Source organism: Heteronotia binoei, unplaced genomic scaffold (assembly GCF_032191835.1).
Source record: "Heteronotia binoei isolate CCM8104 ecotype False Entrance Well unplaced genomic scaffold, APGP_CSIRO_Hbin_v1 ptg000810l, whole genome shotgun sequence".
NCBI classification, from domain to species: Eukaryota; Metazoa; Chordata; class Lepidosauria; order Squamata; family Gekkonidae; genus Heteronotia; species Heteronotia binoei.
In genome coordinates this window covers 37,795-102,421 of record NW_026800102.1, presented here as the reverse complement: position 1 = coordinate 102,421, position 64,627 = coordinate 37,795, and the positions used below count along the sequence as shown (strand labels likewise).

At 54.0% G+C, this 64,627-nt stretch overlaps 1 protein-coding gene across 1 annotated transcript; it reads left to right on the top strand.

The window, feature by feature from the left end:
• Positions 1–4,067: 4,067 nt before the first annotated feature.
• LOC132590809 (bromodomain-containing protein 2-like) lies at positions 4,068–29,782 on the top strand. The gene is made up of 12 exons (XM_060263733.1): positions 4,068–4,240; positions 7,003–7,303; positions 8,413–8,550; positions 9,015–9,156; positions 13,536–13,753; positions 14,681–15,055; positions 20,687–20,815; positions 20,914–21,165; positions 21,969–22,171; positions 22,407–22,708; positions 27,512–27,634; positions 29,627–29,782. The coding sequence occupies exons 1-12, from the start codon at positions 4,212–4,214 to the stop codon at positions 29,764–29,766; spliced, it is 2,352 nt and encodes a 783-aa protein (XP_060119716.1). The 5' UTR covers positions 4,068–4,211; the 3' UTR covers positions 29,767–29,782.
• The last annotated feature ends 34,845 nt before the right edge of the window (positions 29,783–64,627 follow it).

Sequence of the window (64,627 nt, the reverse complement as noted above, 5' to 3'; positions counted from 1 at the left end):
GTTGGGGGATCAGTGGGGTTTCCAGGAAAGCGAATGGGTGCTTTTTGTTGGGGGGGGCAGCGCCAGGAGCTCTGGCCCCAGTCTGGGCGAGTGTCCTTTGACCTTGAGCCTCTTTAAGTCTCCCCCGCCTTGGTCTCCTCGAGAGTAGAGCAGCCAGGAGCTCTGGAGGTGGTTGCAGAAAATGTATTGCAGAAATCCAGACCTGTCTTAATGGGGACAGAGAATGGAAACAGAGAATCTCAATGGAACCAGAGAATCTTGTGGAAACAGATCTCAATGGAACCAGAGAATCTTGTGGAAACAGAATCTCAATGGAACCAGAGAATCTTATGGAAACAGAGAATCTCAATGGAAATAGAGAATCTTGATGGAAACAGAGAATCTTTGTCCGTGCGGGTGGGGAGGGGTGACCTTTGGCCTTGCAGGCTGCTTCCCCTCCCCCCGAATTCCCCACGGGTAGCTGGTGGGATCCCCTGCATTAGACCCCCAAGGGATGGGGTGGGGGGTGCCCTTTTTCCCCAGCAGGCGAGATTGGGCCGCCTCCCTGGCCAAAGAAAGATGGAGGCCTCAGAAAGTGCTGTGTCATGGCTGCCCCAATGCAGGCAGGCAGACAGGAAGGAGGCCCGGCTGGACGGGGAGGGCGGCCGGGGGTGGCTGGAGAGAGAGAGGGAGGCCGGCCGGCCGGCCGGCTCCCCTGCACCCTCCCCACCCACTTTCCTACTCCCCTTCTGGTGGGAGTGAAGGCAGAGAGTCCAGCCTGGCCATGCAAAATGGCTGCCCAACAAGGCAGCAGCAGCAGGGGGGGTGGAGGAGGAGGAGGCGCCCTCTGGGGCCTGGCTTTGCAGCCTGTGGAAGGGGCCATGATGCCGGCTCGCGCAAAGCACGAGCCCCCGTCCTTTTCCTGCAAGGAAAGAGCGGGGAGGCTTTCCTAGCAAGTGGCTTTTTTCTTGCAAAGGAGAGCCGCTGCAAGCCCCCCTCAGCCCAGGGTCAGCTCTCTGTGCTGGCCTGGCAGCAAACAGGGGGGCAAGAGACACCCTCCCCCTCCTGGAGGAGGCTGGAATGAAGGGGTGGGGGAGGCCCTGCAAGCGAAGCCAGCCAGGTTGGGAGGCGAGTCCTAGGCCTGTGTGTATATATATTCTTTTTTTGGGGGGGGGGGGGCGTGTTGCTGCTGCTGTGAGTTGGCTTCCTTGTAAGCCCCCTTCAGCCCAGGGGCCTCTCACTGTGCCGGTCTGGTAGCAAACGGGTGTGAGAGACACCCTCCCCAACCTGGAGGAGGCCCTGCAAGTGTAGCCGGACAGCTTGGGGAGGCGAGTTTTAAGCCTGTTTGTGTTTTTTATTTGGGGAGGGGGTTGCTGCTGTGTTGGTTGCCCTGCTTGCAAGCCCCCCCTCAGTTCAGGGACAGGGGTCAGCTCTCTGTGCAGGCCTGGCAGCAAACTGGGGTGCAAGAGACACCCTCCCCATCCTGGAGGAAGCTGGAATGAAAGAGGGGGGGAGGTCCTACAAGTGAAGCCAGCCAGGTTGGGAAGGCGAGTCTAGGCCTGTGTGTATGTGTTTGCACGGAGGGAGGGGGGTTTGCTACTGCTGTTGATTGCCCTTGCTGCAGACCCTGGTAGCAAACGGGTGTGAGAGGCACCCTCCCCAACCTGGAGGAGGCCCTGCAAGCCAAGCCACCCAGGTGGAAAGGCAAGTCCTAGGCCTGTGTATATGTTGGGAGCGGCGGGGGGGGGGGGGAGGTTGCTACTGCTGTTGATTGCCCTTGCTGCAGACCTTGGTAGCAAACAGGGGTGCGAGAGTCACCCTCCCCAACCTGGAGGCCCTGTAAGCCAAGCCACCCGGGTGGGGAGGCGAGTCCTAGGCCTGTGTGTATATGTTTGGGGGAGGGGTGTAGCTGCTGCTGTTGATTGCCCTTGTTGCAGGCCCTGTAGCAAACAGGGGTGCGAGAGCCACCCTCCCCAGCCTGGAAGAGGCCCTGCAAGCAAACCCAGCCGGGTGGGGAGGCGAGTCCTAGGCCTGTGTGTATATGTTTGCGTGGGTGGGGGGGGGGTTGCTACTGCTGTTGCTGGTAGCAAACAGGCGTGCAAGAGGCACCCTCGTCAGCCTGGAGGAGGCCCTGCAAGCGAACTCAGCTGGGTTGGGGAGGCGAGTCCTAGGTATATGCGGGGGTTTTTTGATGCTGCTGTTGATTGCCCTTGCTGGTAGCACACAGGGAGTCCTAGGTATATGCGGGGTTTTTTGATGCTGCTGTTGATTGCCCTTGCTGGTAGCACACAGGGGTGCGAGAGGCACCCTCCCCAGCCTGGAGGAGGCCCTGCAAGCGAACTCAGCCGTGTGGGGAGGCGAGTCCTAGGCCCATGTGTATGTTTGCGTGGGGGGGGGTTTTGCTACTGCTGTTGCTGGTAGCAAACAGGGGTGCAAGAGGCACCCTCCCCAGCCTGGAGGAGGCCCTGCAAGTGAACTCAGCCATGTGGGGAGGCGAGTCCTAGGCCCATGTGTATGTTTGCGTGGGGGGGGGGTTTGCTACTGCTGTTGCTGGTAGCACACAGGGGTGCGAGAGGCACCCTCCCCAGCCTGGAGGAGGCCCTGCAAGCGAACTCAGCTGGGTTGGGGAGGCGAGTCCTAGGCATATGTGGGGTTTTTTGCTGCTGCTGTTGATTGCCCTTGCTGGTAGCACACAGGGGTGCGAGAGGCACCCTCCCCAGCCTGGAGGAGGCCCTGCAAGCGAACTCAGCTGGGTTGGGGAGGCGAGTCCTAGGCATATGTGGGGTTTTTTGATGCTGCTGTTGATTGCCCTTGCTGGTAGCACACAGGGGTGCGAGAGGCACCCTCCCCAGCCTGGAGGAGGCCCTGCCAGCCAGGCCACCCGGGTTGTGGAGGCGATTCCCAGCCCTGCGTGTGTTTGGGGCGGGGGGGGGGGGTCTGTATGGTCGCTGTGGTCGCTCGCGGGGCTCCTGCTCAGGGCGGGAGGAGGCTTCGTGTGTTTGGGCGGGAACGGGGCCTGCTTCGCTTTCCGCTGTTTCCGGCCTCATCGCGGCCGCCGTCGGGCTCCCGGGCGGCGCGAGGGCGTTTTTGGGGGGCCCGCTTTGTCGGCCGCCGCTGCTTTTTTCGCAGCCACAAAATGGCGCCGCCGCCTCTCCTCCCTTCCCCCCCCCCCGCGGCGCACAGAGAGAACCACAACAACCAACGGCCGCTTCCCAACCCTCGCCCCGCCCCCGCGCGACGGGCCGGCCAATCGGGCGGCAACGAATGGCAGCGCCGGCCAATGCCGGAGCTCGCCGCCGGGGACGGCCGGCCGGGACAACACCACAGGAGGCGGAAGCCGGGCGGGTGATGGACGAGGGCTCCCGCCAATCGCGAGGCGGCGTGTCCTCACGCTCCGCCCGGGGGCTTCTGCCGAGCCGGCAAAGGGGCGTGCCCGGGCGGGACGGTGATGTCAGTCCGCGCCGCGTCCAATCGGCGGCGAGCTGGCGTCTATATAAGGGCGGTCGGGGGCAGGCCGAGCGTCGCCATTTCGCTGGAGCGGAGGACGGCTTCTGGCCGGAGAGCGAGCGAGCGCGCGCCCGAGAGAGAGGAGAGCGGGTGGGCGGACTCAATCCGGCTCCATCCTCGCCGAGCGGCCAGCTGTCGCCGCGGCCCCCAAGCCGGCGGACCCTCCTCTTCCTCTCGGCCTCCGTAGCGCCGCCTGCCCAGCCCACTGCGAGAGCCGCGGCGGAGCGCGCCCAGTAACCACCCCAGTACAATCCAGTGCCATCCGCCGCCCGGACCGTCACGATCCGCCCGGGGACCGGCACCTCCCGACGCGGCAGGCTTCGACGAGCCCGCGGAGCCCGATATTGCCGGCCAACCCGCCGGGGCCCGGCCGCACCGGCGCCTCGAAAGCGGGGCCCCCCTCTTCCTTCCTTCTCTCGTCGCGCCCGGCTCTTGCTTCCTCGCCCAGGCCGCCATTTTCTCCCGTCCCCTTCTGTGGCTGAGCGGAGGGGGGGTGGGAGAGGCGGCGCTCGTCCGCCCGCCCCCGGCAGCCATGCAGTAGCCCCCTCCTCCCAATAAAGCAGCCCCCCTCCCCCGCGGGCGATGCGCCCCTGAGTTCAAGTCCCGCGGAGCCCAGCCACCCGAGCAAAGTGGGGGGGTTCCCCGAGGCCACGGAGGCGCCGGCGGCAGGAGCGGGACCGACCCGGGAGAGAGCCGGGCCCCCGGGAGCTGCAGGAGCAGGAGGCATGTTGCAGAACGTGAACCCCAACGGCAAGTACGTAATCCGGCGCGCGCCGCCCGGAGAAGGGCGGGGGAGGGGGCAGGAAGAGGCGGCAGCGGGAGGGCGCGGGCTGCTGCGGGGCGGGGGGGGGCGTCCCTTGCTTTTTGGGGGTGTTTTGTGTCACCCGCGTGCGCCTTCCAGGAACGGATGCTTGTATTCTTGCCGTGGCTTAGCGATTCTTGCACATCCTCTGGCTTGGGGTGCCAACCTCCAGGTGGGACCTGGGGGTTCCCCCAGGAATTGCAAGGCATCCCCCCCAAACTTACAGAGGTCGATCCCCTTGGAGAATATAGATGCCTTGGAGGGTGGTCTCTGTGTGGCGTCGGCCGGGTGCCGCTTCTCCCCAGTCTTTGTTCCCGAATCTCCAGGAGTTTCCCAAGCTGGATCTGGCAGCTCTGTGGTTGGAGGGGGCTGCATCTCCCACTGCTGTTTTTCATCTTTTGTGGGCCTTTGGAGAGGTCTCGGGCAGGTCCTGGCTGGAGCTGTCTCTCTGTTGGCACCGGTGGAGGGAGAGGGGTGCCACTCTTACGCTGGATACACAACTGGGGCGGTGTTGTGAGCAGTGCAGGGGTGTCTGCCTGTTGAAATCTGGTTAGGGGGACAGGGCTGTGCTTTTTTCCTGGTGGGCTGGATCGGGGGGGGGGGGGCCCTGCTCAGCCATGCATTCCCTGGAGCAGGTCTTGCCCAACTTATGAACCACCCCCTCCCCCCCAAAAAATACAACACCCTGGCTTATTTTTCAACTTTCAGCTTACGTGTTTTTCATCTGACCGTTGATTCAGATGATTCCTGACCATTAGAGCGGTTCCTCAGTGAAACAGGCTTCCTCAGGAGCTGGGGGGGGGCTCTCCTTGAACATAAAGTTAAAAGTGATTGTTTTGGTCTTTTGGGGCAACTCCCTATTTGTACAAATAGTGAAATCAACAATATTATGAGAAGGTCTTACTGTCAGGTTGAGCTGGAATTGGGGCCAGCTGCGATTGAACATGTGAACATATGAAGCTGCCTTATACTGAATCAGACCCTTGGTCCATCAAAGTCAGTATTGTCTTCTCAGACTGGCAGCTGCTCTCCAGGGTCTCAAGCTGAGGTTTTTCACACCTATTTGCCTGGACCCTTTTGTGGAGATGCCAGGGATTGAACCTGGGACCTGCTTCCCAAGCAGATGCTCTACCACTGAGCCACCGTCCCTCCTTCCTCGGAGGTTTTAAACAGAGGCTAGATGGCCATCTGATAGCAATGAAGATCCTGTGAATTTAGGGGGAGGTGTTTGTGAGTTTCCTGCATTGTGCACGAGTTGGGCTAGATGACCCTGGAGGTCCCTTCCAACTCTAGGATTCCTGACTGTTAGAGCGGTTCCTCAGTGGAACAGGCTTCCTCAGGAGGTGGTGGGCTTCTCCTTCCTTGGAGGTTTTTCGATAGAGGCTAGATGGCCATTTGATAGCAATGAAGATCCTGTGAATTTAGGGGGAAGTGTTTGTGAGTTTCCTGCATTGTGCAGAGGGTTGGACTAGATGACCCTGGAGCTCCCTTCCAACGCTAGGATTCCTGACCATTAGAGTGGAACAGGCTTCCTCCTCAGGAGGTGGTGGGTTCTCCTTCCTTGGAGGTTTTGAAACAGAGGCTAGATGGCCCTCTGACAGCAAGGAAGGTCCTGTGAATTTAGGGGGAGGTGTTTGTGAGTTTCCTGCATTATGCAGCGGGTTGGACTAGATAACTCTGGAGGTCCCTTCCAATTCTAGGATTCTCTGTTTTGATGACTATTTTGGGGTCTGGCAGCAATTTTTCTCCAGGCCAGTTTGGCCAGGGACGTTGGAGGGGGTTTTGCCCATCTTCTGGGTAATGGAGCAGGGAATGGACGGGGGGGGGGGGGATATGTGAGTTTCCTGTGCTGTATCAAGGGTTGGACTAGATGACCCTGGAGGTCCTTTCCAACTCAACGATTCTAGTCACTGCTGTCACAAGACCAGGTCCTTAAAACCCTTTCGGGTTGCTGTTTCCTAAAACAGGGCAACGAAAGGGGTTGTGTTGTGTAAATAAGCCCTGTAAACGGGGTTACTCTAGTGGTCAGCAAAGCAAGAGTCTTTCTGGACAGGGGCGAGCGTCCCTGCCGAGAATCACCAAGAGGCTCTTAAAGTAAGACGCTTGGTGTGGTGACGCCATTCCCCGGGTTCTCTGCCCCCCTCCCCTCCGACTTGCAAGGGCCTCCCCTCCGGATGGTGCTCTGCAGACCAAAGCCAATGCATCAGATTTTTCCCGCCCCCAATACTGCCAGTGCCTTTCCTCCCCAAGCAAACTGTCCCCGGATGGCAGGGTGTGTTATATGCGGGTGCATAAATCTGCAGCAACACCCAAGGTGGGGATTCTTGTCTTGCCAGCGCTTGATGGGAGGGAGGGCTCTCCTGGTTTGTTTCAGAGACCTTTGGAGAGGCAGCTGGCGTTCTGGGAGACAGCTGCTGCCGGCTGGCGAGAGTCTGCTGGTTGATTGCTGCCTTACAGACCACCATGCCGTGTTGTAGCCGCTGAGGCGGATGAGCGATGGGGGCAGGCTGTGGATTGTTTTCACATCCGTCTGTGCTTGCTTTGCTTTCCCTGGTTCCCTGGCACTGTCTTGACCTGGTGCCTGCAGCACAGGGTCAGAGACTGAGCTGCTCCGTGTATATACGGGGAGGGGCTAGGCTGGGGGATTTGCTGGTCGGGTGGCTGCCGGCTGCTGCTGATTGGCAGTTCTCTGCCCCCCCCCCCCTGTTCTGCAGGATCCTCGGGGAGGGCAATGCGGGCCTCGTGGGGCTGGCGGTGGAGACCGCGCCGGGGAAGCGCATCCGCAAGCCCTCGCTGCTGTACGAAGGCTTCGAGAGCCCCACCATGGCTTCCGTCCCGGCCCTCCAGCTGGCCTCCTCCAACCCGCCCCCTCCGGAGGTCTCCAACTGCAAGAAGCCGGGCCGGGTCACCAACCAGCTGCAGTACCTCCACAAGGTGGTGATGAAGGCCCTTTGGAAACACCAGTTCGCCTGGCCCTTCCGCCAGCCGGTAGATGCCGTCAAGCTGGGCCTGCCGGTAATGCGCTCTTCCTCCTCGCCTGCCGGGGAGGGAGGAGGCTGTGGGTAGCGCGCCCTCGTTGCTGCGGCGACTGGATCGCTTCCTGCCCATCCCGTGCCTGGGGGTGCTGAAGGCGGGCTCCCGTAGCTGCGGGAACACAAAGGGTATTGGGGGCGGGCGTTCCAAGTTAAAGGCCCCCCCTAGTTGAGCAAGGCAGAGCTTTTCTTCAGGACGGAGGATGGTGGTAGGAGATGAGGTTGCTCAACTACACGAAGCTTCTCCCCCCCGCTGCTTAGAGTGGGAGCTCGAGACATGCGCCTGCCCCTAGTTCTGAGCATAACACGACTCTGTGGGTTCCTCCGTTGGGCGGGAGCTGCTGGATTGGAGTTGTTTTCCGAAGGGCGCCTTGGCTTCTTTTTCGCTTAGCCCGCATTAGCGAAGGGTCATCTGTCCCGGGTTCCTCAAGCCCAGCGTGAAGCTCTCGGATCTTTCCTGGGCTCGGCCCCCCCCCGAAACAGCTGTCCCCCCCCTTCCCCCTCCCGATGCCCCCTACAAAGGTATGGATGAGATGATGCAGCCGCTTTTGCGCTTATCACGCCACCCCTCCGACCTAATCTCTTGTGCCCTGAATGCGTTTTGCAGATTCCCATCCATGACTTTGTAGAAGACATCAAGTGAGCCCCAAATTAAAGGCCAGCGCCTGTGGCACCTAAGGAGTTAAAGCCCAGAGGTAAAAAAAATAAAAAATCCACGTAGGCTTCCGCTTGCCAAGTTCTCATGGGGCACCTCTGCCTTCCGGCCTCGCCCGGCCGTGCCCTGCTGAGTTCCCTTCCAGATGCAGGGTCTAAGCAGCCCCAAGGAATGGAAGGGGGCAGGAAAGCCAGGCTGTCTGCTAAAACAAGGGGGACGTCTCTGTTCCTTGCCTTCCCCTGGAGCCTTGGGCCTCCCAGATGTGTTGGGGCAGGAGTCCTGGGCAGTATCTCACCTTGGGGGGGTGTTGAGCAGGACTCTGTTTGGGGGTGGGTCGGGGCGCTGGAACCACGGGGTGACTTGGCAGGCGGGAGGGGCGGGGTGGAGCAGGCCGGAGCCTGGCCGGCTGACCCCCTCCGTGTGACTCTTCTTTCTAGGACTACCACAAGATCATCAAGCAGCCGATGGACATGGGGACCATCAAGAGGAGGCTGGAGAACAACTACTACTGGAGCTCGGCGGAGTCCATGCAGGACTTCAACACCATGTTCACCAACTGCTACATCTACAACAAGGTGCGGCTGGAGCAGAGGCCTGCTGGCCAGATCGGGGGGGGGGGGGAGTCTGTCGGGAGAAGCAGGTGGGGGTAGAAGGTTGGTTGGGGGTGGGGAGAGAAGAGACGGGCCGCAGGTTGGCTTAGAGGAGGCGTTCGTCTCTTTAAATCACGTCTCCCAGCCAAGCTAGCTGGCAGCTTGGAGAATGCATTTAAAGCTGCTTTCTTTCCACCTCCCTCCCTGTCTGGAGGCTCTCAAGCATCTGACGGTCATGCCTTGCGGCTCTCAGACATCTGACATTTATTGTGTGCGGCTCTTACGTTAAGCAAGGTTGGCCACCCCTGGCTTAGAGGTTCTGAGATCAGACCCTGCCAGGCTGCTTGCGGTGGGTTAGGAGCAGACGTGTCGGCGGTGGGCGCCAGACTGCGGTGTGAGGAGCTTCGTTTTCTGCTTGGTTGACGGCGTCTTTCTTTTTGCCCTCCCAGCCCACGGATGACATCGTCCTGATGGCCCAAACTCTGGAGAAGATCTTCCTGCAGAAAGTGGCCCAGATGCCTCAGGAGGAACAGGAGATTGTCATCACGGTGGCCAAGAACAGCCACAAGAAAGGGGCCTCCCGGGCTGCAGGTAACTGCGGCAGAACCCTCTCCACCCCCGTGCTCCTCCTAGCTCTCCGCTTGGCCAGCCTGGGTCTCTTGTCCCCTTTCAGCTCAGTGGGAGCGGGTGGCAGGAGAGGGCTGGGTCACTGAGGGCATAAGAGAAGCCCTGTTGGATCAGGCCAATGGCCCATCCAGTCCAACACTCTGTGTCACATAAGAACATAAGAGAAGCCCTGTTGGATCAGGCCAGTGGCCCCTCCAGCCCAACACTCTGTGTCACATAAGAGAAGCCCTGTTGGATCAGGCCAGTGGCCCCTCCAGTCCAACACTCTGAGTCACATAAGAACATAAGAGAAGCCCTGTTGGATCAGGCCAATGGCCCATCCTGTCCAACACTCTGTGTCACATAAGAACATAAGAGAAGCCCTGTTGGATCAGGCCAATGGCCCCTCCAGTCCAACACTCTGTGTCACATAAGAACATAAGAGAAGCCATGTTGGATCAGGCCATGGCCTATCCAGTCCAACACTCTGTGTCACATAAGAACATAAGAGAAGCCCTGTTGGTTCAGGCCAATGGGCCATCCAGTCCAACACTCTGTGTCACATAAGAGCATAAGAGAAGCCCTGTTGGATCAGGCCAGTGGCCCATCCAGTCCAACACTCTGTGTCACATAAGAACATAAGAGAAGCCCTGTTGGATCAGGCCATGGCCTATCCAGTCCAACACTCTGTGTCACATAAGAACATAAGAGAAGCCATGTTGGATCAGGCCAATGGGCCATCCAGTCCAACACTCTGTGTCACATAAGAACATAAGAGAAGCCCTGTTGGATCAGGCCAATGGCCCATCCAGTCCAACACTCTGTGTCACATAAGAACATAAGAGAAGCCCTGTTGGATCAGGCCAATGGCCCATCCAGTCCAACACTCTGTGTCACATAAGAACATAAGAGAAGCCCTGTTGGATCAGGCCAATGGCCCATCCAGTCCAACACTCTATGTCACATAAGAACATAAGAGAAGCCCTGTTGGATCAGGCCAATGGCCCATCCAGTCCAACACTCTGTGTCACATAAGAGCATAAGAGAAGCCCTGTTGGATCAGGCCAATGGCCCATCCAGTCCAACACTCTGAGTCACATAACAACATAAGAGAAGCCATGTTGGATCAGGCCAATGGGCCATCCAGTCCAACACTCTGTGTCACATAAGAGAAGCCCTGTTGGATCAGGCCAATGGCCCCTCCAGTCCAACACTCTGTGTCTCATAAGAACATTAGAGAAGCTCTGTTGGATCAGGCCAGTGGCCCCTCCAGTCCAATACTCTGGGTCACATAAGAACATAAGAGAAGCCATGTTGGATCAGGCCAGTGGCCCCTCCAGTCCAACACTCTGTGTCACATAAGAACATAAGAGAAGCCCTGTTGGATCAGGCCAATGCCCCCTCCAGTCCAACACTCTGAGTCACGTAAGAACATAAGAGAAGCCCTGTTGGATCAGGCCAATGGCCCCTCCAGTCCAACACTCTGTGTCACATAAGAACATAAGAGAAGCCCTGTTGGATCAAGCCAGTGGCCCCTCCAGTCCAACACTATGTGTCACATAAGAACATAAGAGAAGGCCTGTTGGATCAGGCCAATGGCCTCTCCAGTCCAACACTCTGTCACATAAGAACATAAGAGGAGCCATGTTGGATCAGGCCAGTGGCCTCTCCAGTCCAACACTCTGTCACATAAGAACATAAGAGGAGCCATGTTGGATCAGGCCAATGGCCCCTCCAGTCCAACACTCTGAGTCACGTAAGAACATAAGAGAAGCCCTGTTGGATCAGGCCAATGGCCCATCCAGTCCAACATTCTGTGTCACATAAGAACATAAGAGGAGCCATGTTGGATCAGGCCAATGGCCCATCCAGTCCAACACTCTGTGTCACATAAGAGCATAAGAGAAGCCCTGTTGGATCAGGCCAATGGCCCATCCAGTCCAACACTCTGAGTCACATAACAACATAAGAGAAGCCATGTTGGATCAGGCCAATGGGCCATCCAGTCCAACACTCTGTGTCACATAAGAGAAGCCCTGTTGGATCAGGCCAATGGCCCCTCCAGTCCAACACTCTGTGTCTCATAAGAACATTAGAGAAGCTCTGTTGGATCAGGCCAGTGGCCCCTCCAGTCCAATACTCTGGGTCACATAAGAACATAAGAGAAGCCATGTTGGATCAGGCCAGTGGCCCCTCCAGTCCAACACTCTGTGTCACATAAGAACATAAGAGAAGCCCTGTTGGATCAGGCCAATGCCCCCTCCAGTCCAACACTCTGAGTCACGTAAGAACATAAGAGAAGCCCTGTTGGATCAGGCCAATGGCCCCTCCAGTCCAACACTCTGTGTCACATAAGAACATAAGAGAAGCCCTGTTGGATCAAGCCAGTGGCCCCTCCAGTCCAACACTATGTGTCACATAAGAACATAAGAGAAGGCCTGTTGGATCAGGCCAATGGCCTCTCCAGTCCAACACTCTGTCACATAAGAACATAAGAGGAGCCATGTTGGATCAGGCCAGTGGCCTCTCCAGTCCAACACTCTGTCACATAAGAACATAAGAGGAGCCATGTTGGATCAGGCCAATGGCCCCTCCAGTCCAACACTCTGAGTCACGTAAGAACATAAGAGAAGCCCTGTTGGATCAGGCCAATGGCCCATCCAGTCCAACATTCTGTGTCACATAAGAACATAAGAGGAGCCATGTTGGATCAGGCCAATGGCCCATCCAGTCCAACACTCTGTCACATAAGAACATAAGAGAAGCTCTGTTGGAGCAGGCCAATGGCCCATCCAGTCCAACACTCTGTCACATAAGAGAAGCCATGTTGGATCAGGCCAATAGCCCCTCCAGTCCAACACTCTGAGTCACGTAAGAACATAAGAGAAGCCCTGTTGGAGCAGGCCAATGGCCCATCCAGTCCAACATTCTGTGTCACATAAGAACATAAGAGGAGCCGTGTTGGATCAGGCCAATGGCCCCTCCAGTCCAACACTCTGTCACATAAGAACATAAGAGAAGCCATGTTGGATCAGGCCAATGGCCCCTCCAGTCCAACACTCTGAGTCACGTAAGAACATAAGAGAAGCCCTGTTGGATCAGGCCAATGGCCCATCCAGTCCAACACTCTGTGTCACATAAGAGGAGCCATGTTGGATCAGGCCAATGGCCCATCCAGTCCAACACTCTGTGTCACATAACAACATAAGAGGAGCCCTGTTGGATCAGGCCAATGGCCCCTCCAGTCCAACACTGTCACAGTGGCCAAAAAAACCAAGTGCCATCAGGAGGTCCATCACTGGGGCCAGGACACTAGAAGCCCTCCCACTGTGCCCCCCCAAGCACCAAGAATACAGAGCAACACTTGCCTCAGACAGTTCCGTCTACACATTGTGATTAATAGCCACTGATGGACCTCTGCTCCATAAGAACATAAGAGAAGCCATGTTGGATCAGGCCAGTGGCCCATCTAGTCCAACACTGTATCACACAGTGGCCAAGAAACCCAGGTGTCATCAGGAGGTCCATCACTGGGGCCAGGACACTAGAAGTCCTCCCACTGTGCCCCCCCCCCCCCAGAATACAGAGCATCACTGCCCCAGACAAAAGAACATAAGAGAAGCCATGTTGGATCAGGCCAATGGCCCATCCAGTTCAACACTGTGTCACATAGTAGCCAAAAAACCCAGGTGCCATCAGGAGGTCCATCACGGGGGCCAGGACAGTAGAAGCCCTCCCACTGCCCCTCCCCCAAGCTCCAAGAACACAGAGCATCACTGCCCAGATATAACACAAGAGAAGCCATGTTGCATCAGACCAGTGGTCCATCCAGTCCAACACTGTCAAACAGTGGCCAAAAAACCCAGGTGCCATCAGGAGGTCTACTAGAGGGGCAGGACACCAGAAGCCCTTCCACTGTGCCCCTCCAAAGCACCAAGAATACAGAGCATCACTGCCCCAGACAAAGGAACATAAGAGAAGCCAGGTTGGAGCAGGCCAGTGGCCCCTTCAATCCAACACTCTGTGTCACACAGTGGCCAAAAACCCCCAGGTGCGATCAGGAGGTTCATCAGTGGGGCCAGGGTCGGCAGCTGCTCTTAGACATCCAGCCACACTTCTGGGGTTGCACGGGGGGAGGGGGGCGCTATTTTAGGGAGCAAAGAACAAAATGCACGATAGGGCTCCTGAAGGGTGGAGTGAATGTTGACTTGTTGGCATGACGTGCGAAAGGTGGCTGGTTTCTCTTGTGAAAGAGGAGGGTTTGGGGCACACCTTGCTTGGCGTGTGCGATGGGGAGGGTACAGGCGACAGCCGCAGACAGCTTGGCCCTGGGGTCCTAACGAACGCTCCTTTTGCCTCCCTAGCGCTCCAGGCGGCAGCCAGTGCCACCGCCCACCAAGTCCCCGCCGTCTCTTCCGTCTCCCACACGCAGCTCTTCCCCACCAGCACGGACATCCCCACCACCATTGTCAGCATCCCCCACCCCTCCGTCATCTCTACGCCGCTCCTGAAGCCCCTCCACGCCACGGCCGCCTCTCAGCCCGTCCTCGCGGTGCCCGCCCCTGCCCCGCCCGCGGCCAAGGTGAGCAAGCGACGGCAGAGTTTGCAGAAGAGCTGGGGGCTAAACGTTAGAAACGACTTTCCGACAGAACGGTTCCTCAGTGGAACAGGCTTCCTCGAGAGGCGGTGGGCTCTCTTTTGCTGGAGGCATTTTAAGTGGAGGCTAGATATAGATATATAAGAGCCCCGTGGCGCAGAGTGGTAAAGCTGCAGTACTGCTGTCGGAGCCCTCTGCTCACAACCTGAGTTTGATCCCGGCGGAAGCTGGGTTTTCATGTAGCCGGCTCGAGGTTGACTCAGCCTTCCATCCTTCTGAGGTCGATAAAATGAGGACCCAGCTTGCTGGGGGGAAAGCGTAGAGGACTGGGGAAGGCAATGTCAAACCACCCCGTCAAAAGTCTGCCGTGAAAACGTTGTGAAAGCAACGTCACCCCAGAGTGGAAAACGACTGTGCTTGTACAGGGGACTACCTTTAGTAAGAGCCCCGTGGCGCAGAGTGGTAAAGCTGCAGTACTGCAGTCGCAGCCCTCTGCTCACGACCTGAGTTCGATCCCCGGCGGAAGCTGGTGCAGGTAGCTGGCTCTAGGTTGATTCAGCCTTCCATCCTTCCGAAGTCGGTCAAAGGAGTACCTAGCTTGCTGGGGGGAAAGCGTAGAGGACTGGGGAAGGCAGTGGCAAACCACCTCGTAAAAAGTCTACCGTGAAAGCAACGCCACCCCAGAGTCCAAAAGGGTGTTTGCACAGGGGACTACACCTTTAGACGTAGCCGTCTGACAGCAGTGCCGATACTGCGAACTGAGGCAGATTGTGAGAAGCAGGGGTGGGAAGGGTTGCATCAGGGCGTGGTTCTCGTGGCCCTTTCTTACGGGTCCACAGAAATGCCCGTCACCCGTGGGAGGGAGCTCTCTTTCTCCTCTCCTGGAAGCCCGTTTGGGTTTTGCTTTCGCAGAAGAAGGGCGTGAAGCGGAAAGCGGACACCACCACCCCGACCCCCACGGCCATCATCGCCACCAGCGGTGGGGAGTCCTCCCCTTCGGCCACGGTGCTGGAGGTGAAGGCGGCCAAGATCCCCGCCCGGCGCGAGAGCGGGCGCCCCATCAAGCCCCCCCGCAAGGACCTCCCGGACTCCCAGCAGCACCAGACCTCCAAGCGCGGCAAGCTCTCGGAGCAGCTCAAGTACTGCAACGGCATCCTCAAGGAGCTGGTGTCCAAGAAGCACGCGGCCTACGCCTGGCCCTTCTACAAGCCGGTGGACGCCTCGGCCCTGGGCCTCCACGACTACCACGAGATCATCAAGCACCCCATGGATCTCAGCACCATCAAGGTAGGGGGAGGCTGGGAAGGGGGAGGCAACAGGGCACCTTCTGGGGAGAGGGGGACTTGCTTACAGTTGTGTCAGTAGCCCAAGTGCAGGCAGGCTTGAAGAACAGAAGAGAAGCCATGTTGGATCAGGCCAGTGGCCCCTCCAGGCCAACACTCTGTGTCACATAAGAACATAAGAGAAGCCCTGTTGCATCAGGCCAGTGGCCCATCCAGTCCAACACTCTGAGTCACATAAGAACATAAGAGAAGCCCTGTTGGATCAGGCCAATGGCCCATCCAGTCCAACACTCTGTGTCACACAGTGGTCAAAAACCCCCAGGTGCCATCAGGGGGTCCACCGGTGGGGCCAAGACGCTAGAAGCCATCCCACTCCCCCCCCCCCCCCAAGCACCCAGAATACAGAGCATCTCTGCCCCAGACAGAGAGTTCCATCTATCCCCTGTGGCTAATAACCACTAATGGACCTCTGATGGACCCCTCCCACTGTGCCCCCCCTCCAGCACCAAGAATACACAGAGCATCACTGCCCCAGACAAAAGAATATAAGAGAAGCCATGTTGGATCAGGCCAATGGCCCATCCAGTCCAACACTCTGTGTCACATAAGAACAGAAGAGAAGCCATGTTGGATCAGGCCAATACCCCTCCAGTCCAACACCCTGAGTCACGTAAGAACATAAGAGAAGCCCTGTTGGATCAGGCCAATGGCCCATCCAGTCCAACACTCTGTGTCACATAAGAACATAAGAGGAGCCCTGCTGGATCAGGCCAGTGGCCCATCCAGTCCAACACTCTGTGTCACATAAGAGCATAAAAGAAGCCTTGTTGGATCAGGCCAGTGGCCCCTCCAGTCCAACACTCTGTGTCACATAAGAGCATAAAAGAAGCCCTGTTGGATCAGGCCAGTGGCCCCTCCAGTCCAACACTCTGTGTCACATAAGAGCATAAAAGAAGCCCTGTTGGATCAGGCCAGTGGCCCCTCCAGTCCAACACTCTGTGTCACATAAGAGCATAAAAGAAGCCCTGTTGGATCAGGCCAGTGGCCCATCCAGTCCAACACTCTGTGTCACATAAGAACGTAAGAGAAGCCTTGTTGGATCAGGCCAGTGGCCCATCCAGTCCAACACTCTGTGTCACATAAGAGCATAAGAGAAGCCTTGTTGGATCAGGCCAGTGGCCCATCCAGGCCAACACTGTGTCACATAAGAGCATAAGAGAAGCCTTGTTGGATCAGGCCAGTGGCCCATCCAGTCCAACACTCTGTGTCACATAAGAGCATAAGAGAAGCCTTGTTGGATCAGGCCAGTGGCCCATCCAGGCCAACACTGTGTCACACAGTGGCCCAAAAACCAGGTGTCATCAGGAGGTCCATCAGTGGGGCCAGGACACCAGAAGCCCTCCCACTGCTGCCCCCCAGCACCAAGAATCCAGAGCATCACTGCCCCAGACAGAGAGTTCCATCGATACACTGCGGCTAATAGCCACTGATGGACGGACCTCTGCTCCAGACGTTGATCCAATCCCTTCTTGAAGCTGGCTATAAGGACATAAGGGATTAGTTAGTTTTGTGAACTTGTGAACCAGAAATTAGTGGTCTGGATGAATTCATCGTGTGTTATAGATGCGGTATATAGTATAGATTGGATTGTGAAAGGGAAAAGCTGTGCGGAAGTGCTGAGCGAGAAGAAGAAATTTTGACAGGGTTAGTATGATTTCAGCCCCTGTTTGAAATACGCGTGTGATGTGCTCGTGGAAACACACAGAAGCAAATTCTGTAGTTTGATGTTGCTTCTCATTTTGGGGGATATGGATATTTGATACTGGATTTTACAAGCTTTGGCTGTTATGTTATTGCGGCATTGAAACCTTATTGGTATTTGGGGGTGGGGAGAAAGGTCCAGTGATACCCCATTGGCGTTCTGGCTCCCACTGATGGACCCTCCGGATGGCACCTGGGTTTTGATCACTGTGTCTGCTGAACTGGACGGGCCACCGGTCTGATCCAGTATGGCTTATGTTCTTGCGACTGGGACAGTGATATTCTGCGTTCTTGGTGTTTTGTGGGGGGACTGGAGAGTGGGAGGGCTTATTTATTTATTATGTTCGATTTCTATCCCGCCCTCTCTGCAATCAGACTTGGGGCGGCTAACGATCAGTTCTATAATGCAATTTAAAACCAGTAAAATGCAGTTTAGAACGTTTTGTGGCGCTGTACAGCTTTGATATGGTGGGTTCTTCTTCTTTTGCTATTAGTGATCCTATCGTGTTTGCATCTCCTCTGTGGTGCACGGGAGCAGTTCTCTCCTGGTTTAGGTGTTGAAGGCCTGTTGGAACAAATCAGTTTTGCAGGCCCTGCGGAGTTGAGAAAGATCCCGCAGGGCCCTTGTGGCCTCTGGGAGAGCGTGCCACATTTCTGGTGCTGCCACCAATAAGGCCCTGGCCCGTGTGGAGCAGCACAGCCTGACTTCCTTTGGTCCGGGGATGGACATGAGGACATAAGAGAAGCCATGTTGGATCAGGCCAATGGCCCATCCAGTCCAGCACTCTGGGTCACAAAAAAACATAAGAGAAGCCCTGTTGGATCAGGCCAGTGGCCCATCCAGTCCAACCCTCTGTGTCACATAACAACATAAGAGAAGCCATATTGGATCAGGCCAGTGGCCCCTCCAGTCCAACACTCTGGGTCACATAAGAGAAGCCATGTTGGATCAGGCCAATGGCCCCTCCAGTCCAACATTCTGGGTCACATAAGAACATAAGAGAAGCCATGTTGGATCAGGCCAACGGCCCCTCCAGTCCAACACTCTGTGTCACATAAGAACGTAAGAGAAGCCCTGTTGGATCAGGCCGATGGCCCATCCAGTCCAACACTCTGTGTCACATAAGAACGTAATAGAAGCCCTGTTGGATCAGGCCAATGGCCCCTCCAGTCCAACACTCTGTCACATAAGAGAAGCCATGTTGGAACAGGCCAGTGGCCCATCCAGTCCAACACTGTGTCACATAAGAGAAGCCCTGTTGGATCAGGCCAATGGCCCATCCAGTCCAACACTCTGTGTCTCACAGTGGCCAGTATATATGTGTGTGTATATAAACACACACATACACACACACTGGCTAATAGCCACTGATGGACCTCTGCTCCATATTTTTATCCAATCCCCTCTTGAAGCTGTCTATGCTTGTAGCCGCCGCCACCTCCTGTGGCAGTGAATTCCACATATTAATCACCCTTTGGGTGAAGAAGTACCTCCTTTTATCCGTTCTAACCCAACTGCCCAGCAATTTTGTTGAATGCCCGCGAATTCTTGCATTGTGGAGAAAGGGAGAAAAGGACTTCTTTCTCTACTTCCTCCATCCCTTGCAGAATCTTGTGATAGGTTTTGTGTCCCTCGACGCAGTGCTCTCTGGGGAACATGTGGAGAAAGGCGGTCCCATAGATAGGCAGGCCGCTGACCGTAAAGGGCTTTAAAGGTCAAAACCAACCCCTCGAAATGGACTCGGAACACAATAGGCAGCCGGTGCAGCTCTTTCAGCACTGGCTGAATGTGCTCCCATCGGGAGAGCCCCATTAACTTCTGCGCTAGTTGTCTCCGAGTCAGAAGACTTCTGGAATTGTGGCTGGTACTAGTGGACCTCCTGACGGCTCCTGGAATTTGCCCCACTGCGTGACACAGTATACCAGATTTGCTACAAGGTGCTGCTCATTACCTTTAAAGTCCTATGTGGCTGAGAACCTGTCTACCTTAGGGACCGTTCTCCCCGCACGTTCGCCAAGGGGTACTTCGATCTGGAACGCAAAATCTACTATCGGTCCCCGGGCCAAGGGAGGCAAGATTGAAATCCACCAGAGAGAGAGAGCCTTCTCAGTTGCTGGCCCCTTTTGGCGGAACCAGCTGCTGGAGGAGGTTAGGGCCTGGTGGCAATACTATTCCAGCTAATACGATTGGTTCTGAATTGCCGATACAGTAGCAGGGAAGATATCCAATAAGCATTGAATGCTGTTGGAAATGAACATAAGAACATAAGAGAAGCCATGTTGGATCAGGCCAACGGCCCATCAAGTCCAACACTCTGTGTCACACAGTGGCAAAAAAAATTTTATATACACACATACACTGTGGCTAATAGCCACTGATGGACCTGTGCTCCATATTTTTATCTAAACCCCTCTTGAAGGTGGCTATACTTGTGGCCGCCACCACCTCCTGTGGCAGTGAATTCCACATGTTAATCACCCTTGAAATGAAATGAAATGCCACCGCATTATATCGACACCAAATAGTGTTCGTTGTTGAACTTTAATTATGAACTGTTGACCTGATGAATTTGGGGGAGGGACGGTGGCTCAGTGGCAGAGCCTCTGCTTGGTAAGCAGAAGGTCCCGGGTTCAATCCTCGGCATCTCCAGTTTAAAAGGGTCCAGGCAAGCAGGCGTGAAGAACCTCAGCTTGAGACCCTGGAGAGCCATGAATGGGGCTGTGGCTCAGGGGTAGAGCCTCTGCTTGGTAAGCAGAAGGTCCCAGGTTCAATCCCCGGCATCTCCAACTCAAAAGGGTCCAGGCAAGCAGGCATGAAGAACCTCAGCTTGAGACCCTGGAGAACCATGAATGGGGCTGTGGCTCAGTCGTAGAGCCTCTGCTTGGTAAGCAGAAGGTCCCAGGTTCAATCCCCGGCATCAACTCAAAAGGGTCCAGGCAAGTAGGCGTGAAGAACCTTAGCTTGAGACCCTGGAGAGCCATGATTGGGGCTGTTGCTCAGTGGTAGAGCCTCTGCTTGGTAAGCAGAAGGTCCCAGGTTCAATCCCGGCATCTCCAACTCAAAAGGGTCCAGGCAAGCAGGCATGAAGAACCTCAGCTGGAGACCCTGGAGAGCCATGAGTGGGGCTGTGGATCAGTGGTAGAGCATCTTGGTAAACAGAAGGTCCCAGGTTCAATCCCCGGCATCTCCAACTCAAAAGGGTCCAGGCAATAGGTGTGAAAAACCTCAGCTTGAGACTCTGGAGAGCTTCTGCCAGTCTGAGTAGACAATACAGACTTTGATGGACTGAGGGTCTAAGTCAGTATAAGGCAGCTTCATAGGTTCATATGTATGTTCAATTGTTATAGATAACTGATATGGTTGAATTGTTTTATTGTGATCTTATTGGTTGCGAGCCGCCCTGAGCCTGCTTCGGCGGGGAGGGCGGAATATAAATCTCATAAATCTAGACCCGTACCGTCTCAGACTACACAGAGTGTTGAGAGTGGAGTGGGTTCCTTAGCCTGGTCCAGCAGGGCTTCTCTTAGGTTCTTCCGCCAGTCTTGGCATAGAACTCAAAACACGCTTAAAATGTTAGCACTCGTCGATCTTAAAGGTGCTTTCTTTGTATTTCTCCCATGGGATCCAGGGAACTGGGCAAAGGAAGCTCTGGCTCTTTTCTTCCTTCCCCAGGGGACAGGGTGGGGGGAGGAGCCTCAGCCAGTAGAAGGGAAGAGAGGCTTAACTATGCGATTGAGAGCCTGGCAAAACAAGCTCTGCCTTCCTCCCCCAAGGGAGGAGCCTCAGCCGATGGAGAAAATAGAGGTGCTGCTCTGAGGCTCCCGTGCGAATTGAGCAGGCCGCCTTGTAAAGATTCCTCTCTTGCCCCCGCAGCGCAAGATGGAGAACCGCGACTACCACGACGCGCAGGAGTTTGCGTCCGACGTGCGGCTGATGTTCTCCAACTGCTACAAGTACAACCCTCCCGACCACGATGTGGTGGCCATGGCTCGGAAGCTGCAGGTGAGCCGGCGGGCGCAGCGGCTGGCGAGGCCCCCCCTGCGTGCCCCCTCCTGGTCGCAGTCCGTCAAGCCCGGGCGCCCTGCTCTTCCTCTCCACAGGATGTCTTTGAGTTCAGCTATGCCAAGATGCCTGATGAACCCCTAGACATCAACCCCCCCTCCGCGTCACTCCCACAGCCGGGGCTCCTGGTGAAGTCCTCCACGGACGAGTCTTCCAGCGACGAAGAGGAAGAGGAGGAGGAGGAAGAAGGGGACGACGACGACAGCAGCAGTGAGAGCACTTCCGACAGCGAGGAGAGCTCCGACTCGGAGGAAGAGCGGGCCAACCGGCTGGCGGAGCTGCAGGAACAGGTGAGGCGGGGGCGGGCCCTGCTCAGCGTCTCCCTCTAGTGCAGGGGCGTCGAACTCATTTCGGAGGGCTGGGTCGGACATAAATGTGACCTCGTTAGGCTGGGCCGTGTCTTATTTAAGATTAGGTACCAGAGATAAGAGCCCCGTGGCGCAGAGTGTTCAAGCTGCAGTACTGCAGTCCTAAGCTCTGCTCACGACCTGAGTACGATCCTGGCGGAAGCTGGGTTTTCAGGTAGCCGGCTCGAGGTTGACTCAGCCTTCCATGCTTCCGAGGTCGGCAAAATGAGGACCCAGCTTGCTGCGGGGGAAGCGTAGAGGACTGGGGAAGGCAAGGGCAAACCACCCCGTGAAAACGTTGTGAAAGCAACGTCACCCCGGAGTCGGAAACGACTGGTGCTTACACAGGGGACCTATCTCGCCTGTGTGATCTAGGGAACTGGGAAAAGGAAGCTGTGGCTGTTTCTTTCCTTCCCCAGGGGACAGGGTGGGGGAGGAGCCTCAGCCAATAGAAGGGAAGAGAGGCTTGCCCCAGTAGCGTAACTGTGCGATTGAGAGAGCCTGGGAAAACAAGCTCTGAGGAGCTTCAGCCAATGGAGAAAATAGAGGTTTTGCTCTGAGGCTTCTATGCGCTTGAGCAAGCCTTGCAAAGCAAACCGTTACGCAGAAGAAAGCAGTTGACAGCCGTTTGCTCGGGGGCCTCATTTGGCCCCCCAGGCTGCATGCTGGACACCCCTGCTCCAGTGGCCCGGCCGCAGCTGCTCGGAGCTGTCCGGCCACTCCGCTCCCTCTCCTTCCCTCTCCAGCTGCGAGCCGTGCACGAGCAGCTGGCCGCCCTCTCCCAGGGACCAGTCTCGAAGCCCAAGAGGAAGCGGGACAAGAAAGAGAAGAAGAAAAAGAAGAAGTCGGAGAAGCGCAAGGCCAAAGGGGGAGACGAGGAAGCCCGGGCTCACCAGGCCCAGCTCAAGAAGTCGAAGAAGGCGGCGGCGGGGGGCGGCGGCAGCAGCAAGTGAGTGGGGGGGGGGTTGGGGGGCAGGCAGAGGGTGCTGGGGGGCAGGGGGAGGTGCTTTCCCAGCTGCGTGATGACGCTCTTTCCCCGGCAGATCGACCGTGGTGAAGCCCTTGTGTCAAGCAAGCCAAGACGGGCTGATGGCTGCATTTGGGTCCCGGCTGCCTCGTGGGGCCCGGGGGGGGGGGGTTGCGCTTGGCTAACGCCCCGTGGTTTGTCCCCCCCCCTCCTCCAGGAACTCCAAGAGGGCCCTCCCCCCGCCCCTCCCCCCGCTGTACGACTCGGAAGAGGAGGAGGAGAGCAAGCCCATGACTTACGACGAGAAGCGCCAGCTGAGCCTGGACATCAACAAGCTGCCGGGGGAGAAACTGGGCCGGGTGGTGCACATCATCCAGTCGCGGGAGCCCTCCCTGCGCGACTCCAACCCCGAGGAGATCGAGATCGACTTCGAAACCCTCAAGCCCTCCACCCTGCGGGAGCTGGAGCGCTACGTCCTCTCCTGCCTGCGCAAGAAGCCCCGCAAGCCCTACAGCGAGAGTGAGTGGCCCGGAAGGAAGGGGGGCTTTCCCCGGGGCACTTAGATTTGGCACTGTAGGGGGGGGGGGGCTCACGCAGCAGGGTGATCTCTCCCCCCCCCCCCACCCCCAAAGCTCAGTATTTCCTGACTACCTTCTCCTGGGCTGTAGCCTCTCCCAGCCGTTAAGGCCAGTTTTCCCTCTGCTCTTGCTTATCCTTGCTCCCGGGTTTTGTTCTACATCTTTAATTTTTTGTGGTTGCTTTCTTTACCCCATCCCCCGCTTTCTAACTTGCCTAGCCAATTCTCCCTTCCCTCCTTCCCAGTTTGGTGCAGTGGTGAAGTGTGCAGACTCTTATCTGGGAGAACGGGGTTTGATTCCCCACTCCTCCACTTGCAGCTGGTGGAATGGCCTTGGGTCAGCCATAGCTCTCTTATCTGGGAGAACAGGGTTTGATTCCCCACTCCTCCACTTGCACCTGCTGGAATGGCCTTGGGTCAGCCAGAGCTCTTATCTGGGAGAACCGGGTTTGATTCCCCACTCCTCCACTTGCAGCTGCTGGAATGGCCTTCGGTCAGCCATAGCTCTCTTATCTGGGAGAACCGGGTTTGATTCCCCACTCCTCCACTTGCACCTGCTGGAATGGCCTTGGGTCAGCCAGAGCTCTCTTATCTGGGAGAACCGGGTTTGATTCCCCACTCCTCCACTTGCACCTGCTGAAATGGCCTTGGGTCAGCCAGAGCTCTCTTATCTGGGAGAACCGGGTTTGATTCCCCCACACCTCCACTTGCAGCTGCTGGAATGGCCTTGGGTCAGCCAGAGCTCTCTTATCTGGGAGAACCGGGTTGCATTCCCCACTCCTCCACTTGCAGCCGCTAGAATGGCCTTGGGTCAGCCATAGATATCGCAGGAGTTGTCCTTGAAAGGGCAGCTGCTGTGAGAGCTCTCGCAGCCCACCCACCTCACAGCGTGTCTGTTGTTGGGGGGAGAAGATATAGGAGATTGTAAATTGCTCTAAGTCTCTGATTCAGAAAAAAGGGCAGGGTATAAATCTGCAGTCTTGTTCTTCCCTGTGCTGACATGTATTGAGGCTTGGAGTCTTGTTGGTTGCGGATTGGCTGGAAACTCCTGGAATAGCTGCTGAGATCGTCTGTTATTCTTGGAGGGTCTCATTTGACGCGCTTGTCTTAAAGCCGCATATACGGCTTTTGTGATTTGGGGGGTTTTCTGATCCCCAGCACATTCTGCCACCCCCAGCTTGTTAAAAAATTCCCCATCTGTCCCTGGCCTCATTGTGTGGATGCTTCGGTTCTTCTGCTGTGCCCCAACTCAGAACTGGACATATCAATGGATTATTTTTTGCATTGTCCAGTTTATTTTTAAGTCCTAGGGAGGCTGGAACTCTGTCTGGAGCAGTGATGCTCTGTATTCTGGGTACTTGGGGGGGCAGCAGTGGGAGGGCTTTTAGTGTCTTGGCCGCACTGGTGGACCTCCTGATGTCATCTGGGTTTTTTGGCCACTGTGTGACACAGAGTGTTGGACTGGATGGGCCACTGGCCTGATCCAACATGGCTTCTGTTATGTTCTTATGTCTGGGGCAGGGATGCTCTGTGAATTCTAGGTGCTGGGGGGGGGGGGGCACAGTGGGAGGGCTTCTAGTGTCCTGGCCCCACTGATGGACCTCCTGATGTCATCTGGGTTTTTTGGCCACTATGTGACACAGAGTGTTGGACTGGAGGGGTCATTGGCCTGATCCAACAAGGCTTCTCTTATGTGGCAAAGAGTGTTGGACTGGATGGGCCATTGGCCTGATCCAACAGGTCTTCTCTTATGTGACACAGAGTGTTGGACTGGAGGGGCCACTGGCCTGATCCAACAGGGCTTCTCTTATGTTCTTGTGACACAGAGTGTTGGACTGGAGGGGCCACTGGCCTGATCCAACATGGCTTCTCTTATGTCCTTATGTGGCACAGAGTGTTGGACTGGATGGTCCATTGGCCTGATCCAGCATGGCTTCTCTTATGTTCTTATGTGACACAGAGTGTTGGACTGGAGGGGCCACTGGCCTGATCCAACAGGGCTTCTCTTATGTTCTTATGTGACACAGTGTTGGACTGGAGGGACCAATGGCCTGGTCCAACATGGCTTCTCTTATGTTCTTATGTGACACAGAGTGTTGGACTGGAGGGGCCACTGGCCTGATCCAACAGGGCTTCTCTTATGTTCTTATGTGACACAGAGTGTTGGACTGGATGGGCCACTGGCCTGATCCAACATGGCTTCTCTGATGTTCTTATGTGACACAGAGTGTTGGACTGGAGGGGCCACTGGCCTGATCCAACAGGGCTTCTCTTATGTTCTTATGTGACACAGTGTTGGACTGGAGGGACCAATGGCCTGGTCCAACATGGCTTCTCTTATGTTCTTATGTGACACAGAGTGTTGGACTGGAGGGGCCACTGGCCTGGTCCAACATGGCTTCTCTTATGTTCTTATGTGACACAGTGTTGGACTGGAGGGACCAATGGCCTGGTCCAACATGGCTTCTCTTATGTTCTTATGTGACACAGAGTGTTGGACTGGAGGGGCCACTGGCCTGATCCAACAGGGCTTCTCTTATGTTCTTATGTGACACAGTGTTGGACTGGAGGGACCAATGGCCTGGTCCAACATGGCTTCTCTTATGTTCTTATGTGACACAGAGTGTTGGACTGGATGGGCCATTGGCCTGATCCAACAGGGCTTCTCTTATGTTCTTATGTGACACAGAGTGTTGGACTAGAGGGGCCATTGGCCTCATCCAACAGGGCTTCTCTTATGTTCTTATGTGACACAGAGTGTTGGACTGGAGGGGCCACTGGCCTGATCCAACAGGGCTTCTCTTATGTTCTTATGTGGCAAAGAGTGTTGGACTGGAGGGGCCATTGGCCTGATCCAACATGGCTTCTCTTATGTCCTTATGTGGCACAGAGTGTTGGACTGGAGGGGCCACTGGCCTGATCCAACATGGCTTCTCTTTTGTCCTTATGTGACACAGGGTGTTGGACTCGAGGGGCCATTGGCCTGATCCAACATGGCTTCTCTTTTGTCCTTATGTGACACAGAGTGTTGGACTGGAGGGGCCACTGGCCTGATCCAACATGGCTTCTCTTATGTTCTTATGTGACACAGAGCGTTGGACTGGAGGGGCCACTGGCCTGATCCAACAGGGCTTCTCTTATGTTCTTATGTGGCAAAGAGTGTTGGACTGGAGGGGCCATTGGCCTGATCCAACATGGCTTCTCTTATGTCCTTATGTGGCACAGAGTGTTGGACTGGAGGGGCCACTGGCCTGATCCAACATGGCTTCTCTTTTGTCCTTATGTGACACAGGGTGTTGGACTGGAGGGGCCATTGGCCTGATCCAACATGGCTTCTCTTTTGTCCTTATGTGACACAGAGTGTTGGACTGGAGGGGCCACTGGCCTGATCCAACATGGCTTCTCTTATGTTCTTATGTGACACAGAGTGTTGGACTGGAGGGGCCACTGGCCTGATCCAACATGGCTTCTCTTTTGTCCTTATGTGACACAGGGTGTTGGACTGGAGGGGCCATTGGCCTGATCCAACATGGCTTCTCTTTTGTCCTTATGTGACACAGAGTGTTGGACTGGAGGGGCCACTGGCCTGATCCAACATGGCTTCTCTTATGTTCTTATGTGACACAGAGCGTTGGACTGGAGGGGCCACTGGCCTGATCCAACAGGGCTTCTCTTATGTTCTTATGTGGCAAAGAGTGTTGGACTGGAGGGGCCATTGGCCTGATCCAACATGGCTTCTCTTATGTCCTTATGTGGCACAGAGTGTTGGACTGGAGGGGCCACTGGCCTGATCCAACATGGCTTCTCTTTTGTCCTTATGTGACACAGGGTGTTGGACTGGAGGGGCCATTGGCCTGATCCAACATGGCTTCTCTTTTGTCCTTATGTGACACAGAGTGTTGGACTGGAGGGGCCATTGGCCTGATCCAACATGGCTTCTCTTTTGTCCTTATGTGACACAGAGTGTTGGACTGGAGGGGCCACTGGCCTGATCCAACATGGCTTCTCTTATGTTCTTATGTGACACAGGGTGTTGGACTGGAGGGGCCATTGGCCTGATCCAACATGGCTTCTCTTATGTTCTTATGTGACACAGAGTGTTGGACTGGAGGGGCCACTGGCCTGATCCAACATGGCTTCTCTTTTGTCCTTATGTGACACAGGGTGTTGGACTGGAGGGGCCACTGGCCTGATCCAACATGGCTTCTCTTATGTTCTTATGTGACACAGAGTGTTGGACTGGAGGGGCCACTGGCCTGATCCAACATGGCTTCTCTTTTGTCCTTATGTGACACAGAGTGTTGGACTGGAGGGGCCACTGGCCTGATCCAACAGGGCTTCTCTTATGTTCTTATGTGACGCAGAGTGTTGGACTGGAGGGGCTATTGGCCTGATCCAACATGGCTTCTCTTATGTTCTTATGTGACACAGAGTGTTGGACTGGAGGGGCCACTGGCCTGGTCCAGCATGGCTGCTCTTCTGTTCTCTCCAGAATCTTTGGATGATTCTGTGTACCTCAGAGAGGTCTGGGAGGCGGTTCTTGCTCCAGGTAGGAATCTGGGCTGTTCTGCTCTGGAGTTGACCAGTAGCTTCATTCAGAGTATGACAGGCCCCGCCCCCTTCCCGCTGAGCAGACTTCTGTCTCGGAGAGAACGACTTGCTTGCATCCCTGGAGTTTGTGTCAAGCGTGGAGGGGGGGTATGAGTGGCCTCTGACCCCTTTCCTTCTTCCTCCCCTCCCTGCAGCCTTGAAGAAGCCAGTGGGCAAAACGAAGGAGGAGCTGGCCCTGGAGAAGAAGCGGGAGCTGGAGAAGCGCTTGCAGGACGTCAGCGGGCAGCTGAACTCCGCCAAGAAGCCCCCCAAGAAAGGTGAGGGAGGGGGGGACTGCCTGGCCCCTTGGCTACCTGCAGCGCCCGGCCGCTAGCCCCAGCCTTTTCCCGGAGCCAGTTTGGGGTGGTGTTTAGGTGTGTGGACTCCTCTGTGGAAGAGCCGGGTTTGTTCCCCCACTTGCATCTGCTGGAATGGCCCTGGGTCAGCCAGAGCTCTTGTAGGAGATGTCCTGGAAAGGGCAGCTGCTGTGAGAGCCCTCTCAGCCCCACCCACCTCACAGGGTGCCTGTTGTGGGGGAGGGGGGGAAGAAGGGAAGGAGAACCAGTTTGGTGTAGTGGTGAATTGTTCGGACTCTTATCTGGGAGAATCGGGTTTGATTCCCCACTCCTCCACTTGCAGCTGCTGGAATGGCCTTGGGTCAGCCAGAGCTCTCTTATCTGGGAGAACCGGGTTTGATTCCCCACTCCTCCACTTGCAGCTGCTGGAATGGCCTTGGGTCAGCCAGAGCTCTCTTATGTGGGAGAACCGGGTTTGATTCCCCACTCCTCCACTTGCAGCTGCTGGAATGGCCTTGGGTCAGCCAGAGCTCTCTTATCTGGGAGAACCGGGTTTGATTCCCCACTCCTCCACTTGCAGCTGCTGGAATGGCCTTGGGTCAGCCAGAGCTCTCTTATGTGGGAGAACCAGGTTTGATTCCCCACTCCTCCACTTGCAGCTGCTGGAATGGCCTTGGGTCAGCCAGAGCTCTCTTATGTGGGAGAACCGGGTTTGATTCCCCACTCCTCCACTTGCACCTGCTAGAATGGCCTTGGGTCAGCCAGAGCTCTCTTATGTGGGAGAACCGGGTTTGATTCCCCACTCCTCCACTTGCAGCTGCTGGAATGGCCTTGGGTCAGCCAGAGCTCTCTTATCTGGGAGAACCGGGTTGGATTCCCCACTCCTCCACTTGCACCTGCTGGAATGGCCTTGGGTCAGCCAGAGCTCTCTTATGTGGGAGAACCGGGTTTGATTCCCCACTCCTCCACTTGCAGCTGCTGGAATGGCCTTGGGTCAGCCAGAGCTCTCTTATGTGGGAGAACCGGGTTTGATTCCCCACTCCTCCACTTGCACCTGCTGGAATGGCCTTGGGTCAGCCAGAGCTCTCTTATCTGGGAGAACCGGGTTGGATTCCCCACTCCTCCACTTGCAGCTGCTGGAATGGCCTTGGGTCAGCCAGAGCTCTCTTATCTGGGAGAACCGGGTTGGATTCCCCACTCCTCCACTTGCAGCTGCTGGAATGGCCTTGGGTCAGCCAGAGCTCTCTTATCTGGGAGAACCAGGTTGGATTCCCCACTCCTCCACTTGCAGCTGCTGGAATGGCCTTGGGTCAGCCAGAGCTCTCTTATCTGGGAGAACCGGGTTTGATTCCCCATTCCTCCACTTGCAGCTGCTGGAATGGCCTTGGGTCAGCCAGAGCTCTCTTATCTAGGAGAACCGGGTTTGATTCCCCATTCCTCCACTTGCATCTGCTGGAATGGCCTTGGGGCAGCCAGAGCTCTCTTATCTGGGAGAACCGGGTAGGATTCCCCACTCCTCCACTTGCAGCTGCTGGAATGGCCTTGGGTCAGCCAGAGCTCTCTTATCTGGGAGAACCGGGTTGGATTCCCCACTCCTCCACTTGCACCTGCTGGAATGGCCTTGGGGCAGCCAGAGCTCTCTTATCTGGGAGAACCGGGTTTGATTCCCCACTCCTCCACTTGCAGCTGCTGGAATGGCCTTGGGTCAGCCATAGCTCTCTTATCTGGGAGAACCGGGTTTGATTCTCCACTCCTCCACTTGCACCTGCTGGAATGGCCTTGGGCCAGCCAGAGCTCTGGCAGAGGTTGTCCTCGAAAGGGCAGCTGGGAGAGCCCTCTCAGCCCCACCCAGGGTGTCTGTTGTGGGGGAGGCAGAGAAGGGTGTTAGTGGCTCCCAGGCTCTCATCCAGAGAGAAGGGCGGGGTATAAATCTGCAGCCTTCCCCCTCACTGTCGGTGTTCCTCTTCCCCGCAGCCAACGAGAAGCCAGAGTCGGCGCTGCAGCAGCAGGGGGTGTTGGTCTCCCGCCTGAGCGCCAGCAGCTCCAGCTCGGACTCCAGCAGCTCCAGCTCTTCCTCCTCGTCCTCCGACACGAGCGACTCGGACTCCAGCTAGGCGGCCACCGCAGCGGGGTGGGGTGGGGGGAAAAGAGGAGCCCCCCGGGGCACCGAAGAGGTTCTGCAGGACCAGAACTGGAGGGCGGCAGGAAGGACCGACTGGCCGGCACGGGAGGGGGGGCCGCCTCTCCCCCCCACCCCTTTGGACTTCGGGGCACGAGCTGCCCAGGCTGTGTTTGTGCTGTGGCATGGGGGGGGGCGGGGGGGGGGGCTCTGTACAGTTTGCTCCAGCAAGGGTGTCGGCAGCAAGTGTTTTACTGTTTGGTTGAATTAAAAAAAAAACAAACTTTGTGGTTTTTATGAAGCGTTCGGCAAGTTTGGTTTGTGAGCCCCCCCCCCCCCCCTCCCCGGGAGAGACCTGCCAAGGGGGGAGGGCGGACCGTGTGTGCCTCACCCCCTTGGACTGGGAACCCCACACGATTGGGGGAGAGGGGGGGGAGGTCGTCTCTGCTCCTGGAGGCAGGCAGCCAGAGGCCCCTTTTATTTATTTCTCCACCTGTGGTTTTCCCTGGGAGGTGCAGCCCATGCCTCCCATGGACGTCCCAGGGCAAAAGGGGAGACAGCATGTTCTTCACCCGCCCCACACCCCCTCCCCCCGGGGGGGGGGTCACGGGGCACACCCAGGCTCCCCCTCGGGGTTGGGGTTTTTTTTTTTATGTTGACTGTACAATTCTTTTTCTACTGTTCCTTTGACTCCCCGCCCTCCCTGCCCTTGTACAACTCCCGGGGCTCCGTTTCATCTTACTGTATGTTAAACTTTCTGGCTCTTTAATGTGTAAATAAAAAAAAATATCTATTATGCACCCGGGTGCAGACTTCGTGATGAGAGGCAAAGCGGGGCCTGGTGTGGAGGCCCAAAGCAGCGCGGGTCTTGCCCCCCTTGCCCGATCCTGTGTCTTCTTTCAGAGGCACGGGGCGGTGTGTGTGGGGGGCTCTTTTTCCTATCAGGAGCTGGTTTGCATTAGATTGGCATCTGCCTTGTCAATCCGAGAGGAGTCGGAAGCAACCTGCCAGGGCCTCTTGGAGAGACGGAAGCTCCTGCACCCTGGATCTGTTCCTTTTTCTTCTACTCCCCCCACCCAAAGCTGCCTTTCCCCTTCAGATAATTGAAATTTTGAAACGTGGAGGGGTAAGGGAATAAGTAATATATTTTCTCCCTTTCTCACGATACAAGAGCTCGTGGGCATTCAATGAAATTGCTGAGCAGTCAGGTTAGAACGAATAAAAGGAAGTCCTTCACCCAAAGGGGGATTAACGTGGAATTCACTGCCACAGGAGGTGGTGGCGGCTACAGGCATAGCCAGCTTCAAAAGGGGGTTAGATAAAAATATGGAACAGAGGTCCATCACTGGCTATTAGCCACAGTGTGTATATAAATTTTTGGCCACTGTGTGACACAGTATTGGACTGGATGGGCCATTGGCCTGATCCAACATGGTTTCTCTTATGTTCTTATGTGACTCAGAGTGTTGGACTGGATGGGCCATTGGCCTGATCCAACAGGGCTTCTCTTATGTTCTTATGTGACGCAGAGTGTTGGACTGGATGGGCCACTGGCCTGATCTAATATGGCTTCTCTTATGTTCTTGTGTGACACAGAGTGTTGGACTGGAGGGGCCATTGGCCTTATCCAACATGGCTTCTCTTATGTTCTTAGGAAGTACTTCTTCACCCAAAGGGTGATTAACATGTGGAATTCACTGCCACAGGAGGTGGTGGCGGCCACAAGTATGGCCACCTTCAAGAGGGGTTTAGATAGAAATATGGAGCACAGGTCCATCGGTGGCTATTAGCCACAGTGTGTGTGTGTATATAAAGTTTTTTGCCACTGTGTGACACAGAGTGTTGGACTTGATGGGCCGTTGGCCTGATCCAACATGGCTTCTCTTATGTTCTTATTTTATTTATATCCCACCTTCCCTTCTGAAAGGTTCAGGGCGGCTCACAACATGTAAAACTTACAATTTACAATATAAAACATTTTTCAAAACGATACCTATAATTTACTAATTAAAACCATTATTATTAAAAACATAAAATCTCAATACAAATTAACATTGGCAGTGCTATACTCTAAATGTTGAACATATATGAACCTATGAAGCAGCCTTATACTGAATCAGACCCTTGGTCTATCAAAGTCAGTCTTGTCTACTCAGACTGGCAGCAGCTCTCCAGGGTCTCAAGCTGAGGTTTTTCACATCTATTTGCCTGGACCCTTTTTTGGAGATGCCGGGGATTGAACCTGGGACCTTCTGCTTACCAAGCAGATGCTCAGCCACTGAGCCACAGCCCCATGCATGGCTCTCCAGGGTCTCAAGCTGAGTTTCTTCACGCCTATTTGCCTGGACCCTTTTGAGTTGGAGATGCCGGGGATTGAACCTGGGACCTTCTGCTTCCCAAGCAGATGCTCTACCACTGAGCCACCGTCCCTCTCCCTCTTTCTTTGGTAGTTTATGATGGCCAAATGTAGTGGATCAATCCACTTTTAAGTGAAGGCCATTTGGAAAAGGGAGTCTTGTGGGCCCTGCGGGATTAATCCAAGACTCCGCAGGGCCCGCACTTCATCCGGTAGTTGGTTCCACCAGTGTGGAGCTGTGATTGAAAAGGCCTTTTCGTGTGTACTCTTCAGTTTGGCCTCCTTCGGCCCGGGGACTGTCAGCCGATTTTGTGCACCTGATCTCAGAATGGGGAGGGAAAAGGGGGGAAAGTAAAATAAAATCGTCATTTTTTCCTCTGCATCACTATAATACATAAGACCCCTGTGGCGCACAGTGGTAAAGCTGCAGTACTGCAGTCCTAAGCTCTGCTCACGACCTGAGTTCGATTCTGGCGGAAGCTGGGTTCAGGTAGCTGGCTCGAGGTTGACTCAGCCTTCCCTCCTTCCGAGGTGGGTAAAATGAGTCTCCAGCTTGCTGGGGGGGGAAAGCGTAGATGACTGGGGAAGGCAATGGCAAACCACCCTGTTAAAAAGTCTGCTGTGAAAATGTGAAAGCGACGTCACCTCAAGAGTCGGAAACGACTGGTGCTTGCACAGGGGACTACCTTTACTCTTTGTTTTAACAAGTTTATGGCCTATAGATTATGGTAAATCGTTTGCTGCTATTCAAACATATCAAAATGAGGAATGCATTAGAAAGTGCAAGAGGCGTATTATACAAAATCAAGTTCGTGCGTTAAGCCGTTCATAAAAGGTTTCCAGAGATTTTCTCCCACCTTTTAATAGCCTGCCTTTAAGACGAAGCGCTAGTATGTCCATTTCTGCTGTCTCTAGCATTTTATCAATCGAATCTTGTTTCTTTGGAGCATCCTGGTCTTTCCAGCATTGTGGACGAAAGCAGGCGTGGAAGCGTTGTCCTTTTCCCTTCAGGACCGCCTTGGCTTTCCAGATGGTTTTGGCCAGAGAAGGTGTTTTGGGACAGACCTGCCCTGGCATAGGAGATGGGCCAATGGAAGACTCCCTCTGGGGTTAATTTGGAGTGGGTGCTGGAGCTGCAGTAACTCTTGGCTTGGTTCTGAGCAGGACTCCAGACCCGGCGCTAGTGGGAACTGTTGTTGCCTCAACTGGGAACAAAACCCTTCTCTCTCTCCCCCCCCCCCCCGTGCTGTCAAGTTCAGCATTTCCATGTCGACGGAAATTTGCTCAGAATAATAAAAAAAAAATAAGTTAATCAAATCGCTTTTCAGAAGTGGGAGCTTTCCTAAAATGTGAGGAGTGGGAAGTAGAAAGGTGTAAACCTGAGAATCGGGTCCCTCCAGGAGGCCAAGAAACGTGTAAATTTTAAAAATGCACCCCGGTGCAGAGAATCAGTTCAATGTAGTGGTTAAGTGTGTGGATGGGTTTGATTTCCCCCTCCTTCACATGTACCTGCTGGAATGGCCCTGGGTCAGCTCTTGTAAGAGTTGACCTTGAAAGGGCAGTTTCTGGGAGAGCCCTCTCAGCCCCACCCACCTCACAGGGCGTCTGTTGCGGGGGAGGAAGGGAAAGGAGATTGTAGGCCGCTCTGAGACTCTGCCCTTGATAGGGCACCTGCTGTGAGAGCCCTCTCCAGCCCCCACCCACCTCACAGGGTGTCTGTTGTGGGGGAGGAGGGGAAAGGAGATTGTAGGCCTCTCTGAGCCTCTGTCCTTGAAAGGGCAGCTTCTGTGAGAGTCCTCTCAGCCCCACCCACCTCACAGGGTGTCTGTTGCAGGGGAGGAGGGGAAAGGAGATTGTAGGCCGCTCTGAGCCTCTGGGGTGAGCTCTCTCAGCCCCACCCACCTCACAGGGTGCCTGTTGTGGGGAAAAGGAGATTGTAGGCCGCTCTTAAGACTCTGTCCCTGAAAGGGCAGCTGCTGGGAGAGCCCTCTCAGCCCCACCCACCTCACAGGGTGTCTGTTGTTGGGAAAGAAGATAAAGGAGATTGTAAGCTGCTCAGAGTCTGATTCAGAGAGAAGGGCGGGGTGTAAATCTGCAGCCATCTTCTAAGAAACTAAGCTGTGCCCCGTTGGGATGCAAACCTAAAATCAGCAAAGATGGCAATGGGTCTTGGAAAAAAAGCTCGCCCATTAATTCTACTTCCCAAGATAGCAGAACTTGGGAGTACTCAAGGAGGCTGATGGGTGGACAAAAGGGGAATACAATTTTACATTAGTGGCTACTAGCCATGGTGACTGAGGGGGACTTTTACATTCAGAACCACAAAGTCTTCGAACATGTGAGATGAGGCAATATCGGGAAGGTTTTGGCCTCGTTGGTGTCGTGGTTAAGAGCATGGATTCTCATCGTGAGAACCAGGTTTGATTCCCCCACTCCTCCACATGCATCTTGGGGTCAGTCAGTCCTCTCAGCTGTTCTCTCACCAACAGTTCCTGTCAGAGCTCTCTCAGCCCGCCTGTCTCAAAAGGGTGTCTGTTGCGGGGGAGGAGGGAAAAGGAGACAGTGAGCCGCTCTGAGACACCCAGCAAAGGGCAGGGGATCCAATCTCTTTTTGCTAGCCACTGTGAGGCGGTGGTCTGGATTTGAGGGGCTCTCGGCCTGGTCCTGCGGGACTCTTCTGATACTCTGAGGTTTACTGTAGTCGGGCTCGGCTACACCATAGAATTTGACGCTGCTAGCAATGAGTTTTAAAAGAGCGTGGAGTGGTAAAAGCTGCAGTACTGCAGTTCTAAGCTCTGCTCACGTCCTGAGTTCAATTCCAGCGGAAGCTGGTTCAGGTAGCCGGCTCCAGGTTGACTCAGCCTTCCATCCTTCCGAGGTCAGTCAAAGGAGTCCCCAGCTTGCTGAGGGGGAAAGCGTAGAGGACTGGGGAAGGCGATGGCAAACCAGCCCGTCAAGTCTGCCGTGAAAACATGAAAGCAACATCACCCCAGAGTCGGAAACGGAGTGGTGCTTGCACAGGGGACTGCCTTTTTTACCTTTTTAGTAATGAGTTTCGGGGAGGGAAAAGCCCCGTGGCACAGAGTGGTAAAGCTGCAGTACTGCAGTCAGAGCCCTCTGCTCATGACCTGAGTTCGATCCCCGGCGGAAGCTGGGTTTTCAGGTAGCCGGCTCCAGGTTGGCTCAGCCTTCCATCCTTCCGAGGTCGGTCAAATGAGTCCCCAGCTTGCTGGAGGAAAAGTGCAGAGGACTGGGGAAGGCAATGAACGGCAAACCACCCCGTCAAAAGTCTGCTGTGAAAATGTCGTGATGTGATGTCACCCCAGAGTTGGAAACGACTGGTGCTTGCACAGGGGACCTTTCCTTTGTTAAGAGCCCCGTGGCACAGAGTGGTAAAGCTGCAGTCCTAAGCTCTGCTCACGACCTGAGTTCGATCCCCCATGGAAGCTGGTTTTCAGGTAGCTGGCTCGAGGTTGACTCAGCCTTCCATCCTTCCGAGGTCGGTCAAATGAGGACCCAACTTGCTGGGGGGAAAGCGTAGAGGACCGGGGAAGGCAAGGGCAAACCACCCCGTCAAAAGCCAGCCGTGAAAACGTGAAAGCAGCGTCACCCCAGAGTCGGAAACGGCTGCTGCTTGCAAGGAAGACCTTTCCTTAAGAGAGGGGCCGTGTGGCTCAGGAGCAGAGCTTGGCCTGCAGGAGGTCCCGAGTTCAATTCTTGCCTTCATCTTGTTAAAAAGGCCAGGGAACTGGTGATGTGAGACCCAAAAAGGCTGCTGCTGGACTTGGCTGACAAGCTTGACCTTCACGGACCAAGGCAGCTTCATCTGCATTTATAAGACTGGGGAGGAGTCACGGCTCAGCGCTGGAAGGTCCCGGGTTCGATCCCTGCCATTTCCCTGTCAAGGGGCCAGGCAGGAGTGAATGGGAAAGACCCTTCTCTGCTAGAGACCCTGGAGAGCGGCTGCCGGCTGAGTAGACAAGACTGACCAGAATGGTGGACCAAGAGACTGAATCAAGTTCTCAGGCAGTTCCAACACTTCACCAGACTCCTGATACGGAACAGCTTTCAAAGGGGATTAGATAGATGCGGGTGGGGGGGAGGGGGAGTTAGACATGTGGCTCTTTAACACACATTTTGTGGCTCTTGGAGTCCCCACCGTCTATTGGCCAACTTGGAGAAGGCATTTGTCTCTTTAAATCACTTCCCCAAGGAACTTGGGGGAGTCATTTAAAGTTAAAGTTGCTTTCCTTCCACCTCTCCCCCCCGATCTATTTGCCTTCTTTCCATCCTTCCTGTCCCGTGGCACTCAAATATCCTTCCTGTCCCGTGGCTCTCCCGTGGCATTTATTCTAATAATAATAATAATAACATTTTAATTATACCCCGCCTTCCCCGCCGAGGCAGGCTCAGGGCGGCTTACAAGTATGGCAAAAGACATGTTGAACAATAAAACAGTTATACGATTCAATACAATTTACAATTTACCATTAAATTTTTACATAATCTAAAACGGTCTAAAATAAGTCTAAAATAGTCTCATCTCATTGCTATCTCAGTTATTAATGTTAATGATGGCGTGATGTTTATTTCAGGCTCCATCTTGGAAGGCTAGCCGGAAGAGGGCGGTTTTGCACGCTCTACGGAATTGGCTAATGTCCCGTAGGGCCCGCACCTCTTCCGGCTCTTACGTTAATTCTATGTGGTTCTTACGTTAAACTGTGTGCAGTTCTGGTCGCCGCACCTCAAAAGGGCTGGAACACTTTCCCTATGAAGAAAGGTTGAAACGCTTGGGGCTCTTTAGCTTGGAGAAACGTCGACTGCAGGGTGACATGATAGAGGTTTACAAGATACTGCATGGGATGGAGAAAGTAGAGAAAGAAGTCCTTTTCTCCCTTTCCCACAATACAAGAACTCGTGGGCATTCGATGAAATTGCTGAGCAGTCAGGTTAAAACGGATAAAAGGAAGTACTTCTTCACCCAAAGGGTGATTAACATGTGGAATTCACTGCCACAGGAGGTGGTGGCGGCCACAAGCATGGCCATCTTCAAGTGGGGGTTAGATAGAAATATGGAGCAGAGGTCCATCAGTTTCTATTAGCTACAGTGTATATATATATATATTGGCCATTGTGTGACACAGAGTGTTGGACTGGATGGGCCATTGCCTGATCTAACATGGCTTCTCTTATGTTCTTATGTTCATAAACACCTCTGAGATAGAACCATGGCACCTGGTTTTTCCGGCCGCTGCGGGACACAAGAGTGTTGGACCGGATCTAACATGGCTTCTCTCACGTTCTTAAGATACGTCTATCAATACTAGCTGTGGTGGCTGAGGGGACCCTCCATATTCAGACGCACTAAACCTCTTGCTTCCCAGAGCCAGGAGATGACAACACAGGAAGGCCTCAGCCTCTATTACCAGTGGTTGACCGTCCAGATGAGCTGGTGGCCATTCAATGAAATAGCTGAGCAGTCGGGTTAGAACGGATAAAAGGAAGTCCTTCTTCACCCAAAGGGTGATTAACGTGTGGAATTCACTGCCACAGGTGTGGTGGCGGCTGCAAGCATAGCCAGCTTAAAGAGGGGATTAGATAAAAATATGGAGCAGAGGTCCATCAGTGGCTATTAGCCACAGTATATTATTGGAACTGTCTGGGGCAGTGATGCTCTGTATTCTTGGTGCTTGAGGGAGGGGCAAAGTGGAAGGGCTTCTAGTCCCACTTATGAACCTCCTTTTTTTTTTTTTGCCACTGTGTGATACAGAGTGTTGGATTGGAGGGGCCATGGCCTGATCCAACATCGCTTCTCTTATGTTCTTATGTGACACAGAGTGTTGGACTGGATGGGCCATTGGCCTGATCCAGCATGGCTCCTCTTATGTTCTTATGTGAAACAGAGTGTTGGAATGGAGGGCCACTGGCCTGATCTAACATGGCTTCTCTTCTGTTCTTATGTGACACAGAGTGTTGCACTGGATGGGCCATTGGCCTGATCCAACATGGCTTCTCTTATGTGAAACAGTGTTGGACTGGATGGGCCACTGTCCTGATCCAACATGGCTTCTCTTATGTTCTTATGTGACTCAGAGTGTTGGACTGGATGGGCCATTGGCCTGATCCAACATGGCTTCTCTTATGTGACACAGACTGTTGAACTGGATGGGCCATTGGCCTGATCCAACATGGCTTCTCTTAGGTTCTTATGTGACACGGAGTGTTGGTCTGGATGGGCCACTGGCCTGATCGAACAGGGCTTCTCTTCTGTTCTTATGTGACACGGAGTGTTGGTCTGGATGGGCCACTGGCCTGATCGAACAGGGCTTCTCTTCTGTTCTTATGTGACACGGAGTGTTGGACTGGAGGGGCACTGGCCTGATCAAACAGGGCTTCTCTTCTGTTCTTATGTGACACGGAGTGTTGGACTGGAGGGGCCATTGGCCTGATCCAACATGGCTTCTCTTATGTTCTTATGTGACACGGAGTGTTGGACTGGAGGGGCCATTGGCCTGATCCAACATGGCTTCTCTTATGTGACACAGAGTGTTGAACTGGATGGGCCATTGGCCTGATCCAACATGGCTTCTCTTAGGTTCTTATGTGACACGGAGTGTTGGTCTGGATGGGCCACTGGCCTGATCGAACAGGGCTTCTCTTCTGTTCTTATGTGACACGGAGTGTTGGTCTGGATGGGCCACTGGCCTGATCGAACAGGGCTTCTCTTCTGTTCTTATGTGACACGGAGTGTTGGTCTGGATGGGCCACTGGCCTGATCGAACAGGGCTTCTCTTCTGTTCTTATGTGACACGGAGTGTTGGTCTGGATGGGCCACTGGCCTGATCGAACAGGGCTTCTCTTCTGTTCTTATGTGACACGGAGTCTTGGTCTGGATGGGCCACTGGCCTGATTCAACATGGCTTCTCTTCTGTTCTTATGTGACACAGAGTGTTGGACTGGATGGGCCACTGGCCTGATCCAACATGGCTTCTCTTATGTTCTTCTGTGACACAGAGTGTTGGACTGGAGGGGCCACTGGCCTGATTCAACATGGCTTCTCTTCTGTTCTTATGTGACACAGAGTGTTGGACTGGAGGGGCCGTTGGCCTGATTCAACATGACTTCTCTTCTGTTCTTATGTGACACGGAGTGTTGGTCTGGATGGGCCACTGGCCTGATTCAACATGGCTTCTCTTCTGTTCTTATGTGACACGGAGTCTTGGTCTGGATGGGCCACTGGCCTGATTCAACATGGCTTCTCTTCTGTTCTTATGTGACACAGAGTGTTGGACTGGAGGGGCCACTGGCCTGATGCAACATGGCTTCTCTTATGTTCTTATGTGACACGGAGTGTTGTTCTGGATGGGCCACTGGCCTGATCCAACATGGCTTCTCTTATGTTCTCTGTGAGGTTGCTGGATTAGATGGACCCTCACTGGTCTGGTCTTTAGGGATCTTCTTATGTCCTTGTAGAAAAAAATGCAAGCAAATAAAAGTTAACTCTACCAGGAACTGAAGATGAATGCTGAAGTGATCAAAATTCCTAATCGTACTATAACAAGTCACAGTTTAAAGAACAAATTAGGTTTCAGCTTTTTGTCTCCCTCCTTTTAGGCCAGGGGCGGCCAAACTTGCCTACCGTAAGAGGTGCATAGAATAAATGTCAGATGTCTGAGAGACGCAAGATTGCCTTAGCTACACTACAGTCTAAGTAGAAGCCCAACATCGCTGAATGTATGGTACCAACTCTAAGCACCAAAAATTGTTTTAGATTATTTTGAAGGGTTTTAAATTGTTTAAATTGTTTAACTGGTTATTGTTTGTTAATTTTAATTGCTTGCTCACTGTTTTATTGCTTGGTGTTTAATTGTTGTTAGCCGTCCTGAGCCTGCTTCGGCGGGGAGGGCGGGATATAAATACGAAGAATAAATAAATAAAATGCCAGATGTTTGAGGGCAGGGAGCAAATGGAGGAGGGAGGTGGAAAGAAAGCAACTTTAAATGCAGTCCGAGCCACTGGCTGGCTTGGCTAAGTGACTGAAAGAGACCAGTGCCTTCTCCAAGCCGGCCAATGGGGCAGCGGGGGCTTTGAGAGCCACACAATAGGTGTGAAAGAGCCACAGATGGCTCCTAAGCCAGTTTGGCCGCACCTGCTTTTAGGGATTATCAAAAGGCCCAAGTTCTACACCCAGAAATGGTATCTAGTCCTATTTCTAAGATTTCCATCTGGAGAAATCTGATTTGCTTATCAAGATGGTGCATATTTATTTATATTTATAAATTCCATAACTTCCGTCCCCACGCTTGGGGCTCAGGGCAGTGTACAGCATTTGAAGAAATAGAAGCATATTTAAATCAAGTTAGAAACAATAGTCCGTATAGCCAAAGCCATGGTATTTCCAGTAGTCATGTATGGCTATGAAAGCTGGACCTTAAGGAAGGCCGAGCGCAGAAGAAGAGATGCTTTTGAGATGTGGTGCTGGAGAAGACTCTGGAGAGTCCCTTGGACTGCAAGAAGATCCAATCAGTCAGTCCTAAGGGAAATCAACCCAGACTGTTCCCTGGAAGGTCAGATGCTGAAGCTCCAATCCTTTGGGCACCCAATGAGAAGGGAGCACTCCCTAGAGAAGACTCTTCAGAGTCCCTTGGACTGCAAGAAGATCCAGTCAGTCAGTCCGAAGGGAAATCAACCCAGACTGTTCCCTGGGAGGTCAGATGCTGAAGCTGAAGCTCAAATACTTTGGCCACCCAATGAGAAGGGAGCACTCCCTGGAGAAGACTCTGGAGAGTCCCTTGGACTGCAAGAAGATCCAATCAGTCAGTCCTAAGGGAAATCAACCCTGACTGTTTCCTGGAAGGTCAGATGCTGAAGCTGAAGCTCAGATCCTTTGGCCACCCAATGAGAAGGGAGCCCTCCCTGGAGAAGACCCTGATGCTGGGAAAGACAGAAGGCAAAAGAAGAAGGGGACGGCAAAAGAGGAGATGGCTGGACAGCGTTACTGATGTAACAAACACGAATTTGAGCAGACTTCGGAGGCTGGTGGAAGACAGGAGGGCCTGGCGTGGCTTTGTCCATGGGGTCGCAAAGTATCGGACTCAACCATGCGACTGAACAACAAAAGAAACAATAAAAAACAGATACAGTTACCATTCCAGAGGGCATCTAAAAAACCAGTTCTATCTTTACCCCCAGGGGGAGAGAAAGCCAGGCGAAATTTAGAGAAGATTTCTATCTTATCTATCTGTAAATCTGTTCTCTCCTACTCATGTGCTTATTATTTAGGTGTAACGGAATGGGGCTTGACTAACCATGAGATAACCAACGCAAGTGCAGATGACCCAGTCAGGGGCCTATGAGTTAGGTCTGATGCAGCAAGATACGAAGGCCCATCTCAACTTTTAACCTCTGTTTAAAAGCAGTTAATCTAATTTTTCTGTGACTGCTTCGGTGAACTGCCCATGATGAAAATAACTGAAGAGGGCTTGAGCTCAGCGCCACAGAGTGGTAAAGCTGCAGTACTGCAGTCCTAAGCTTTGCTCACGACCTGAGTTCGATCCCCGGCAGAAGCTGGGTTTACAGATAGCCGGCTCGAGGTTGACTCAGCCTTCCATCCTTCTGAGGTCAGTAAAATGAGTCCCCAGCTTGCTGAGGGGAAAGTGTAGAGGACTGGGGAAGGCAAGGGCAAAACCACCCCGTAAAAAGTCTGCCGTGAAAACGTTGTGAAAGCAACGTCACCCCAGAGTCGGAAGCGACTGGTGCTTGCACAGGGGACCTTTCCTTTCCTTTCTCCCCATGCTTACACGGCCCCATGGCGCAGAGTGGTAAAGCTGCCATACTGCAATTGGAGCCCTCTGCTCAGGTCCCTAGTTCGATCCCGGCGGAAGCTGGATTCAAGTTGCTGCCTCCAGGTTGACTCAGCCTTCCATCCTTCCAAAGTCAGTCAAAGGAGTCCCCAGCTTCCTGGGGGGGAAAGCGCAGAAGACTGGGGAAGGCAATGGGGAATCAAACCCGGTTCTCCCAGATAAGAGAGCTCTGGCTGACCCAAGGCCATTCCAGCAGCAGTTGCGAGTGGAGGAGGGGGGAATCAAACCCGCTTCTCCCAGATAAGAGAGCTATGGCTGACCCAACACCATTCCAGCAAGAGCAAGTGGAAGAGAGGGGAATCAAACCCGGTTCTCCACGATATGGCTGACCCAAGGCCATTCCAGCAGCTGCAAGGGGAGGAGTGGGGAATCCAACCCAGTTCTCCCAGATGAGAGAGCTCTGGCTGACCCAAGGCCATTCCAGCAGGTGCAAGAGGAGGAGTGGGGAATCCAACCCAGTTCTCCCAGATAAGAGAGCAATGGCTGACCCAAGGCCATTCAAGCAGCAGCAAGTGGAGGAGAGGGGAATCAAACCCGGTTCTCCAAGATGAGAGAGCTATGGCTGACCCAAGGCCATTCCAGCAGCTGCAAGTGGAGGTGTGGGGAATCAAGCCTGGTTCTCCCAGATAAGAGAGCTCTGGCTAACCCAAGGCCATTCCAGCAGCTGCAAATGGAGGATTGGGGAATCAAGCCTTGTTCTCCCAGATAAGAGAGCTATGGCTGACCCAAGGGCATTCCAGCAGGTGCAAGTGGAGGAGTGGGGAATCAAACCCAGTTCTCCCAGATAAGAGAGCTCTGGCTGATCCAAGGCCATTCCAGCAGGTGCAAAGGGAGGAGTGGGGAATCAAACCCAGTTCTCCCAGGTAAGAGAGCTCCAAGGCCATGACAGCAGCTGCAAGTGCAGAAGTGGGGAATCCAACCCGGTTCTCCCAGATAAGAGAGCTGTGTCTGACCCAAGGCCATTCCAGCAGCTGCAAGGGGAGGAGTGGGGAATCCAACCCAGTTCTCCCAGATGAGAGAGCTCTGGCTGACCCAAGGCCATTCAAGCAGCAGCAAGTGGAGGAGAGGGGAATCAAACCCGGTTCTCCAAGATGAGAGAGCTATGGCTGACCCAAGGCCATTCCAGCAGCTGCAAGTGGAGGTGTGGGGAATCAAGCCTGGTTCTCCCAGATAAGAGAGCTCTGGCTAACCCAAGGCCATTCCAGCAGCTGCAAATGGAGGATTGGGGAATCAAGCCTTGTTCTCCCAGATAAGAGAGCTATGGCTGACCCAAGGGCATTCCAGCAGGTGCAAGTGGAGGAGTGGGGAATCAAACCCAGTTCTCCCAGATAAGAGAGCTCTGGCTGATCCAAGGCCATTCCAGCAGGTGCAAAGGGAGGAGTGGGGAATCAAACCCAGTTCTCCCAGGTAAGAGAGCTCCAAGGCCATGACAGCAGCTGCAAGTGCAGAAGTGGGGAATCCAACCCGGTTCTCCCAGATAAGAGAGCTGTGTCTGACCCAAGGCCATTCCAGCAGCTGCAAGAGGAGGAGTGAGGAATCACACCTGGTTTTCCCAGATAAGAGTCCGCACACTATACCACTACACCAAACTGCCTCTCTGTTGCTCCTTGCCTTTTTGGGACCTTCAGAGAACAGCTGAGGTGATAAAGTTCTTTTTGGGTCTCAGGAGGAGACTGGTTAGTCCGGGGGATCTTTCAACGCAGGTCGAGGAGCAGAGCTGCATTTCCCAAGGCGGTTTAAGCTGCAGCTGGCCTCTTTTTTGGAGGAAATCCCCTCTTTGCTGGTCGATATGCAGGAAAGTGCTGCCCTCTGGTGGCCAGAGGATGGGTGGCAGCTGCACAGCGCGGCTCTCCCACACAAATCTGCCTGGAAGTCGGAATCCACTAGCACCATTAAGACAGAGTTTTCTTAGGCATGTCTACTTCCTGTGTTGTTTACTGCCGTTGTTGTTGTGCCACACAAACGGTGCACTTTCAGTCTGCTTATTTCAACATTTCTCCTATTGGATTCTAACTTTGTGCCCACCAGCGATATGTAGCTCTGCTCATTATACTGTACCCCCATTCCATTGTCTGATGAATGGAATGTCATGGATGCTGACATTCCAGAAGAAGAAGAAGAAAAAGGATGAAGGTGAAGATGATGATGATGATGATGATGATGATGATGATGATGATGATGATGATGATGATGATGATGATGATGATGATATTGGTTTTATATCCCGGCCTCCACTCCTAATCTCAGAGTGGCTCGCCATCTCCTATATCTTCCTCGCCCACAAGAGACACCTTGTGAGGTGGGTGGGGCTGAGAGAGCTCCTCCAGAAACTGCCGTTTCGAGGACAACTCCTAGAGAGCTAGTGCTGACCCAAGGCCATTCCAGCAGGAGTGGGGAATCAAACCCGGTTCTCCCAGATAAGAGAGCTCTGGCTGACCCAAGGACATTCCAGCAGCTGCAAGTGGAGGAGTGGGGAATCAAACCTGGTTCTCCCAGATAAGAGAGCTCTGGCTGATCAAAGACCATTCCAGCAGCTGCAAGCGGACGAGGGGGGAATCAAACCCGTTTCTCCCAGATAAGAGAGCTATGGCTGACCCAAGGCCATTCCAGCAGCTGCAAGTGGACGAGGGGGGAATCCAACCCGGTTCTCCCAGATAAGAGAGCTACAGCTGACCCAAGGCCATTCCAGGAGCTGCAAGTGGACGAGGGGGGAATCAAACCTGGTTCTCCCAGATAATAGAGCTCTGGCTGACCCAAGGCCATTCCAGCAGGTGCTAGTGGAGGAGTGGGGAATCCAACCCTGTTCCCCCAGATAAGAGAGGTCTGGCTGCCCCAAGGCCATTCCAGCAGCTGCAAGTGGAGGAGTGGGGAATCCAACCCGGTTCTCCCAGATAAGAGAGCTCTGGCTGACCCAAGGCCATTCCAGCAGCTGCAAGTGGAGGAGTGGGGAATCAAACCCGGTTCTCCCAGATAAGAGAGCTATGGCTGACCCAAGGCCATTCCAGCAGCTGCAAGTGGAGGAGTGGGGAATCAAACCCTGTTCTCCCAGATAAGAGAGCTCTGGCTGACCCAAGGCCATTCCAGCAGCTGCAAGTGGAGGAGTGGGGAATCAAACCCGGTTCTCCCAGATAAGAGAGCTCTGGCTGACCCAAGGCCATTCCAGCAGCTGTATGTGGAGGAGTGGGGAATCAAACCCGGTTCTCCCAGATAAGAGTCCACACACTTAACCACTACACCAAACTTCGTTGGTCTTCAAAGTGCTTTTGGACTCCTACTTTGTTCTGTGGCTTCAGACCTCCACGTCTTCCCAGCTCGATCTCCAAATCTACCACAACAGACCAAGAAGCTTTCTCTGTGCCTGTCTGTAGAACCTACACGGGGTGTGTCTGTGTGTGTGTGGGGGGGGGGGCGGGGGTGTCGTCCTTCCTGGGTTCCTGGGTTCCCGTCCTCCAGCCCTGGAGTTCTCCCGCCCACCCCGGGAGGCTCCCGTTTCCTGCTCGGGTGTGGGGTGGTGGGCGTCCTGAGTGGATCTGGGGGGAGGTTTCACCCAAGAGCCTCCCGGATCGGGGCCAGCGGCTTCTCCGTTTCGTTTCCCCAAACTTTGGATGTGCTCCGCTTGGGACCGGCTGGCGTGGGGAAGCGAAACCCGAGCGCTTCTGTCGCCTTCCCCCTACCTCGCCTGCCCAGCCAAAGGGAAGCAGGTTTTCAAGGCGGGGGGGGGGGTCCTGCCTCTTGTCCGAAGGGGGGGGCTCTCTCTGTGCCCCCGCCCAGCTGGTCAAGCGATTCCTGGAAAGGCGACAACTTCGCTTTTCGCAAAATCGTTAGAAAGGCTGCAGCGGCAGAAAGCAAAGGGGGTGTTGCGGGAGCGCGGGCACCCGTGCTGTTTCTGGAATGGGGCCTCTGCAGCAAAGCCCTCCGCGCTCCCTGCAAGTAGAAAGCTAGCGCCTGAAGGAGCAAGGCTGGAACCCTGTTTCCTTCCCTCCCCCCCCCCCCCCCCGGCACAATTTCGGGCTGACTTTGTGCTACTGTGTACAATACTGGTCACCTGCAAAAAGATATTATAGCACTGGAAAAAGTGCAGAAAGGGACAACTAGAATGATTAAAGGGTTGGAACATTTTCCAGAAGAAGAAGAAGGATTTATATTCCACCCTCCACACAAGAGATTCAATCTCCTTTATCTTCCTCCCCACAACAGACACCCTTTGAGGTGGGTGGGGCTGAGAGGGCTCCCACAGCAGCTGCCTTTTCCAGGACAACCTCTGCCAGAGCTATGGCTGACCCAAAGCCACTCCAGCAGCTGCAAGTGGAGGAGTGGGGAATCAAACTCGGTTCTCCAAGATAAGAGAGCTCTGGCTGACCCAAAGCCATTCCAGCAGGTGCAAGTGGAGGAGGGGGGAATCAAACCCGGTTCTGCCAGATAAGAGAGCTCTGACTGGCCCAAGGCCATTCCAGCAGGTGCAAGTGGAGGAGTGGGGAATCAAACCCGGTTCTCCCAGATAAGAGAGCTCTGACTGGCCCAAGGCCATTCCAGCAGGTGCAAGTGGAGGAGTGGGAAATCAAACCCTTTTCTCCCAGATAAGAGAGCTATGGCTGACCCAAGGCCATTCCAGCAGCTGCAAGTGGAGGAGGGGCGGGATCAGACCCGGTTCTCCCAGATAAGAGAGATCTGGCTGATCCAAGGCCATTCCAGCAGGTGCAAGTGGTAGAGTGGGGAATCAAACCCGGTTCTCCCAAATAAGAGAGCTAAGGCCATTCCAGCAGGTGCAAGTGGAGGAGTGGGGAATCAAACCCGGTTCTCCCAAATAAGAGAGCTAAGGCCATTACAGCAGGTGCAAGTGGAGGAGTGGGGAATCAAACCCGGTTCTCCCAAATAAGAGAGCTAAGGCCATTCCAGCAGGTGCAAGTGGAGGAGTGGGGAATCAAACCCGGTTCTCCCAGATAAGAGAGCTGTGGCTGACCCAAGGCCATTCCAGCAGCTGCAAGTGAAGGAGGGGGGAATCAAACCCGGTTCTCCCAGATAAAGGTACGCACACTTAACCACTACACCAAACTGAAAGGTTAAAACGTTTAGGGCTCTTTAGCTTGAAGAGACGTCGACTGCAGGGTGACATGATAGAGGTTTACAAAATTCTGCCTGGGATAGAGAAGGTGGACAAAGAATTCCTTTTCTCCCCGGTTTGATTCCCCACTCGTCCACCTTTCACAAGAACTCGTGGGCATTCAATGAAATTGCTGAGCAGTCCGGTTAGAACGGATAAAAGGAAGTCCTTCTTCACCCAAAGGGGGATAAACACGTGGAATTCACTGCCACAGGAGGTGGTGGCGGCTACAAGCATAGCCACCTTCAAGAGGGGATTGGATCAGCATCTCGAGCAGAGGCCCATCAGTGGCTATTAGCCACAGCGTATTGTTGGAACTCTCTGTCTGGGGCAGGGATGCTCCGTATTCTGGGTGCTTGGGGGGCACAGTGGGAGGGCTTCTAGTGTCCTGGCCCCACTGGTGGACCTCCTGATTTTTTTGGCCACTGTGTGACGCAGAGTGTTGGACTGGACGGGCCACTGGCCAGCAGGACCGGACCTCCATGTTTTTTGAGGGTGGGAGCGGGCAAAATTAAAAAATGAAGTGCCTTATGGACCATTTTGTCTTATGGTCCCATAGAATACAATGGACTCCATACCCAATTTGGCGCCCCCCTCCTCCGTCCCAGGGCTAGCACCCCCCTCTGCCCCCCACCCCCCTAGATCCGGCCCTACAGGCCAGATCCAACATGGCTTCTCTTATGTTCTGTTCTCCTGTTTTGTTGGACAGCTCAGGGCCAACTACACGGAGTCCTTCTTCGCTTTCTGGGGCCAGCGTCTGCCGGCAACTGGTGACGCTGCTTGGGCTCTGGGAGCTCATTGGGCGGGGAGGGATGGCTGTTCCTATCTCTGGAAAAAAAACCCCGCCCCGCGGACTGGGGGATGGGGCACCAATGGGGGGGGGGAGAGGGGAATCCTCCCAGTGGTCTGGTTGGTTCCTTCCTCCAGCGACTTCCACTTGCCCTTTCCTGCAAGTCCCCGGCGGCTCTGCGACGGCTTCGGCCCCGATGCGCTTCCAAACCTGACCTGATGCTTCGCGGAGCAGCCAAGCGGGACCGCGTGAAGCCCCGCAGAAGCCCCGCAGGGAGGCGGGGAGACGCTCACCTGAGCCGCGTCCCTTTTCCTGCCAGGAAGCGTCGCTGCGACTGTTGCCATCCTCCAGCTGGGGGAGGGGGATCCCCGGTTTGGAGGCCCTCCTCCCCTTTCAGGGTCATCAGAAAGCGGGGGGGGGGGGGAGGGAGAGAGAAGGGGAATGTCTGCTGGGCATGCCATTATGCCCTATGGAGACCGATTCCCTTTGAGTATAATGGAGAATTGATCCCTGGGGCTCTAGGGGGCTGTTGTATGAGTTAGAGACACCAAATTTTCAGCATAGCATCCAGTTCCTCTTCCCAAAGTACCCTCCAAGTTTCAAAAGGATTGGACCCGGGGGTGCAATTCTATGAGCCCCAAAAGAAGGTGCCCCTACCCTTCATTATTTCCAGTGGAGGGAAGGCATTGAAAGGGTGTGCGGTCCCTTGAAATGGGATGGCCAGAGCTCCCTTTGTGGTTCAATTATGCTTGTCACAACCTGGCTCCCGGCTCCACCCCCGAAGTCTCCTGGCTCCGCCCCCAAAGACCTCAGATACAGCATGTCACAGAAGTGAGTCCACCCCCTCACATTTTGTAAATATTTAAGTATATCTTTTCATGTGACAACACAGAAGAAATGACTCTTGGCTACAATGTAAAGTAGTGAGTCTGCAGCTTGAAAACAGTGTAAATGTGCTGTCCCCTCAAAATTGTGCAACACACAGCCATTAATGTCTAAACCGCTGGCACCAAAAGTGAGCACACCCCTAAGCGATAATGTCCAAATGGGGCCCAAGTAGCCGTTTTCCCTCCCTGGTGTCATGTCCCTCCCTGGGACTCTTTAGCTTGGAGAAACGTCGACTGCGGGGTGACATGATAGAGGTTTACAAGATAATGCATGGGATGGAGAAAGTAGAGAAAGAAGTACTTTTCTCCCTTTCTCACAATACAAGAACTCGTGGGCATTCGATGAAATTGCTGAGCAGACAGGTTAAGACGGATAAAAGGAAGTACTTCTTCACCCAAAGGGTGATTAACATGTGGAATTCACTGCCACAGGAGGTGGTGGCGGCCACAAGTATAGCCACCTTCAAGAGGGGTTTAGATAAAAATATGGAGCACAGGTCCATCCGTGGCTATTAGCCACAGTGTATGTGTGTATATAACATTTTTTGCCACTGTGTGACACAGAGTGTTGGACTTGATGGGCCGTTGGCCTGATCCAACATGGCTTCTCTTATGTTCTTATGTGACTCGTTAGTGGTACAAGGTATCAGGTGTGAACGTGAAGCGGGTTATCGCTCTCATTCCCTCATACTGGTTACAGGACCTTCCACATGGCACCTCATGGCAATGAACTCTCTGAGGATCTGAGAAAGCGAACCATTGCTCTACATAAAGATGGCCAAGACCCTGAAACAGAGCTGCAGCACGGTGGCCAAGACCATACAGTAGTTTAAGAACATAAGAACCTAAGAGAAGCCCTTTGGGATCAGGCCAGTGGCCCCTCCAGTCCAACACTCTGTGTCACAGAAGAACAGAAGAGAAGCCATGTTGAAGCAGGCCAATGGCCCATCCAGTCCAAAACTCTGTGTCACATAAGAACATAAGAGAAGCCATGTTGGATCAGGCCAATGGCCCCTCCAGTCCAACACTCTGTGTCACATAAGAACATAAGAGAAGCCATGTTGGATCAGGCCAGTGGCCCCTCCAGTCCAACACTCTGTGTCACATAAGAACAGAAGAGAAGCCATGTTTGATCAGGCCAGTGGCCCATCCAGTCCAACACTCTGTGTCACATAAGAACAGAAGAGAAGCCATGCTGGATCAGGCCAGTGGCCCCTCCAGTCCAACACTCTGTGTCACATAAGAACAGAAGAGAAGCCATGTTTGATCAGGCCAATGGCCCATCCAGTCCAGCACTCTGTGTCACATAAGAACAGAAGAGAAGCCATGTTTGATCAGGCCAATGGCCCATCCAGTCCAGCACTCTGTGTCACATAAGAACAGAAGAGAAGCCATGTTGGATCAGGCCAATGGCCCATCCAGTCCAGCACTCTGTGTCACATAAGAACAGAAGAGAAGCCATGTTGGATCAGGCCAATGGCCCATCCAGTCCAGCACTCTGTGTCACATAAGAACATAAGAGAAGCCATGTTGGATCAGGCCAATGACCCATCTAGTCCAACACTCTGTGTCACATAAGAACATAAGAGAAGCCCTGTTGGATCAGGCCAATGGCCCATCTAGTCCAGCACTCTGTGTCACATAAGAACATAAGAGAAGCCATGTTGGATCAGGCCAATGGCCCATCTAGTCCAACACTCTGTGTCACATAAGAACATAAGAGAAGCCATGCTGGATCAGGCCAGTGGCCCCTCCAGTCCAACACTCTGTGTCACATAAGAACAGAAGAGAAGCCATGTTGGATCAGGCCAATGGCCCATCCAGTCCAGCACTCTGTGTCACATAAGAACAGAAGAGAAGCCATGTTGGATCAGGCCAATGGCCCATCCAGTCCAGCACTCTGTGTCACATAAGAACATAAGAGAAGCCATGTTGGATCAGGCCAATGACCCATCTAGTCCAACACTCTGTGTCACATAAGAACATAAGAGAAGCCCGGTTGGATCAGGCCAATGGCCCATCTAGTCCAACATTCTGTGTCACATAAGAACACAAAAGAAGCCATGTTGGATCAGGCCAATGGCCCATCCAGTCCAGCACTCTGTGTCACATAAGAACAGAAGAGAAGCCATGTTGGATCAGGCCAGTGGCCCCTCCAGTCCAACACTCTGTGTCACATAAGAACAGAAGAGAAGCTATGCTGGATCAGGCCAGTGGCCCCTCCAGTCCAACACTCTGTGTCACATAAGAACAGAAGAGAAGCCATGTTTGATCAGGCCAATGGCCCATCCAGTCCAGCACTCTGTGTCACATAAGAACAGAAGAGAAGCCATGTTGGATCAGGCCAATGGCCCATCCAGTCCAGCACTCTGTGTCACATAAGAACACAAGAGAAGCCATGTTGGATCAGGCCAATGGCCCATCCAGTCCAGCACTCTGTGTCACATAAGAACAGAAGAGAAGCCATGTTGGATCAGGCCAATGGCCCATCCAGTCCAACACTCTGTGTCACATAAGAACATAAGAGAAGCCATGCTGGATCAGGCCAGTGGCCCCTCCAGTCCAACACTCTGTGTCACATAAGAACAGAAGAGAAGCCATGTTTGATCAGGCCAATGGCCCATCCAGTCCAGCACTCTGTGTCACATAAGAACAGAAGAGAAGCCATGTTGGATCAGGCCAATGGCCCATCCAGTCCAGCACTCTGTGTCACATAAGAACATAAGAGAAGCCATGTTGGATCAGGCCAATGGCCCATCTAGTCCAACACTCTGTGTCACATAAGAACATAAGAGAAGCCCTGTTGGATCAGGCCAATGGCCCATCTAGTCCAACATTCTGTGTCACATAAGAACATAAAAGAAGCCATGTTGGATCAGGCCAATGGCCCATCCAGTCCAGCACTCTGTGTCACATAAGAACAGAAGAGAAGCCATGTTGGATCAGGCCAGTGGCCCATCCAGTCCAACACTCTGTGTCACATAAGAACAGAAGAGAAGCCATGTTGGATCAGGCCAGTGGCCCACGCAGTCCAATACTCTGTGTCACACAGTGACCAATATATATATACACTGCCAATAGCCACTGATGGACTTCTCCTCCATATTTTTATCTAACCCCCTCTTGAAGCTGGCTATGTTTGTTTCCGCCACCACATCCTGTGGCAGAGAATTCCACATGTTAATCACCTTTTTTCGTAGGGAAAGTGTTCCAAACCTTTAATCATTCTACTTGCCCTTTTCTGCACTTTTTCCAATGCTGTAATAGCGCACACTTAACCACTACACCGAACTGGCTCTCTGATGAGACCAAGATAAACTTATTTGGTTCAGATGGTGTCAAGCGTGTGTGGTGGCAACCAGGTGAGGAGTATAAAGACAAGTGTGTCTTGTCTAGAGTCAAGCATGGTGGTGAGAATGTCGTGGTCTGGGGCTGCAGGAGTGCTGCCGGCACTGGGGAGCTCCAGTTCATTGAGGGAACCACGAATGCCAACATGTACTGTGGCGTACTGAAGCAGAGCACGATCCCCTCCCTTCGGAGACTGGGCCGCAGGGCAGTATTCCGACATGATCACGACCCCAAACACACCTCCAACACGACCACTGCCTTGCTAAAGAAGCTGAGGGTAAAGGGGATGGACTGGCCAAGCACATCTCCAGACCCAAACCCTATTGAGCATCTGTGGAGCATCCTGAAACGGAAGGTGGAGGTGTGCAAGGTCTCTAACATCCACCAGCTACGTGACGTCGTCATGGGGGAGTGGAAGAGGACTCCAGTGGCAACCTGTGAAGCTCTGGTGAACTCTATGCCAAGAGGGTTAAGGCAGTGCTGGAAAATAGTGGTGGCCACACAAAATATCAACACTTTGGGCCCCATATGGACATCATCGCTTAGGGGTGTGCTCACTTTTGTTGCCAGCGGTTTAGACATTAATGGCTGTGTGTTGCGTAATTTTGAGGGGACAGCACATTTACACTGTTTTCAAGCTGTAGACTCACTACTTTACATTGTAGCCAAATGTCATTTCTTCAGTGTTGTCACATGAAAAGATATACTTAAATACTTACAAAATGTGAGCGGCTGTACTCACTTCTGTGACATACTGTATCTGGGGACTTTGGGGGCGAAGCCAGGAGACTTCGGGGGTGGAGCCGGGAGCCAGGTTGTGACAAGCATAATTGAACCACAAAGGGAGCTCTGGCCATCCCATTTCAAGGGACCACACACCTTTTAAATGCCTTCCCTCCACTGGAAATAATGAAGGGTAGTGGCACCTTCTTTTGGGGCTCATAGAATTGGACCCCCAGGTCCAATCCTTTTGAAACTTGGAGGGTCTTTTGGGAAGAGGAACTGGATGCTACCTCATACAACAGCCCCTAGAGCCCCAGGGATCAATTCTCCACTATGCTCTATGGGAATCGGTCTCCCAGCAGACATTCCCCTTCTCTCCCCTCCACCCCCCGCTTTCTGATGACCCTGAAAGGGGAGGAGGGCCTCCAAACCGGGGGATCCCCCGCCCCCAGCTGGAGGTTGGCAACCGTCGCCGCGACGCTTCCTGGCAGGAAAAGGGACGCGGCTCAGGTGAGCGTCTCCCCGCCTCCCTGCGGGGCTTCTGCGGGGCTTCACGCGGTCCCGCTCGGCTGCTCCGCGAAGCATCAGGTCAGGTTTGGAAGCGCATCGGGGCAGAAGCCTTCGCAGAGCCGCCGGGGACTTGCAGGAAAGGGCAAGTGGAAGTCGCTGGAGGAAGGAACCAACCAGACCACTGGGGGGATTCCCCTCTCCCCCCCCCCACTGGTGCCCCATCCCCCAGTCCGCGGGGGTTTCCAGAGATAGGAACAGCCATCCCTCCCCGCCCAATGAGCTCCCAGAGCCCAAGCAGCGTCACCAGTTGCCGGCAGACTCTGGCCCCAGAAAGCGAAGAAGGACTCCGTGTCGTTGGCGCTGAGCTGTCCAACAAAACAACAGAACAGAACAGAAGAGAAGCCATGTTGGATCTGGCCTGCAGGGGGGTGGGGGGGCAGAGGTGGGTGCTTGCCCTGGGACGGAGGGGGGGGGGGCGCCAAATTGGGTATGGAGTCCATTGTATTCTATGGACCATAAGACAGAATGGTCCATAAGGGACTTCATTTTTTAATTTTGCCCCACCCCCTCAAAAAACATGGAGGTCCGGTCCTGCTAGCCAGTGGCCCGTCCAGTCCAACACTCTGCGTCACACACTGGCCAAAAAAACATCAGGAGGTCCAGCAGTGGGGCCAGGACACTAGAAGCCCTCCCACTGCGCCCCCCAAGCACCCAGAATACGGAGCATCCCTGCCCCAGACAGAGAGTTCCAGCAATACGCTGTGGCTAATAACCACTGATGGACCTCTGCTCCAGATGTTGATCCAATCCCCTCTTGAAGCTGGCTATGCTTGCAGCCACCACCACCTCCTGTGGCAGTGAATTCCACGTGTTAATCCCCCTTTGGGTGAAGAAGGACTTCCTTTTATCCGTTCTAACCCGACTGCTCAGCAATTTCATTGAATGCCCACGAGTTCTTGTATTGTGAGAAAGGGAGAAAAGGACTTCTTTGTCCACCTTCTCTATCCCAGGCAGAATCTTGTAAACCTCTATCATGTCGTCCCGCATCCGACGTTTCTCCAAGCTAAAGAGCCCCAAGCGTTTTAACCTTTCAGTTTGGTGCCAGTTTGGTGTAGTGGTTAAGTGTGGGTACTTTTATCTGGGAGAACAAGGTTGGAGTCCCCACTCCTCCACTTGCAGCTGCTGGAATGGCCTTGGGTCAGCCAGAGCTCTCTTATCTGGGAGAACCGGGTTTGATTCCCCACTTCTCCACTTGCAGCTGCTGGAATGGCCTTGGGTCAGCCAGAGCTCTCTTATCTGGGAGAACCGGGTTTGATTCCCCACTTCTCCACTTGCAGCTGCTGGAATGGCCTTGGGTCAGCCAGAGCTCTCTTATCTGGGAGAACCGGGTTTGATTCCCCACTCCTCCCCTTGCAGCTGCTGGAATGGCCTTGGGTCAGCCGTAGCTCTCTTATCTGGCAGAACCGGGTTTGATTCCCCACTCCTCCACTTGCTCTCTTATCTGGCCATGTTGGATCAGGCCAGTGGCCCATCCAGTCCAACACTCTGTGGCGGGGGAGGGCGGGATATAAGAATATAAGGAACTGGCTGGCCACTGTGTGAGACAGGAGGCTGGACTAGATGAACCCTCCCTGGTCTGACCCAGCAGGGCTCTTCTGAGGTTCTTCTCAGGGGAAGGCCTCAGCCTCTCTGCCCTGTTGTTGGCCCTCCAGAGGAACTGGCTGGCCCCTGTGTGAGGCAGGAGGCTGGACTAGATGGACCCTCCCTGGTCTGACCCAGCAGGCCTCTTGTGATGTTTTTCTCAGGGGAAGGCCTCGGCCTCTCTGCCCTGTTGTTGGCCCTCCAGAGGAACTGGCTTGCCCCTGTGTGATAGTGCTCTGCCCAGGGCCCATAACGCTGTTAAGACGGCCCTGGCTTCCGGGTCAGGAGGAAACCATTTTGGAATGAGGTGCATCAAAAACAACAGTGCAAGTCAAAGTGTTCTGCTCTGTTGTGTGAAAACGCAAGGGAGAAGTGGCTCTATAAGTGCACGACGACAATTAGAAACAGAAACAAGGAAGAGGTTCAGGATCAGGAAGGGAAAGCAAAAAGCCTTCTTTGAAGGCTGGTAGAAAAAGGGGGCCGCAGCCCTGAAAAAGCCAAACTCTCTGCCAGGGATTCTTAGGAAAGGGACTGAGAATAAAACAGCTGATACAGTAAAAACCCCGGATAGATCTCTGGTGTGGCCTCATTTGGAATACTTTGTCCAGTTCTGCAGTTTTGGATGGACACGGGGGAAGCAATCCTCTTAACCCAGAGGAACTGGCTGGCCTCTGTGTGAGGCAAGAGGCTGGACTAGATGGACCCTCCCTGGTCTGATCCAGCAGGGCTCTTCTGATGTTCTTATGAAGGCCCCAGCCTCTCTGTCCTGTTGGCTCTCCAGAGGAACTGGTTGGCCATTGTGTGAGACAGGAGGCTGGACTAGATGGACCCTCCCTGGTATGATCCAGCAGGGCTCTTCTGATATTCTTATGAAGGCCTCGGCCTCTCTGCCCTGTTGTTGGCCCTGCAGAGGAACTGGGTGGCCACTATGTGAGACAGGAGGCTGGACTAGATGGACCCTCCCTGGTCTGACCCAGCAGGGCTCTTCTGAGGTTCTTCTCAGGGGAAGGCCTCGGCCTCTCTGCCCTGTTGTTGGCCCTCCAGAGGAACTGGCTGGCCCCTGTGTGAGGCAGGAGGCTGGACTAGATGGACCCTCCCTGGTCTGACCCAGCAGGCCTCTTGTGATGTTTTTCTCAGGGGAAGGCCTCGGCCTCTCTGCCCTGTTGTTGGCCCTCCAGAGGAACTGGCTTGCCCCTGTGTGATAGTGCTCTGCCCAGGGCCCATAACGCTGTTAAGACGGCCCTGGCTTCCGGGTCAGGAGGAAACCATTTTGGAATGAGGTGCATCAAAAACAACAGTGCAAGTCAAAGTGTTCTGCTCTGTTGTGTGAAAACGCAAGGGAGAAGTGGCTCTATAAGTGCACGACGACAATTAGAAACAGAAACAAGGAAGAGGTTCAGGATCAGGAAGGGAAAGCAAAAAGCCTTCTTTGAAGGCTGGTAGAAAAAGGGGGCCGCAGCCCTGAAAAAGCCAAACTCTCTGCCAGGGATTCTTAGGAAAGGGACTGAGAATAAAACAGCTGATACAGTAAAAAACCCCGGATAGATCTCTGGTGTGGCCTCATTTGGAATACTTTGTCCAGTTCTGCAGTTTTGGATGGACACGGGGGAAGCAATCCTCTTAACCCAGAGGAACTGGCTGGCCTCTGTGTGAGGCAAGAGGCTGGACTAGATGGACCCTCCCTGGTCTGATCCAGCAGGGCTCTTCTGATGTTCTTCTCAGGGGTAGGCCTCGGCCTCTCTGCCCTGTTGTTGGGCCCTCCAGGGGAACTGGCTGGCCACTGTGTGAGACAGGAGGCTGGACTAGATGGACCCTCCCTGGTCTGACGCAGCCGGGCTCTTCTGAGGTTCTTCTCAGGGGAAGTCCTCGGCCTCTCTGCCCTGTTGTTGGCCCTCCAGAGCAACTGGTCGGCCACTGTGTGAGGCAGGAGGCTGGAGTAGATGGACCCTCCCTGGTCTGACGCAGCAGGGCTCTTCTGAGGTTCTTCTCAGGGGAAGGCCTCGGACTCCCTGCCCTGTTGTTGGCCCTCCAGGGGAACTGGCTGGCCACTGTGTGAGGCAGGAGGCTGGATGGATCCTCCCTGGTCTGACCCAGCAGGGCTCTCCTGATGTTCTTCTCAGGGGAAGGCCTCAGCCTCTCTGCCCTGTTGTTGGCCCTCCAGAGAAACTGGCTGGCCACTGTGTGAGACAGGAAGCTGGACTAGATGGACCCTCCCTGGTCTGACGCAGCAGGGCTCTTCTGAGGTTCTTCTCAGGGGAAGGCCTTGGACTCCCTGCCCTGTTGTTGGCCCTCCAGGGGAACTGGCTGGCCACTGTGTGAGGCAGGAGACTGGGCTAGATGGATCCTCCCTGGTCTGACCCAGCAGGGCTCTCCTGATGTTCTTCTCAGGGGAAGGCCTCAGCCTCTCTGCCCTGTTGTTGGCCCTCCAGAGGAACTGGCTGGCCACTGTGTGGGACACGACACTGGACTAGATGGACTCAGCAGGGCTCTTCTGATGTTCCTCTCAGGAGGAGGCCTCAGCCTCTCTGCCTTGTTGTCGGCCCTCCAGAGGAACTGGCTGGCCACTGTGTGAGACAGGAAGCTGGACTAGATGGACCCTCCCTGGTCTGACCCAGCAGGGCTCTTCGGAGGTTCTTCTCAGGGGAAGGCCTCGGACTCCCTGCCCTGTTGCTGGACCTCCAGAGGAACTGGTTGGTCACTGTGTGGGGCAGGACGCTGGACTAAGGGGACCATTGATCTGACCCAGCAATGCCCTTATATTCCTAACTTTTGCTGCTTTCCTGTTCTTGGATCGTGAGGCGAATTTTATTGATAAGTTACATATATTTGTTGGAAGAGGAACGACTTCACATTTGAGTGTGTTAAAAACTCTCAGTTCTATGTCATCGGGGCCTGGAGGTTTGTGGGTTTGCCTCGTTGTCCTAAAGCTTCATGTCTCCTCATCTTAATATAACTCAGCCTTCTGTTCACTTTTGGGGCAGAACTTCCACTTCCCTTGGTTTTTAAGAGTTTCAAACTATTAAAATATACATAAAGGCAAGATATAGTATAAATGCACACATTAGAGAATCTTATTAATGGATATAACAATGCATATCTATGTAGTTAAATAACAAAGTAGGAGTCAAGATTAAATCTTCGTTCGCGAAGCCGAGCCGAGAGAGAGAGGAGTCAAGAGGCACCTTTAAGACCAACAAAGCTCTAAGCACACTTCATCAGACTAAGTTGGTCTTAAAGGTGCAAATTGACTCTTACTTTATAGTACAGAATAGACTCTGGTTACATTTTGATATAACTAGAAGCTTGGAAGAATTTCCACATTTGGAGTAGTAGTTCAGAGTGGCCAACTTTAATCTGGGTGAACTGAGTTGAATCTGGGAGAACTCAGAAGAGCCCTGCTGGGTCAGACCAGTGAGGGTCCATCTAGTCCAGCCTCCTGTCTCACACAGGAGCCAACCAGTTCCTCTGCAGGGCCAGCAACAGGGCAGAGAGGCTGAGGCCTTCATAAAAACATCAGAAGAGCCCTGCTGGGTCAGACCAGGGAGGGTCCATCTAGTCCAGCATCCCCTCTCACACAGTGGCCAACCAGTTCCTCTGGACGGCCAACTACAGGGCAGAGAGTCCGAGGCCTTCCCCTGAGAACATCAGGAGAGCCCTGCTGGATCAGACCTGGGAGGGTCCATCTAGTCCAGCTTCCTGCCTCACACAGGGGCCAACCGGTTCCTTTGGAGGGCCAACAACAAGGCAGAGAGGCTGAGGCCTCCTTCTGAGAAGAACATCAGAAGAGCCCTGCTGTGTCCATCTAGTCCAGTCTCGTGTCTCACACAGTGGCCAGCCAGTTCCTCTGGAGGGCCAGCAACAGAGCAGAGAGTCCGAGGCCTTCCCATATACAGCCAGCTGGGGGACCCTGAGGCAGTTTCTGTTTTCTCAGCCCCACTGACCTCACAGGGTATCAGTTGTGGGGCGAGGAAGGGAAAGCAGACTTTAAGTTGCTCTGAGACTACAAGTGAAGGGCGGGGTAGAAACCCAACCTCTTCTTCTTCATTCTCCCCAGAGACACAGACACAATTAGAAGGATGAGGAAGTGAAAAAACATCAGCTGCAAACCATGAAAAAACACTATCCACAGATAATGGAGTGGGGGAGGGGTTTCTGGGGCTCTAGACAACATGAGCCGTGAATAGGTTGCCAAGTCCAATTCAAGAAATATCTGGGGACTTTGGGGGTGGAGCCGGGAGACTTCGGGGGTGAAGCCAGGAGACTTTGGGGGTGGAGCCAAGATCAAGGCTGTGACAAGCATAATTGAACTCCAAAGGGAGTTCTGGCCATCACATTTAAAGGGACGGCACACCTTTTTGATTCCTTCCTTCCATAGGAAATAATGAAGGATAAGGGCACCTTCTTTTGGGGCTCATAGAATTGGACCCCCTGGTCCAATCTTTTTGAAACTTGGGAGGTATTTTGGGGAGAGGCACTAGATGCTATACTGTAAATTTGGTGCTTCTACCCCAAAAAACAGCCTCCCTAGAGCCCCAGATACCCGCGGATCAATTCTCCATGATTTTCTATGGGAATAAATCTCCATAGGGAATAACAGAGTTCCCAGCAGACATTTCTCTCCCCTCCCCTTGCTTTCTGACGACCCTGAAGCAGGGGCGGGTCTCCAAACTGGGGGATTCCCTGCCCCCACCTGGGGATTGGCAACGCTAGCCATGACGGATTTGAATTTGCCTGAGCCTGCAAAACACCTTGGCTGGTTCTGCTGGAGGTGTGTGTGTGTGTGTGTGTGTGTGTGTGGGGATGGCCTCCCCACCAAAGTCTCACAAGAGGAGGGAGACTTCAAGGTGTGCTGTGGAGTTCAGTTATTTATGTATCACCTGGCAGGTTGTTTTCCTGCCTCTGGCTTTCACAGAGGGCCCCTGGCCTGAAGCACCATAGGACTGAGAGGTGCTAACTTCGGTCTAGAAAATTCCTGTACATTTGAGGGGGAGTGGAGCCTGAGGGAGTTTGGGCCTTGCGAAGAGACTTGAGAAAGGTTGGCCACTGTGGGGCTGAGAGAGCTCTCCCAGCAGCCATCCTTTAAAGGAAAACTCTGCAAGAGCTACTACTAACCCAAGGCCACTCCAGCAGGTGCAAGTGGAGGAATGGGGAATCAAACCTGGTTCTCCCAGATAAGAGAGCTCTGGCTGACCCAAGGCCATTCCAGCAGGTGCAAGTGGAGGAGTGGGGAATCAAACCAGGCTCTCCCAGATAAGAGAGCTATGGCTGACCCAAGGCCATTCCAAAAGCTGCAAGTGGAGGAGGGGGGAATCAAACCCAGTTCTCCCAGATAAGAGAGCTCTGGCGGACCCAAGGCCATTCCAGCAGCTGCAAGTGGAGGAGTGGGGAATCAAACCCGGTTCTCCCAGATAAGAGAGCTCTGGCTGACCTAAGGCTATTCCAGCAGGTGCAAATGGAGGAGTGGGAAATCAAACCCGGTTCTCCCAGATAAGAGAGCTATAGCTGACATAAGGCCATTCCAGCAGCTGTGAGTGGAGGAGTAGGGAATCCAACCCGGTTCTCCCAGATAAGAGAGCTCTGGCGGACCCAAGGCCATTCCAGCAGGTGCAAGTGGAGGAGTGGGGAATCAAACCCTGTTCTCCCCGATAAGAGAGCTATGGCTGACCCAAGGCCATTCCAGCAGGTGCAAGTGGAGGCGTGGGGAATCAAACCCTGTTCTCCCAGATAAGAGAGCTCTGGCGGACCCAAGGCCACTCCAGCAGGTGCAAGTGGAGGAGTGGGGAATCCAACCCGGTTCTCCCAGATAAGAGAGCTCTGGCTGACCCAAGGCCACTGCAGCAGGTGCAAGTGGAGGAGTGGGGAATCAAACCTGGTTCTCCCAGATAAGAGAGCTCTGGCTGACCCAAGGCCATTTCAGCAGGTGCAAGTGGAGGAGTGGGGAATCAAACCCTGTTCTCCCCGATAAGAGAGCTCTGGCGGACCCAAGGCCACTCCAGCAGGTGCAAGTGGAGGAGTGGGGAATCCAACCCGGTTCTCCCAGATAAGAGAGCTCTGGCTGACCCAAGGCCACTGCAGCAGGTGCAAGTGGAGGCGTGGGGAATCAAACCCTGTTCTCCCAGATAAGAGAGCTCTGGCGGACCCAAGGCCACTCCAGCAGGTGCAAGTGGAGGAGTGGGGAATCCAACCCGGTTCTCCCAGATAAGAGAGCTCTGGCTGACCCAAGGCCACTGCAGCAGGTGCAAGTGGAGGAGTGGGGAATCAAACCTGGTTCTCCCAGATAAGAGAGCTCTGGCTGACCCAAGGCCATTTCAGCAGGTGCAAGTGGAGGAGTGGGGAATCAAACCCTGTTCTCCCCGATAAGAGAGCTCTGGCGGACCCAAGGCCACTCCAGCAGGTGCAAGTGGAGGAGTGGGGAATCAAACCCTGTTCTCCCCGATAAGAGAGCTCTGGCTGACCCAAGGCTGTTCCAGCAGGTGCAAGTGGAGGAGTGGGAAATCAAACCCGGTTCTCCCCGATAAGAGAGCTCTGGCTGACCCAAGGCCATGCCAGCAGGTGCAAGTGGAGGAGTGGGAAATCAAACCCGGTTCTCCCAGATAAGAGAGCTCTGGCTGACCCAAGGCCATGCCAGCAGGTGCAAGTGGAGGAGTGGGAAATCAAACCCGGTTCTCCCAGATAAGAGAGCTCTGGCTGACCCAAGGCCATTCCAGCAGATGCAAGTGGAGGAGTGGGGAATCAAACCTGGTTCTCCCAGATAAGAGAGCTATGGCTGACCCAAGACCATTCCAGCAGCTGCAAGTGGAGGAGTGGGGAATCAAACCCGGTTCTCCCAGATAAGAGAGCTCTGGCTGACCCAAGGCCATTCCAGCAGCTGCAAGTGGAGGAGTGGGGAATCAAACCCGGTTCTCTCAGATAAGAGAGCTATGGCTGACCCAAGGCCATTCCAGGAGCTGCAAGTGGAGGAGTGGGGAATCAAACCCGGTTCTCCCAGATAAGAGAGCTCTGGCTGACCCAAGGCCATTCCAGCAGCTGCAAGTGGAGGAGTGGGGACTCAAACCCGGTTCTCTCAGATAAGAGAGCTATGGCTGACCCAAGGCCATTTCAGGAGCTGCAAGTGGAGGAGTGAGGAATGAAACCCGGTTCTCTCAGATAAGAGTCCGTGCACTTAACCACCACACCAAAGAAAAACCTGGAAGGCGTCGAAAGCCCCAAAGGCAAGAGATTTTGCAAAACCTTGAGCAGGAAAGGGGTGGGGAGGGGGTGGGGGTGCACAGTCCCCGAATGACTCGGAGGGGGCTTCCATCTCCGCCCCCCCCCCGCAGTACAGGACTGACAGAACCTGCAGAAGAACAAAGCAGTAGACAAGTTTCACCTTATTTATTTATTTATTTATTCTATGACTTATATCCTGCCGTTCCCATAAAAATGGCTTAGGGCGGCTCACAACAAACAATAAAACAGAGTTTAAATTATTATTATATATATAAACATTTTTTTTAAAAAGTCAGAACATTTAAAACCTAAAAACCCTAAAATCTTAACATCACATCTATACAGTATGGTTCGCAGAAGTCTAATAAGCTACATTTATTTCCCAGTCAGGTGTAGGCTAGCCGGAAGAGGGTTGTCTTACAGGCCCTGCGGAACTGAACAAGGTCCCGCAGGGCCCTCACCTCTTCCAGCAGCTGGTTCCACCATGTAGGGGCCATTATGGAAAAGGCCCTGTCTCTGGTTGTCTTAAGACAGACTTCCTTAGGCCCGGGGATGGTGAGAAGGTTTTGAGTCCCCGACCTCAGTACTCTCTGGGGGACATGTGGGGAGAGACGGTCCTTCAGGTAGGCAGGTCCCAGGCCATATAGGGCTTTAAAGGTAATAACCAGCACCTTGTACCGGACTCAGTATGTTATTGGGAGCCAGTGCCGAACCTGAAGACCCGGCCGAATGCGCCCCCATCTTGGGAGGCGTAATAACAGCTGGGTCGTGGCATTCTGCACCAGCTGCAATTTCCGAGTCCGGCACAGGGGCAGCCCCATGTAGAGGGCATTGCAGTAGTCCAACCTCGAGGTGACCGTAGCATGGATCACTGTTGCTAGGTCGTCGCGATCCAGGAAGGGAGCCAACTGCCTTGCCCGCCTAAGATGAAAGAATGCGGACTTGGCAGTGGTTGCTATCTGAGCCTCCATCTTTAGGGAAGGCTCCAATAGCACCCCCAGGCCTTTGACCTTATCCGCCGCCGTCAGCAGCGCACCGTCAAAAGCTGGCAAGGGGATTTCTCCCCCCGGTCCTCGACGACCCAGACAAAGGACCTCTGTCTTCGCAGGATTCAATCTCAGTCCACTCAGTCTGAGCCATTCAGCCACGGCCTGTAGTGCCCGATCCAGATTTTCTGGGGTGCAGACCGGTCGGCTGTCCATAAGTAGATAGACCAACTAAGACCTTTAAGACCAACTAAGTTTTATTCTGAGTGGAAGCTGTGTTTGTTAGTGTTAGGACAAAGCAGGGCTGGAACAACACTGGAGGGTGATAGAAAGCAGACTGCTGTTGTAGGTGCGAAGTGCCATAAATCTAGGTAACATCCTGGCTTTGTTGGTTTAAACAGAGATCCATATTTGTGATTCTTTCAATCTGCTAAAAACATTCCCATGATTCTAGATACCAACTCACTGCCCACTTATATTAAGAATTGCTGCTTGCCATGCCCGTTTGGTCTGATGAAGTCTGCTTAGAGCATACGAAAGCTTACATTCTGAATAAAACGTAGTTGGTCTTAAAGGTGCAAGTTGTCTACCGCTTTTTTCTATTGCTTCAGAAGAGAACGAGAGACGCTCCAGCCAAACACAGCACCTCCTCTACCTGGCAACAGATGACTCGACCTGTCTTGGAGCTGGTGATTGGCTGAAAAGGCTCCCATTCTGACTCATGGAAAGTCCCTGCCAAAGCCAAACCTTCCAGGGGATCAGGTGACAAGCCAGTCCCGGGAAGTCCCTGGCCCCCTTCCATGGAGGGGGGGAGGGGATGGGGAAATTGCTGACCTGCATCTTCTTGGCCCCAAAGAAAGGTCCAGAGAGGCGAGAGAACAAGAATCCAGGCGAGGCCTTTTCTTTGCACCAATCCCCAAAGGCAGCCTGCAAGTTCTCCAACCAGACCAGGTGACATTTTAAAAGAGGCAATCCCCCCCCCTCCCCAAAAATAAGCCCATTCCTCAGGGCATCAGGTGCTCTCTTCATGGCAAGGCCCCGAGGGTGCCAGACTCCAAGCAAGGCCTGGAGATCTCCAAGAAGAATTACAGGTGAACTCCAGAGATCAGGTCTCACGGGGGAAACAGCTCCTTTGGAAGAGAAGACTCCGCGATTCAGAGTTCAGGACGGAATATAAATCCAATGCCGTTGTCTTATTTCTCTGACATTTTTGTTTCTCTGCATCTGAGTTGTGAGACCCAGGTGTGGGGCACTCGTGTGGGTCTGAAGCAGCGAAGTCCGAGCCCAGCGACAAGCTTTGTTCCGCATTTGAGCTGTGTCTGTCCTAGCCGGCCTTCAGAAAGAAGTCTGAGCTCTGGGACACTTTTCAGATCAGCAGAGTTTTATTCCTGGCTTAAGCTTTCCTGGGCATACGCAGGTCACAGGGAAGCTTCAACCCAGAA

Coding starts and splice junctions, on each gene's coding strand:
- LOC132590809 (XM_060263733.1), top strand. CDS start 4,212: ATGTTGCAGAACGTGAACCCCAACGGCAA. Junction 4,241..7,002: donor AACGTGAACCCCAACGGCAA/GTACGTAATCCG, acceptor CCTGTTCTGCAG/GATCCTCGGGGAGGGCAATG. Junction 8,551..9,014: donor ACTGCTACATCTACAACAAG/GTGCGGCTGGAG, acceptor TTGCCCTCCCAG/CCCACGGATGACATCGTCCT.